At 46.6% G+C, this 53,707-nt stretch overlaps 3 protein-coding genes and 1 long non-coding RNA gene across 7 annotated transcripts; 1 reads left to right on the plus strand and 3 right to left on the minus strand.

The window, feature by feature from the left end:
- Positions 1 to 1,963: 1,963 nt before the first annotated feature.
- ENO1 (enolase 1) lies at positions 1,964 to 16,370 on the minus strand. Its single transcript, XM_061347887.1, has 12 exons — positions 16,244 to 16,370; positions 12,064 to 12,157; positions 10,668 to 10,763; positions 8,048 to 8,106; positions 7,101 to 7,170; positions 6,786 to 6,919; positions 6,409 to 6,631; positions 4,661 to 4,858; positions 4,224 to 4,425; positions 3,744 to 3,852; positions 2,953 to 3,011; positions 1,964 to 2,436 (listed from the first exon to the last, which is right to left on the minus strand). The coding sequence occupies exons 2-12, from the start codon at positions 12,146 to 12,148 to the stop codon at positions 2,367 to 2,369; spliced, it is 1,305 nt and encodes a 434-aa protein (XP_061203871.1). The 5' UTR covers positions 12,149 to 12,157; positions 16,244 to 16,370; the 3' UTR covers positions 1,964 to 2,366.
- A 4,110-nt stretch (positions 16,371 to 20,480) lies between these two features.
- On the plus strand, positions 20,481 to 39,103 carry CA6 (carbonic anhydrase 6). 2 transcript variants are annotated; one of them, XM_061347921.1, is made up of 10 exons: positions 20,481 to 20,616; positions 28,448 to 28,543; positions 30,668 to 30,850; positions 34,098 to 34,246; positions 34,655 to 34,750; positions 35,271 to 35,337; positions 35,900 to 36,057; positions 37,215 to 37,338; positions 37,811 to 37,909; positions 38,402 to 39,103. In XM_061347921.1, exons 2-10 carry the CDS (start codon positions 28,465 to 28,467, stop codon positions 39,013 to 39,015), a joined length of 1,569 nt encoding a protein of 522 aa, XP_061203905.1. In that variant the 5' UTR covers positions 20,481 to 20,616; positions 28,448 to 28,464; the 3' UTR covers positions 39,016 to 39,103. The 2 variants fall into 2 exon arrangements, with proteins under 2 accessions (XP_061203905.1, XP_061203904.1); XM_061347920.1 differs by lacking the exon at positions 20,481 to 20,616 and adding an exon at positions 27,236 to 27,366.
- On the minus strand, positions 24,267 to 37,416 carry LOC133209338 (uncharacterized). 3 transcript variants are annotated; one of them, XR_009724658.1, is made up of 3 exons: positions 32,785 to 34,636; positions 31,738 to 32,441; positions 24,267 to 24,300 (listed from the first exon to the last, which is right to left on the minus strand). It is a non-coding gene; the product is annotated as an uncharacterized LOC133209338 (long non-coding RNA). The 3 variants fall into 3 exon arrangements; XR_009724657.1 differs by lacking the exon at positions 24,267 to 24,300 and adding an exon at positions 36,519 to 37,416 and having other exon boundaries at positions 31,852 to 32,441; positions 32,785 to 33,742; XR_009724656.1 differs by lacking the exon at positions 24,267 to 24,300 and having other exon boundaries at positions 31,852 to 32,441; positions 32,785 to 34,637.
- Positions 39,104 to 41,359: 2,256 nt separating the features above from the next.
- LOC133209335 (solute carrier family 2, facilitated glucose transporter member 5-like) lies at positions 41,360 to 50,959 on the minus strand. The gene is made up of 12 exons (XM_061347922.1): positions 50,599 to 50,959; positions 48,999 to 49,097; positions 48,415 to 48,575; positions 47,792 to 47,916; positions 45,356 to 45,508; positions 45,146 to 45,271; positions 44,703 to 44,890; positions 44,276 to 44,386; positions 43,887 to 43,988; positions 43,431 to 43,506; positions 42,320 to 42,447; positions 41,360 to 41,672 (listed from the first exon to the last, which is right to left on the minus strand). The coding sequence occupies exons 1-12, from the start codon at positions 50,650 to 50,652 to the stop codon at positions 41,439 to 41,441; spliced, it is 1,557 nt and encodes a 518-aa protein (XP_061203906.1). The 5' UTR covers positions 50,653 to 50,959; the 3' UTR covers positions 41,360 to 41,438.
- Positions 50,960 to 53,707: the final 2,748 nt, after the last annotated feature.

Raw genomic sequence — 53,707 nt, forward strand, 5'->3', positions numbered from 1 at the left:
GCTCCATCTGCTGAGTGGGACACGCTACAGCCAGGGTCTGATCCCTGTGCTCCCACTGGGTCAGTCCCTGCTCATTTTGATGCTGCAAAACAGACCTGGATCCAAACACCCACAGCTGCTGTGACTGGAGGGCAGTGCTCTTCCTACCTTCAGTGTGAGCAGGTCAATAGGACTGCAGGCCATGCTACCTCAAGCGACAAGCCACAGCTTTTTGCTAGGGGCTACTTGCATCAGGAAACAGGGCAGCCCAGGGTCTCAGTGATAGTCACAACTCCTTCTCTCCCCTGTTGTTTAGCATTCTCAGTGCTGCAGCTTCTCCAGTGAGGTACTTTGAAACACAGATTACAGATGAGTCTTTCTAGTCAGAGAATATTGATCCATATGCACTATAGAAGCCAGGTTTTCCCCATCAGCAGTCCTCTGTACTAAATAAACCCTTTCACGGCTATTACTTATACTAGTACAAGGCAGTGCTAACATCCCCCAGCAGCTCACAAGCCTCTTCACTCCTCACAGAGCAGTCTCACAGCCTTGTCTTTCAATGGCACAGCACTGTTACACCAGTTGGTTGTAACACACCATCCTCAGCCCTTGGCATTTTACAGCTCTGTACTTCCTAACAGCAGCTTTATGAAATCAAATCTATGGGGGTTTTATTCCCAACCTCGAACTGAAGATATTCGTCAAGATCCAGGTTTTGAGGTAAATGATAACACACACGGTGCAGCATCAGCAGCTTTAAACGTGCTGTTTCCATCTTGGTGATTTAAACCCGTGAGACACAAAACCGACTTCCAGCGCCACGCTGCAGCACACACAAGGCCCACAGCGAGGCACTGTGGTGCTCCCCACGGATCAGTCATTTCCAGACGCAGGTAATCCCTTTTCCTGGAATTCAGACTGTTAGAACAGTTAGTGAAGCGGATCAGAAAATCATCTTTTCCTTGCCAATGTGCCCTTATGAAGCACACACCCACAGACCAAACCCGATAAACAACAAGAACAGGCTTAAACAACCCCTCCCTCAGGGATGCAATGATTGGCTTTTTCCTGCTTGGTAAGGGACCAACACTACAACTCCGCTCCAGCAGCAACTACACAGAGCAACAGAGCCACAACAGTGCCAGCATCACCAACCAATCGTACCAAGCCTCAGGAGAAGGAATTCTTGCTCATCTCAAAGAGCAAACATGTGCTTTGCCATCTCTGTCACCACTGTCCTGCCCCTGCCTAGCACAGCTCCAACTGAGCAACACAAAGGGTTTGGGAAACACAAGTATTTGCTCCCAAGCCTTGTGGTGATGGCCATCTGCTCTCACGCAGCTGGGAACCCCCTCAAGTCTTTTCTTCCCCCATGTGAAATATGGTACCTACATACTAAATGGGTAGAAATTAAAGAGCAGCCATCAGATCGACTTCCAATTACACCTCCTATTAGAGTGCAGTAAAAAGGATGAGGGTTCAGGAGCAGCACTGTGCCCACAGCCTGGTGAGCTGCATCTTCTCACAGCAGATCAAGATGGGAGGTTGCAGACCCACTTTCCCCACAGCTAACATAGTGCCAACCTCTTGCTAAAAGCCAGGGCCATCACTGTGACAAGACTGACAAGCATGTATCTGCAGCAGGCCATGATAAAGGTTAATCACAATGCTTGTTGTCAGGGTACCCCATATCTTTGATAAATGAAGGCAGACCATTGAGCTTTCTCCCTTCCCCTGCAGGATCACAACTGAACTCTGAATAGAAACCTATTCTTAGCCTCCCTTCCTACCCCTGAGGGTCCCCTCCTGAGAGCAGGGACATAGATTCAGCTAATTCCCTATTTGTCACAAAGCAACTCAAGTCCACCCCACAGGCACAGAATTCCTGTTCCCTGCAGAGCAGGCTTCAGACCAGGATGCCACCACACAGAGACAGGTACCCCTGCACCTCAGCCTCCTCCAAAGTCACTCAAAGCCACACTTTGTTGGGTTGTTTGATGCTTTTATTTATCACATGTAAAAACACTACTGTTTGTGTTTGCAGGTACCTCTTGCTGCACTGCAAGTCACACAGCTCCAAACACTGAAGATCAGACAGGCAGAGAAAGGAATTGACGTGTTCATGCCCAGTCACAGGGTCATGATCCCAGTGGGTATTTGATACACAGAACCCCCAGGGACTGTTCTACAAAAGCAGTAGAGCCTTACAAGTAACAGATCAGGGTTGGTGGAAACACTAGGTGAAGGAAATGTCTATGGGGTAAGAGGACCTGCAAACTGGTCTTTTTCCTTCCAGCTGCCCTTATCTTTCTCTAGCACAGGTAATTGTGATCTAAGTACATAACTAGTGCTCTAAACCAGAACGGGGGTCCACTGATCCACACTTAGTTGACACGAGGGTTCCTGAAGTTCCTTCCAGCAAAGCGGGCCTTGCTGCCAAGCTCCTCTTCAATTCTGATGGAAAGGGAAGAGAGTGCTGGGTGTTAGCAGACAGTGCAGAACTCCCCCATTAGCACAGCTGCTGGCCTTACACCGTATCACCTGGACTACCTAAACACAGCAGATATTCCCAGAGCCACAGGCCAGCTCCCACTAAGGCACTTCAGTTACACAAACATTTAATTGCACTGCTCAGGATCTCCCAGCTTACATAGCTTCACCCAAACATTTTACATGCTCACTCAAGGGATCCTCATCATGCAGAAAGGACATCTACCTATTATCACAGGATGCTTTGTATCATGTTCTCTGTAGCATGTCTGTTATGGACATTACCCACCCAACATAATATAGCCTCAGTTCTGCAAGCACAGCACCTGCCACAAAAAAGCACCTCCACCAGCTTATGTCCTTAAGCTGCAGAGTGCTTCTCCAAGATGCAGATGACTAAGCTGTGCCCTGAATGCATTAGTGGAACATGAACTTTGTCAGGCTTCACCCCCTACCCTTTCCCCCCTCCCCAAATCTCACCTCAGCAGCTGGTTGTACTTGGCTAGACGCTCAGATCGGCAAGGGGCACCAGTTTTGATCTGAAAGGGAAATCAGGAAGTTAGAATAAGGCCACAATTACTGTTTAAAGAGCATAACCATAGGCTTTATTTCAAGCATCAAGCTTTAAGTATCTGTATACTCAAACAGGATAGGGCTTGGGAGCAATAAAGATTGTTCATTTGCTAACAGCTTGTTTCAGGAAATCCCAGTACATCCACTGGAGTTGACCAAGATTTTTCAGATGGGTGGCTAAAGGTGAGTTTACACAAGATAACATGTTCCCTCGTCACACTCCCACCAGACAAAAAATCAACTTCATGGATACAGGAACAGCAAATCTACAACACAAGCAAGCAGAGACCTCAAACAGCCTGCAGTACTGGGGGAGAAAAGCAGGCCAGGGCTATAAGTCTACAGAATACACAGACTTCAGGAGTTGCTTTGTATTCTCAGTTTACTGGAACAGACTCAGTGCCCTGTTCCATTTGCAGCAGGCAAGCCATCATGAAGGCATTCTGCTTTTCTTGCTTTACTAAACCATCCCCAGTTCTCTCCATGTTAGCAGAGCATTAGCATAAGGTTCTTTGCTTTCTAGAACACATCCACTTTTTAATCTTAAATTTTGCCTGTCTTTGATTTCTCCCCACTTCCACTTTCAGCTTTGAATGGAAGCATACTCTGAGAGCATGGCTCCATCACCATATTATCTTATCAAGCATCATATTATCTTACCAAGCGGAAAGGCAAAATACACAGGTACAGATACCAACCTGACCAGTGCAGAGCCCAACTACCAGGTCAGCAATGAAGGTATCTTCTGTTTCTCCAGAACGGTGACTCACCATCACACCCCAGCCATTGGTCTGGGCAAGCTTACAGCTAGAAGAGATAAGACACAAAGCCTCATACCATGCCTGTTTGCTTGCAGCCTTTGTGGTAGCTGCACTCCCTGCCTGGCCATGATAGAACTGCCCTTTGGTACATGTCAGGGTTAGGATCATGCGAGAACACAGTGACAAAGGCCTGCTTTTACACAGGCTTAGACCCAGTAAAGTTTTTTATGTGCCTATATGAGTTCAGCACTGTGAAGGTACAAGTTTACTTGCCAGTATCTTCTAATGCTTAATAACTGTTCTGCCTTTATGGATGCCCACTCAGCACATTTCTAGCCCACTAGATCTGGTCTGTATGTTCATCTCAGTCAATCAGACAGCCCCCCTCCCTGGCATGGCAAAGATGGGTGAACTTACGCTTGCAGCGACTCTGTCACGGAGCCGATCTGGTTGACCTTAAGGAGGAGGCAGTTGCAGGCTTTCTCATCCACAGCCTTGGCAATACGCTTTGGATTGGTCACGGTCAGATCATCACCAACCACCTGGATGCCAACACTGCCAGTGAATTTCTTCCAGGCTCCCCAGTCATCCTGGTCAAACGGGTCTTCAATGGACACCACTGTAAAGAGATACAAGGAGCTTTAAGACAATACTCCCCTGAAAGGTTTTGTTTGAAAGCAGTGCTTCCAGAGTGCTGCAGCCAAGTACTACCTTCCTCAGCGATTAGTCCTCAGACCCCTAAAACATTCTGCTCTTGATCCCTCTTACAAAAGAGGCTGCATCCTAACTTTTACCTTCAGCAATCAATCCCTATTTGCCACTACTTCCACACTTCTTATTGACAAACAACTTACCAGGGTAGTTCTTGACAAAGCCCTTGTACAGGTCAGCCAGCTGGTCGGGAGAAATGTATCTGCTGGGGTCATCAGGGGATTTGAAGTCCAGGTCATACTTTCCATCGCGGTAGAACTCTGAAGCAGCCACGTCCATGCCAATGACAACCTTATCAGTGTAGCCAGCCTTACCAATAGCAGTCTTCAGCAACTCCAGAGCTGAAACACAACAAGAAGTTTGAGCTCCCCCCCAAGCATCTTGCCTCAAAAGCTACTCATTGATCAGAAACGTACTTCCACTTGGCAAAGAACAGCCATTACCCCTACAGAAAGCCCAAAGGCCACACAGAAAAAGCTCTTAAAAACCCTCCCACTTCTGAACTGACTGGAACAAGATATTACTTTAATACTCTTTTTAACTTCTAATACCCTTGAGAGACCATTACAGGATTCAGAATATCTTCAGGCAGGACTACATTTCAGCCCAGAAAGCTTAATACTAGATGATACTACGTGCTCCAAGCTTTGTGCACATGGGTAGTAAGCAGTGATTGCACTTTATTACCTTTTAGCTCCAGATTGGGTGTGGACCATGAAAGTGGTAAGCATTCAAGCCTTGTCTAACACCAGAATACATAGCCTGCCTCCACACAGGGCACCCTCTCTTTGTCTCTACATGTGATTCACTTGCACAACTATATGTACAAGAGGATCTCTGGACACAACCCACTATGCTACCCTGTTTGGCAGAGTCCAATCAAGGAAACTCAGCCTGGTCACAACAAGTAAGACTCTCCCAATCACCCCTGACTCTTAAGCCAAGCAGCTGGATCAGGATCAGACAGGCTATTTACAATAGAAAGCTCAGATCAAGTGTGCTTGATTTTCCTGTGTTGCGGGGTGTGTTTTTAACAAGATGTTAATGTACAAACTGCAAAAGCAGCTGCTGTCAGCAGCACAATTTCTTTGGAGTGTAATGGCCATTTCAAGGTCATCTTCATTGATGTCTGCCAGGGTACAGACCTAGCAAGAGCTGCATGTGACTGGGATTCAGAAATGCCCTGATTTTTGGTGCTGGCTCACTATCTGCCATGTTAGAAAAGGCAATGCAGCTCAGAAGCTACATTCAACAATAATACAACTAGCAGCTTTAAAGTAACAAGAGAGTTCTAGTATTCTACTGGCTTATTAGCAGCTCCATTTCTCCAGGAGAGGCAGAAAATCAGCTCTTCTAGTACAGTTTTTTGCAGGAACAGGTTATCTCCCTTTCCACAAGGGAAACTGCCTCGCTCCTCTCCTGGGTTTCTGAACAAAACTGTTTGGCTGTGGAAGCAGCAAAGGCCTCTGCTTCCCAGGCAAGTCTTCATACACTCCCACGTGTTACCAGGCACAGTTCAAACTGTTCTCCTCCTTTGTTAGGAGGAAAAAACTCCACTAAACATAAACCCTGCCTCCTGAGAAGTCTGCAATGCATCAGATACTCCCATACCACTTTTCAACTGGAAAGAGGCAAGATTCCCTTAAGCTGCTATAGGAATGAAACAGTAATAAGACATTCAAGTCAAAGTGATCCCATCAAGCTGCATTAACGGAAGTCCAAGGGAATAGCTTTGTGGTACCACACTGGATCACACCAGTGCAAAACAAAACCAGTTAACAGCAGTAACTCCTACAACCTACTGACCCTGCTCTCCATTTATAGTGGGTAGGTAGGGTCCTCATTCTCTGGCTATCAGTTACACCTCCTCCCACACTTAGCTCATTCTTACCTTCTTTGTTTTCCAGGATGTTGGGGGCAAAACCACCCTCATCACCCACGTTGGTTGCATCCTTGCCATACTTCTCCTTGATTACGTTCTTCAGGTTGTGATAGACCTCTGCACCAATGCGCATTGCCTCCTTGAAAGTGTCAGCACCCACAGGGAGGATCATGAACTCCTGCATAGCCAGCTTGTTACCAGCATGGGAGCCACCATTGATCACATTGAAAGCCTTGGAGTAACCAAAAAGAAAAGGCAAGTTAGAATGGTTCAGGGTAAACTGGTAGCAGCATTTAAGACACTTCATTCTCTAGAGAACCTGATCCAAGACACCACACAGCACCTGCTCAGATCAAGCCTCTAGGGAGCCCTAGCAAGAGACTTACAGGAACTGGAAGAATGACTTCTGCATTTCCAGCCAGGTCAGCAATGTGACGATACAAGGGGACACCCTTCTCAGCAGCACCAGCTTTGCATACAGCCAGAGATACACCCAAGATGGCATTGGCACCAAATTTGGCTGAAACAGGAAGAAATAGTTTACAAAAACATTGTCCTCATAAAGAGACTCAGAAACACCAGCACCATGGTCCTGGTTATGCAAGTGCACAGCATATGCCGTATCAATTGTTTCTGACAAGCCAGAAATCTATATAGCATCTTATTTTTTCACACCTCACTGCAGCACAAAGCCCACTTACATTTGTTCTCTGATCCATCCATTTCCAGCATCAGTTTGTCAATCTTTTCTTGCTCCACAACATTGACATTCTGCAGAGAAAAGCAAACAAAGCACTGCTTGACAGCAAACATAGCTTCACAAACTCTCACATACCCACTGCTTTTTTATTTCTCTGGCAGGCACCAGAATTTGCTTAAGGGCAACTAGCAACAGCTGAAAAGACTGATTTTCATCATTAAACAGCAGCATCTTCTGGTCACTTCCAGCAGACTAAGGCTGACACATGAGAAGCTTGTTTTGTTCTTCACATTCAGAGCTATAAGGCTATCATGTCCCTTTGACTTCCTGACATTTACATTGCTATCTGCCTGGCACAGGGTAGGAGAAAGCTCCAGTTTATGCCTCCTGCCCCTTTCATGCAAGCTCAGAGATGATCTGCTTGCTCAAAACATACATCCATTTGTAGCTTACTACTTAATGGTTGGAGTTGTCACTAAGAACATACAATCACTTCATGCCTTACCACTTAGTTTTGCACTCCCTTTTCTAGTTAGGGCTCAGTGCCCATGAAGTGCACAGAAATGTCACTCAAGCAGGCTTTACTAAGATCCCCTCAAATTCCCTTCCACGTTAGCCAGCTTGGATAAAACTCAGTCCCTCCCCATCATTCAGCCACCCTTTTAAGCATAAAATACCTTAACTGCACACCAGTAAAGTTCACAGATGCTCAAGTATTTCTGCACACTACAACACTAGGCTGCTAGAGTCTGTTCTCATTGTTAGATATGCAGTCATCAAGTAAAGCAACTGCTGCCAAAAGGTCACTTTGTTCACATGCACCCTAATACACAGCTAACACCGTCCCTAAGCAAGACAGCTCCTGCAACTGTCTCAAGAGACAACCCATCAGTTAGGACACGCTGGACTGGCATTAGCAGATGTTAGCAGACAACACATTGCTCCTACCTTGCTAACCAGTGCAGGTGCAATTGTTTTATTGACGTGCTCAACAGCTTTTGAGACACCTGTAAGGAACAAGCAAATTGGGACACTGGTCAACCACACTGGTTATATGTAGGCATTAGTAAGGGATCTCAGTTACAAAAAACATCAAGGATATCATCTCATGCTCTTCAAACCCCAATCCAACCTCAGCTTACAGCCAAATGTGAACACTTCCAGAGGTCATCTTGATTGAATCAGAAGTTGCATGAAGTAAGCATCACCTAGGAATGCCTGCTGCAAAGTTAGTTTGCAAGACCATGCCCTGGAAAAATTCATCCAAGTGACAAGGTTGCACTGAGAGCACATCCATTACCTGTGTACATAATGCTGTCCCCAGGAACTCGTTAACATATTTAACAGCTCTGGATACACCTGACAGAAGCGAAATGGACAAAGACAATCAAGGAAGAGATGAAGACCCACAGCCAAGAACAAAGGCAGTCATGGAAGAAAGAAAAGGACACAAATAGGTAACAGACCTTTAAGTCACCATGTGTCTGATATTGAACAGCAGACTAGAAACAAGAAGAATTGAAGGGTAGAGGAAACTGCATCAGTCAGCAAGGCTGTATTTGGTGTTTCCATCCTATTGCGGACTCAAACCTCAAGTGGCTAAATGACAGCATTTGAAAAGGTTTTAGGACAGGCTGCTCCTACCCATGCATGGAATGGATGAGTAAGGGGAAAGAAAAAGTTTTTCCTCATTACTTAAGCATGCAGCAGCTCAGGCATTTCACTATCTGCTATTCTGTAACACTGCTAAAGCATCAGTTTAGCACATTTTACACTTGATACCATGCTGAAGGACACTGTTACTGTACCTGTATGGAGGCATAAAAATCATGTGCCCTAGCTTCAGGCTGAGAATAAAGCATGAACACAGCACCATCCTTTTAATCATGTGGACCTACCATTGTGCAAACCAGCAGTTCCAGCATGAACTTGCTTCTTCTCCATAAGCAGAGGCCATCATTAGCCAGCTACCAATATCAGCCTAAGGAGTACTAGCACCCCTGGACACTGAAGACCCCTCAAGACCTCAGCTTCAGAACCTGTGAATGCTCATTAAGTGCACCCTGAACCACATTAACTGCCTTTTAAGTGGTCTAAGGCTGGAGATTTCTGTTACAAAAGCCCTACCAGCTATCTGCAACTCATCTCATTTGGTGATTTTCTTTTTTTGTAACTCATGTTATTCCCCAGCTGACAAAAGCTCCCAGCTGTGATAGCCTGCTGTGGAAGCTCAGGCTGCTGTCTAGTTAAGTGCCATCAAGAACTGTCTGTAGGATCAGATTTAACAGGTCTAAGTGCTCACACATGTAACACACTGAGGTAAGTACGCATTTACTCTTCTCAAAGAAAAGTGCCTGAGGTAAACAGCATAAGCTCTTCGGCTCTTTGGGGTATTCAGTCATCTAGAAGTTTATTCTGTGTTTAAGTAATAACAACTCTGAATCTTCTCAGACAATGCTCTCCAAGTTCAATTCAGTAGTTACTTACTCTAACCAGCCTTCCAAAATGGGCACAAAACATTGCAGCTTCCTTTCACCTGACTGGCAACAAAGTTTGAAGACAACTGAATCTCTTGCCCAGCTAAGAGTTAACCTATATACTTAGAAGGTAACACCAATGCTTTTACAGCAGCAAGCTAAAAAGGAGTCCTGACTGTCTAAGCTCTCAGAATAATCATAAGAATTACTATTAGGATGTTTATTAGGTAATGCCATCTTTTATGTAGGTATTCTTTTTTCCCATACTTGCTCCCAAGCCAGTCAGGTGACTGCTGTGCTTAGTTTCCTTTCATGACATACAGTAAGCCCATAGACAACTAAAATGATATGCCACTAACACAAACTTAAGTATCCTGGCTACCTGTAATAACAGATAACAAGATAAGGTGGGTTTAGCTATTGTGCAATCTAAAACAATAGTATCTTCCATGATGATCAGTGTAAAGCTGCACATTATCTGTGGTCAGAAGTTGGCATAAGCCTCAGGTTCAAGATTTAACCTGCTTCTAAGGAGTCTGTGGTGCCAGAACAGACACATTTAAGAGTTCTTCAAAAATTTGGTCTGTGAAGAATTCTTGTGACTAGCTGCAGCATCACCAAGCCTTCTGGAGCAGTTCGTTCAGATGCTCTTACAACACACTGCTAACACACTCTATACTCGTGACATGCACCAACAGGCAGGGCAACAGAAGTGGCATAACAAAGTCCATTTGGGCATACCATAACAGACACTATCACCCAGCTGGCATGCCTGAACTCCATGTACCCACCTGCGGAAGTACATTTATCTCCATCATTATGCATGCTGGAAGCAGTCACTCTCTACATAGTACCTTGGGAAACCCAGCAGCCTGTACTTTACCTAGGCCCCAGCCACACAGCCTACATGTGGTAGGCACTGCTAGCATCTTACTGTTAATCTCCATAGCTTTTGCTTAATTGCCATGCCTTGTACAGAACATGGACAGCAGTGAGGGAGCCTGTGTGACCACTGCTCCAATCTGGCATAAACATATGCAGTAACACAGCCATTGTAACAGGCCAAGCTGGGTACCAAAATTCAGGTTTACCTTTCCCCAGGTAGCGTGTCTTGTCATTGTCACGAAGCTCCAGAGCTTCATAGATTCCAGTTGAGGCACCACTGGGGACAGCAGCTCTGAACATACCTGTTTGCAATAGGGGAAAGAACTGTCTTAGCTTGTTCAAACCCACAAAATATTTTCCACCCTAACACCATCCCAACCTACCACACTGCCACCGCTGGAGATGGGGGAGGTCATCTCTGCTCACTTAACATCCATCCCAAGAACTCTGTGGTTCTTTATAGCACCACCAATTCAACGGTGTCTCCCTCACTGATCAACAGCAAGTTGACTCATTCTCCACTGTGCATTTCAAGTGTGCAAGTTCGGAAAGTCACCTATTTCCCTTCCAAAAACATGGTTTTATTACTGAATCCTCCTTTGAGCTCAGTCTGGCAGGCAAGCTCTTGAATTCTTCTAAGATGTGGCATAAAAGGGACAATTATGAGGCCTACATTGTTAATATGACCTCTGAGCTCTTCCAACAACAGTACAGCCACCCAGCCAAGGATGCTGAACTTTGAGCAAATCAGTCCACTGGAGTCTGTTCTGCCTGTGGTTCAAGATGCCAGCTTCAGCCTCTAGTCTCTCCCTTATCCCACTACAGCAAAGAGCTTAGTAGGGTCAATCTCATTAAATGACTGCATTAATCTTTTGAGGCAGAAAGATCAGCTATTTAGTTTGTGTATTACAGCTATTGTGTTTGCTCATTCCACCAAACCACACTGGTATGTGTTTGCACAATGCCTTTGTCAGATCCTATCGGATGTGGGATGCACAACTAGCAAACCAAGGGAAAGTCCTGCAATAATTAAAAATATAAGATGTTAGATGTGAAAACCCAATTAGACAAGATGTTTAGTCATGCCTGAGCAGTCACACAGAGAAGAAACTATTACACAAGATTCAGTTCTGCAGCAGAAGAGTGTTCCAGTACACAGTGGTCCAGTGACTGCTAGACAAATCAAGAATTAAATTTCAAGTGCAGTCAGAGTTTAGGGAGCATTGACAACTAAGACCAGGCCATTAGCAGCTGCTTACAGACACAAAGGCCTTTTAATTCCAAGTTTACAAGTGCTATCCCAGTTTTTGCTCAGGACAAGGGGAGAAAGGCACTTTTGGATTAACACTTGCACTGTAAGAAGTGGCACAGTAAGAAACACTTGGTTGTCCAGGCCATATCTGGAGCTCAGCAAACTCATGCCAGTAGAGCAAGGTACAGGTTTTTCCTGCAAGTTCCATTGCAAGCTCAGCAACAAGTTATACGTATGGAAGAAAAAGCAAGCACAATTCCACTGTTTTAACAGGACAGCTTGTAATGATTTTAACTGCCTCTTCAGTTCTGCCAGATAAACAGAAGAAACAAACATCTGCAATGACTCACCTTTCTTGGTAAAGAGGTCTACCTCAACAGTGGGATTCCCACGGGAGTCAAAGATTTCACGGGCATGGATCTTGAGAATGGACATCTTTAACACCTGAAAAGAAGAGTTCAGCATTAATCACTAATAGTTTGGGGGGGAAGGAACCTTCAAAGACCATCTAGTTCAACCACCCTGCCACAGAGGGGGTTGAACATCTTTCACTTGATCAACATGTTCAAAGTATCATCCAACCTGACAACACTTCCAGTGATGGGGTATTCACCACTTCTCTGGGCAAACCTCTTCCAGTGTCTCACCACCCTCATCGTAAAAGAAATTTCTTCCTTATAGCCAAACTAAATCCAAATACCTTCAACCCAAGGTCTGGACAACTATTCCAGTTCCTGGGAGGACTGTCTGGATGGAGACATCATCACAGGTAAGCTGTATGGCTTCTGTTTGGGTTTCAGCCACAGCCTTAGAGTTGCAGTGGATAGACACCTTGTTCTTTCAGCAGGCAGCTATCTCTATGTAGTTCTTAAAAAGAACCCACTAAATGGTAATTCTTTTGAAAGATGTTATCTTCAAATTCCCTGCAGACCTCAAGCTTCTGGGGAGGCTGACACGGCCATCAGCTGAGCTGGGGCAACAGGCTGCAGCCTAAGCAGAGCAGGCAGCAGCCAAATCACCAGCACACCCTTCCCACCAGAACTGCCATGGAACCTGCTGATGCTGCTCCCAACAGACTCCACTCCCTGCTCACACACCCTGGCTGCTGGTGCTCCTGGGAGGCTGGTTCTGTGTGGCCCCTAGCAGCTTGAACCAGCCACATGTACAGCCAGTACCACCCAACTCTCCCTCACAAGACCTGCTGCCTGGTCGCTCTCCCATACAGCCAAAGGGTGCCAGCAACACAGAACCCCCACGCACCCACCCAAAACAGACTTCAAGCCTTGCACTGTCCTCAGCATGTAGCAATGGCTGCTGTTAGCATCAGCTTAACATCATTTATACCCTGTATTAACACCTGCAGTCATGAGACCAGTTCAAAAATGTCACTTTACACTACTTTAACTGTAGTTGAATACTACTTAGCAAGAGTTGAGTCATTTGTTGAGAAGACAGAAATTTTAACCTAGGTGGGAAGAAGAGTCTAAAACCAGAAGCCTTGTTTCAAGAGATACCTAAAGGAACATCACCTTACCATGTAAGAGCAGCCAAGCAATTCCAATACAGGAAATCTCTGCTATCAGATATAATTCTTTCTGATAAAAGGCTAAAGTGCAACAGTGCTTAGTATTCACAGCAGCTGTTCAGAGCCAAATGTAACCTATCCCAAAATAGAAACAGCCAGCCAGGGCTCTAATTAAGAACTTGCATTAATAGTTATACCTTATCTGGGGTATTTACAGGAATAGTTCTTCCTCTGTGGCCATTTTTCTTCCTTTTAATACTTTTTCAACCCCTTCTCATATATCTATACACTTTTCCTTAAAGAAAAAAAGGCAGTAAGGAATCCTTATGTAAGCTCAGCTACATTTTAAAAACCAAGTCATACACATGCCTGCAAGCCACCAACTGGCACCAAACCCAGCTCATCTGCAGAGAAGAAAGCTCAGACTCAGAAGCAGAACTATCTGGAAGCTGGCTCTTTGGCAAGCCACTGTGGGTGGTAACCCTGTTTACAGAAATGGTCATGAATCTCTCTGCAGTTAGAGCTAAGTTAGAAAAACTGGACCTTGGAAACAGTGCTGCTTGTACTGAGTGTGTACGTGCAGGGGTTACCTTCATACACTTATCCTTCCTCCACTAAAAAACCCACGCCACATGTTAAAAACATGGGTCACCATTTGGTTTGTCACCATGGCTTTAAAGTGCCCTTTCCAATTGTCCTGCCTCTAAGCAGCATGTTGTATAAGACACGTTTTGAGAGACTCGCTGCCTGCTCCACAGCAAAGCCCACACACTGACAGACGATATGACTAATGTAAGTAAGCAGCAACACCACTCAGTTCAAGCTTGCCTTCGTGCTGCCACTATGAAACTTGAATCAGTAAATATCAAGCTAGAAATAAATCCCTGCAACTCTCCAGTTATCAGTCCTGTCCACACTAACGCTTATCTCTCTGCACATGCACTGAGCAGTGGCTAATAGGAAGAATCCCCATTTATCTGAAAAGGGGTTTTGGAGCTGACTAGGCTGGCACCGGCTATGCCTTACTTTCATTTTCAAAACCACGGCTTTGCAACAAAACGTTAGGTGTCTGATTCTTTCAACAGCCAGCCAGCTCACAGTAAGTAACTCAAGAACTGTCTGTTGACCTTCACAAAGGTGCCACTTCAGGAATACACCCTGTAAGAGCTTCCACTGGTAATGTCTGCCAGGTCCGACATTACTCAAGCACCCTTGACAAGTGACCTCTCCAGCAGTCCCTCCCTTTTCCTTAGGAGGAGGCATTTCACAGCACTGCAGTGTTTCAGAAATTCTTCACACCTTTTTTTTTCCTCTTCCTTTGGCTCATCTTCCCAACCCCCTCACATGTTCAAGAAACAGCTTTCCCCCGAACTATTCCTGGGTAAAAATCTGACGCTGTTTAGCTCATCAGAAGCCGAGTGTTACATATTCTGCCTCAATTCAGTCAAATCTAGAAAGGGTTAGCACAGGTCTAGCTGTGGAAATGCTAACAAAATGCAAGAAAGCTCATCAGTAGCACTCCAGACCCTTGTACCAAGTGATGGAGTTAGCCAAACATGCAAATACCAGAGTGATATTTAATGTACACACTGCCTTAAACCTTGTTTTGCACTGTAATCTGCTGGCAAGGTCAGTGTCTCCCTTCATAGAGGAACCACACACACACACTAGCTTTCCTGGCCTCCACAGGAGCACACACTGAAGGCCCAGCTACAGACCACTGTCCTTCTGAGTACAAGCCTCACTATTAAGTCCAAACATTGGCAAAGGGGTTGGAATAGATGATTCTCCAGAGGTCCCTTCCAACCCTAATGATTCTGTGATAAAACCACTTACTCTGTGTATCTGAACTTGTGTTCTCTACAGGGAATACAGTATTCTAACAAAAATGCAGACTACTCCAACTTGGACAATTATGGACCAACCAGGCCACCATCCAACCCTACTCCTTTTCATTCCACATGGTATTAATTCACCTCCATGATCTGCAACACGATGCAGTGTATTTTAAGTAATGCCTGGCAGGGAGTAAGGCACAGACACGTTGAACTACTTCGTTATTTAAGAAGATGGAGGCCTGAACCTGCACTGCCTCAATCTGTGGGTTTGGATGACAAACTTCACTACTTCCTGGCAGACTGAAAAAGTCACAGCCCTGCCCTGTGACTCAGCAGGCATTTAACGGACCCAGAGAGAAACCCAAGAACCTCTCCGGTAGCTGCGCACGAGGCAAATCAGTGAAGAGGTTTTTTCCACACCGCAATATCCAGAGATGCACACTAAGTGGCCATGTGCTACTTCTCTACAAGTGCTGCCCTGAGATAACCAGCACTTAATCAGTGCCATTGGGAGGCCTAAGACACACAGATTTCATAGAATGCTTTGGGCTGGAAAGGACCTTTCAAATATCATCCAGTTCCAGCCACATGGGCAGGGACACTTTTCCACTAGACCAGGTGGCTTCAAACCCCATCCAACCTGCTTTGAACATTTCCAGGGATAGAGAATCCATCTGAGTGCTGACATCAAACGTTAAAATATTTGAGATGTGAAGCTGAAGGACATCCACTGCAACTAAAGAGGGGAAAGTCCAAATCACGACACACAATCCAAAAGCAACTGTTAATGATTAAGAGATAAGAGTTAAACACTGCTTTTGAGAAGCTCTGACCCACCATATACCCGAGAAGGTTTTAACCCCTCTGCCCACGCTGACAGGGCTTAGGCCGGGGTAGGCCTCCCCCACGCGATGCGGCTGCAGTGCGGTGTTGCTGGAAGTACACGCAGTTGCTCGAGCTCCCTCACAGCCCGCCTAGGCCCGGCCGGGTTCACAGGCAAAGCCCGCGCGGCCTCATCTCAATGCGGCGGCAGCGGCTCCGGAGCCCGACGAGGGGAAACCGCGGTCGCTCAGGACCCCTCATCCCGCGGTTAACTGCGGAGGGACTGGGCCGCTGAGGCCCGCACAGCCACGAGGCGCAAGGCCCTGCCCCGGCCCACACACTCACCTTCGGCCCAGCAGCCCCACCACAGCAGCACCGACCTCTCTGCGGCTCACCTCACACTAGGACCGAGCGGCTGCGCGGACGCCAGGCTATACCCACCCCGCACACATCTCCCGCCCCCCCTCCAGCCCTCCATTGGTCGGCTCAGCCCCTCGCCGCAATTCCATTGGCCAGCGCGGCCTTTCTGCGCTCTTCTATTGGCTACCTCCTCCTCGCGCCAGAGGCGGGCTCGGGTGCGTGCGCTACGTGCCGCGGCGACCCGCTCGGTTCCGCCGTTCGCCTCGTGGAAAATCCCAATACGGAGGGGGCGGGGCCATCCCTCCCCCTCCCCCCTCCTACGGCGCAAGCGCGCTGCGCTGGAGATGGCGGACGCCCCTGGGGGGCTTCGGCCTCGTCTATTGCAGGGCCGTGAACCGGCGACAAACCCGGTCACCGGCGGCATCCACAGGGTGCTGGATGCTGCCTGCACGTACAGTGAGCCGTGTCCTCTGTGAGGGGGGACACTGGGGTCATTGAATGGGTGAACACCCCCCCCACATACAGTTGTGAGGGGAGGGGGGACTGTAACGTGTTTACTGTCGTTAAACTGGAAGCTGTGTTGCTGGAATCCCAGGTGCAGCCAGGCTTCCGTGTGAGGTGAGTGTAGGAACAGTGGCCAAAAAGAGCAAGAAGGGGGCATGCTGACAAGAGGAAGGGTTATTACTACTAGAAAAGGGTAATTTATAACACAATAAAGGTTTCCTCTGATTTTTAAGTGAATAACTGTTAACTGTGGCTGCCCCATCCCTGGCAGTGTTCAAGGCTAGGTTGGACACAGGGCAAGCTGCTCTAGTGGAAGGTGTCCCTGCCTGTGCCAGGAGCTGGATGAGCTTTAAGGTCGCTTCAACCCAATTCTGTGAGCTTCCTGGTGCAGAGCAGGAGCACTCATCCAACAGTTCTGACACCTCAAACACCAGTGTGCCAACAGAAACCAAGACTATTATACAAGTGTTTTGCCCAAATCTGCGCAAGCGTGCCCCAAGACGTGCTCAAAGACCATGTTGTGACCAAAAACCAATGGAGCAGAACAGAGTTCAACACCAGGCCACAGAATGAAAACCCTTGCCAGAATGGAGTGACTCATGCCCCAGTGTTGAAAAAACCCATCAGACTATTCATTGATAATTAGTCTGCTGCATAATGGTGAAGTATGAACCATGCACCAGTGAATGAACTGGGTGCAGTGGGCAAAGCCTTCATCCCTGGAAAGTAATACTCAACTCTATGGACCCAGCGGTAACCACGTGTGATGGTGTTTAATAAGAACATGAGTGGTTTCCTGCTGTGGCGATGCAGAGGGATCCTCTTACTGCTTATTTATCCGATTGCCCACAGTAGCTGCCCCCTGCACCACCTCCCATAAGCATGATTTCTTGCAGGACTTCTTAACCAAGGGATGGTCAGACATTGCATTGTGGAAGGGAGGCTGCAATGAGAGGAATCCCATTGACAGGTCCCAAGATTTGAACAAGGCCATAGGCTGACTTGGGACAGGCATGGTCTTGTTCCTTCTCACCTTCCCATGTCCTCAGCCTTCGCTCTTGGATGGGACTGCTGCTGTTGAAGGCAGAGCACCATTCCCAGCAGTGAGATTGTGAGCAAGAATGAAAACCATCGGTGTTATCAGCACTGTTCCCAGACTAAAGTCGAAAACACAGCACTGCAGAAGCTACTAAGGAGAAAAATGCCTACTACTGCTGAATCCAGGGCAGAAGCCATGACCAGGGACCAGTGCTTTGCCTTGCTGGGACACTGCAGCACCCAGATCCATGCATGTCCCCCCATTCCCCTGGCTTTGCTTCCTTCCATTCACTGACACTGATGGGGGCCTGGCTCTGTAGTATTTAAAGTACATAACATCAAACCAATGGAATTCCCCAGGAGTTGGGATCTAGGGGCTCCAGGGGTCTGGCAGGGCCCCCTTTTCCACTGCACTGTGCAAAACCATGTTGTTGCTTGCAAAGTCAGTAATTGTGCTTGCTCACGAACGGCCTCACCCTTCCAACCTATGACTGATTGTTTCTTCTGGGCACATTTTTCTTCCCTTCCTGAGAACATCCCCCCAGGGCAAGCTTTAAGCCTTAATAAAAAGCAAAGGAAATCAGTTGAAGCGATTCCTTCCCTTAAGCATGCCATGCGGACACAACACCCCACCAGCCCCCCTGCACTGCTCCTAGCAAGGAGACACCATGTGAAACCCAAGCTGCTTTGTGACAGTGAGGTATGGCCCACATGCCTATGGTGTTTTTTGGTGCTCTTTCTGCCTTGCTGAATGTGCAGATTCATGTGAGCTGCAGGGCCATGAATCAGGTTGAAATGCTGCTGGGCTGCACACAGCTGAGAGAAAAAATACTGGTCACAAAAAGCCCTTGTAATTAAACTGTCACCATATAGGTAGATAGCTCCTTGCAGTGCCAACCTCCCCAAAACTGCATGTTATACCCTCTATAGCTGTGTCTTTGGCAATAGTTCTGACTTATCCTGGAGCAAAATGAGTGAGAAGGGAGCATTCCCTACCAAAACGTGCTCCTGAGCAATCAGATGGTAGAAATCATACAACTGGATTTTTATGCTGGACAGCTGCTGGATTAGAGATGCTCCACTGTTTTTGCCTTCATAAAACTGCTATGCATGAAAAAATCACATAGAGGTGTCGAGTCTTATAAATAGCTAGAGAAGGTGCAGCACAAGAAAGTCTAGAGCTGAGGGAAATTCAACATTGTAGTAGTTGAGCAAGAGGCTGATGGTGAAGTATGGTAGGGTGCTCTTTGGGAATAGAAGACGTTCTGAAAGGTCAAAACTTGCTGGCAGGCAGAAGTGGAGTGTAAAGCAAACCCTCTGGCCTGGGCAGCTGAGCACTGGGCTTCTTGCAGCTCTGTGTTTCTGTTCAACCAAACCAAAGCTGTGGGAAAGGACTGGCTGTAGAAGAGCAGCCTAAGCTCTTCCCTTGCTGAGGCTCATCTTTCCTTGTGACCACACGTATCTGCTGCTGGAGTGTGAGCAAAAAGCTGTGTGCTGAGAACCTGCATCCCCCCCCCTCCAACTGCATGGTCCCATTCCTGGCAGGCAGGACTCACGTGGGGTTCTGGCCACAGATGGTGTGCCAAGAGCTGTGTCCGCTCCACTGAGTCCTGTGTCTGCAAGAGAAGGCACAGCTGAAGACACTGGCACTACAGTAGCTAGAGGCAGCATTGATCAGGCATCCATGAGCAGAAGCCTGGCACTGTTCAGGTGTTGGCATAGTATTTCCTGGATCAGCAGATTTAAAACTGCGCTGTAAAATACATGTTAATGTGGAATGAAAATGCCACTGCTCAGTCATGTATCCTGCCTGGGTTTTCTTTTTCTTCAGAATTGAGCATCCCTAAGGCTATGAGATAGGGAGCCAGCACGAGTTTCAGTGGGAATTCAGGCTTGCCACCAGCTAATCAAGTGCTCAGTGCACTCTCTTAAAGTATTTCTTTCATGGTTTGGGAGGGGGGATGTATGCCTAATGGGATGGACACTGGGAACAGAGAGTTTAAGGAAACATAAAGCCACTGTAACTAGTAATCCAGTTTGACAGCCCACACAAGTACACTAACACGTTGGTATAACATGCTGATGGAGCAGATGGAGAAGAAACACAGCTCAGGCTTACAGGCATTGACAACCCAGCAAGGGAAAACAACTCTCATGATCCACATCCCCCTGCATTGCAAGGCCTAGTCATTCCTTGTGCTTTACAGACCCTAGGAAAACTCTAAGTGTAATATAGGTAAGGTTTTTAATTGCTTGCAACATGCTCATGAGCACAGAAGCTGATGAGGTGGGCCTTTTCCTTCCCTGTTTAAAGTGGTTGGGTAGGAGAGTTCGGAGCTTTGCAGAGTGTGAAATCACTGATTCAAATGCCTGAGGATGCCAAGGCAGGGAGCAGAACTACCACAGATCAGGACTTGTTTGCTGGTGCATTAGTATGCTGAAGAACCATTATGCAGTGTAGGGTGCATTGCAGGGTGTGAGCCTTCTTAGCAGCTTGAAAACACTTCCTGAATAGTCAGGGACTTCTTTCCCCCCCCAGTGCCTCCCAAAACACCTGAGGAACGTGTCTGGGTCTCTGCTGTATGCACCACCCTCATCTCCTCTATCCCACAGCTCTGCAAGTGCCAACCTGTTCATGTTTCGATAAGTGTCTTTTTGCAAAGCAGTCCTGCATCAGAGTGAGGCTTCCTGACTGTGCCACTGCACTCGAGGTGAGATCTCCGGAGGAAAGCAGGAGTCACAGCTCTATGGCTCAGGTTTCTTCCCTTCATTCACTCTGCAGATCCTGGTATTTTTAAGGAGCATTCATTGGAAAGGTAATGGCAGAGCCTGACTAATGCTGTTTCTGGTATCTATTAAAATTATTGAATGACTGTTTGAGATGTTACCTTCCACGCAGTCAAAACCTCCTCTGACTTTACAACCTTCTCTCTTGCTTCTCATCCCCCTGTTCTGTCATGCTTTTGTCTTACAGCTTAACTCTGCTATTAAACAGCACAGGGTTTAGGCACATGAGTAATTAAATGACTTGAGAAGATAGACCTGATGTCTTAATGCTTATAACTTCCATCACTTCTCTTAATTCTCCTGTCTTCTCCCAGGATTTCAGAGATGGACTGGTTAGCATCCTGAAAATGAATTAAAAGCCACCAGTTCCTGCATTTAATAGCCAGTCTGAAAGTAACTTCAGCACAGTGACTGGGGTAAGGGAAGAACCTAGACTGAATTAGATCTGTTCAGGTCCTCAAATAGAAACATCAGTTACAGCACAAAACTTAAATGAAGAGTTGTCAGTGAGTACCTGCTGCTGGAGTGACCAACCCTGCATGGCTGCAGGGACCCCATCTTGATACCTCAGTCTGATTTCTGACTTTCTCCAACTCCAGCTGGCTTCAGTTGAGTTGGGATTTGAATTTTCTATGGAAAATACTGCCCTCAGTTTCCAAGCCAGCAGGGACAGGGCAGGGAGCTTACAGACCTTGGCCAGAGGATTTGATGTCTGAGTTTCTATGAAATGGGTTCTCAGGGTTTATTCAGTCCTAAAGGGGGATTTAGTGGATGCTGAAGATGCAAGTGACATTAAACTAACTGGCCATTTTTGACAGTGATACTATGGACACAGGTTTGTGTGCAGCGATGGATATATTGCATGGGTTAATCAGTCTATATGAGTATACAATAGCTGTACTAGACAGCTATGTACTAAGCAGCGTACTTTGACTTTATTTAAGATAGAACAACTATGGCAACAACAAAAGATACAGATAAGATGGCTGGGATAGGGAAAATATACTACTTTGTAACCTCTGTAAATGCTAACCTACTTATGAAACTACTACATGCATTTCTAGGTGATGGTGAAGGGTATTTGGAAGTGAACCAATGCACAAATCAGGGTGCTAGTACCATGGAGTACATTTCCCAGCAGCTAATGATCTGTTATGGTGATTTGAGGTGAGACCAAAAGCTTTTAAACCAGCTGGATAGTAATTATTGGGACTGTGCATCCAAAGGCCATAGCTGCTCATTCAAACCATGATGAAACCATTAAGTAATTCCCTTTATAGAAGCCAGTGGGCAATCTCACATTGCCTCTTACAGGGGGTTTGAGACTCCTTGCTGAGCAGGTCTTTCCCTCTCACTTTGGAATACATTCTGCAAAAAAGGGGAAAGCAAGCTAGGAATCGATTAGCCATTATGGAATTATATTTGATATTTAGGGTTTTTTAGAGTGGAAACCTGGAAAAAAAACCCCAAACCCAGTATGAATAAACCAGTAACAACTCATTTGTTTTCTTAATGAGTGTGTAGCGCTTAATGTAAAGCACAAGACTTATCAAGCAGGATTCTCTTGCTACAGAACAGGTACAGCACAGACAGTAGGATTTAAATTCCCTTTATGTTGTCTTCCTGCCTTAAAACATTGACCTCTTTTCTCATGGGAATCGCTTTGAGCTCCTATCATCTTCCCTCTCCTTGCACAGGCAGAGAGTGGTGATAAGCAAGAGGAGGGACTGTGGGAGCTTCTGCTCATGCTGAATGTCCTTGCATGGACACTGCCTGCAGCAAAAATCCATCTGAGCAAGCAACCACTGAGGCACAGATAACTTGGGGAAAGCAGGGACTGACTTCTTGAGCTCTAAAACTGAATACATCTGTTCATAGTTTGGATCTCTGAGTCATGCAAGTCTGCTTTTATAATCAAAAGGAAACAGGGATAATAGAAACAGTCATGCCTGGATTGACCTCAAAGATATCCATATAAAACACAGCATCTGTATTAAGGGTGTTTCTCTGCACGGGCTAGAAAAGAACCTTAAGGTAGCAAACTCATACTTAAGACACATAACTTTTACTTGTCTTCCTGGACCTTGCAGTCCATGGGATATGGAGTAATTGCACCATTAAAACTCACCGAAAGCTAACACTCATAGGCTGTGAGCAGCTCAGCAAACCCACTCAGCTCACATACCTCAACACCACATACCTCAAACACAAAGGGTTAAGGAAAGTCTGGAATGCCTAAGTCTAAAAGCAACCATTAAACCTCTGTTAGAAGTCTTTATATCCACTAATCCCCCCCATTAACACAGGCCTGTGAAAACCCATCTCTTGGTCCATTACTTTTTTTCTTTCTTTGTGGAATAGATGTTTTTAGCATCGAACTGGGATGCTCTGCTGCATGGGCAAGATCCAGCTCCTCTTTTCCCCTGATTTGTTTCCTTATTTTCTGTATCTTCCGATTTACCTGTCACAACAGGAATCCCAGTTAACACTGGGATATTATTACAGTCACATTTCTTTCATTCCACCACTGTATTTCTTAATCCAGATCTGTGTTTGCACTCCTTTCCTCCCCTTCTACATCTATCAGAAAAGTCCTCCGATGTCTCCAGAAAATCACTGCAGAAGCCTTTTCCTTTGAGCAGGACCCTGACAAATCACCTCTTGAAAACAGCCCTGGTCCTGCCATGTCCTCTGATACAGCTTTGCTCAGTCCATTAGCATTAACTCTTGCTCCAGGGAAAACAAGCACAACCCTTTCCTCAGGTATGGCATCTTCATCAGATGCTGAATGAATTGCACCTTTCTTATCCCTTGTCTCCCAGCAGCTGCTCCCTACAGTGGTGGTTATGGTCTTGCATTCTGGCCCTAGGGCAGGTTCTTTGCCTGCCTAAAGAGCTGCCTGCCGTGCTTGGGAAATGGTAACCCCCTTATCACATGTACTTTTAGGGTCACTACATTCATCTGCCCCACTGAGCTACGTAGGGGTTAATGAAATACTGCTTATACAACTCTTTGAAGATGGAAAGTGCAATGAAAGGGCTCTGTTATTGTTACCATGTATGAAGAGTTCTCTACCAGACTCAAATGTATTGTGTTTGGCCACTGGATGTCACAGCTGCTCAACACACAATGCAGCTGAAATAAGAAGGGAAAAGTGCTCACCCAGCAATGGGCAACAGCCACATTTCCAGAAGCCTTATTTTTTCTGTGAGGAGTGTTTGTTTGTTGAGGGGCTTAGGGATTTCTCCTGTGTTTAGGCACTGCTAATATTGAGTGTCAGAGAGACTGAGCAGCAACTGTGCTTCTTCTACATGTTATCGCACTAGGAGATCAGGATCAAAAATGAGTGTTTTTATGGAAGGATGTGCAGATATGTATACAACACTACTAACACGGTGTCTGAGAAGGTGGACAAGTATTTGCACAGGTTGTCAAGCTGTCTTGTCACTGCATTGTTCCTTTTTCCCACCACCATCTGTTCCACAGCACAGAGCCTTGGTATGATGGAAAAACTTCTCCCAGGCCAGTTCTCAGCAGCACTCAGGCCATGTTCTTGTGTACCTAACACTAAATACAAGGGGAATATGGACCCTTCCTAATTCTTCCTTCACATTTTGGGTTTATTTTCCTAAGTAGACATCCAGAACATAAGTCACTTCAAATAAGTCACATAAGTGACGTAAGTCACTTTCAGCAAAGTCTGTAGAGCAGACCTATAAAGATATTACAAGAACCGTAATTACATTTCCTGGAAATGAAAATGGAAGAGGGATTATTTGACCATGTTCTCTTCTTTTTATAGCATCACATTGTCCTTTTTGCCACCTTGGGGAAATGGTGAGTGAAAGGCTGCTCCTGGTGCAGTGAGGCGATAACCACCCCAGAAGTGATGTGAGCATTAAAGAGGGAAAAGTGCTTTAAGATGATCCAATAGCTATACCTATGACTAAGAGTAATTGGCTGAAACTGAGCAAAAAAACATGTAAGGTGACAATGAACTGCAGGTAGCTAATGCTGAGATCTGTTAGAGCGTGAAATGGAATTTCCAAAGGGAACCTCTCTGCTTTAAAATAGACAAATCCTGCTTTTAGAACACTGGTGTAAACCTCCAGTGTCTATCCCTGACTCCCTCAAAGCCCATTTCTATCACAAAGCTTCAGTAGAATCAACAAATGTGTTTGAATTTATGGTGGGAGAGGGTAAATTTAGCCAAGCACATCCAAATACTACAGAAGAGGAAGGAGGCCTAAAGGGATTGTGTGAACTGGAGAAATGAATTCTAGTGCTTTGACTTAGAATCATAGAATAGAATCACAGAATAGTTCGGGTCGGAAAGGACCTAAAGATCATCCAGTTCCAACCCCCCTGCCATGGGCAGGGACACCTCGCTCTAAACCATATCACCCAACCTGGCCTTGAACACTGCCAGGGATGGAGCATTCACAACCTCCCTGGGCAACCCATTCCAGTGCCTCACCACCCTCACAGGAAAGAATTTCCTCCTTATATCCAATCGTTTAGAATCGTTCCCCTGTTTAAGTTTTAACCCATTACCCCATGTCCTATAACTACATCACTACTTTCACTTCTGTGCTCTCTGTATGTAGCTGGAAGCCAGGGGGCAAAAATGAGGTTTGGGGGGGGAATAAAGCATAGACAAAATTCAAAGAAGCAAGGGCCAGTTCTAAACAGGAGATGTAAAAACATTACAGGAATTGTTGAATAAAAGGATTTCATGTTTCAATCTGCACAGCTATTGCCAGCATTACTCATGGGTTTGGGGCTAGCAGCACTAGCTGCTTTTTGTTGTTATAAAACTTGTGTAGGCTCATTCCTCCAGCCTGAGCTCCGTTTGAAGAGGTTTTGGACTCACTTATGAAAACCTAGATAGCCTGATTGAAGGCAATCTTTCCATCTTACATCCAACAGCCTGCTCCTGGTCAAATGTTTGTTGGCTTGGGAGTGATGCAGCTATTGCTGCAACCCCTGATGAAATTCCTGCTGATTCAGAGGGAAAGGAGTTAACCCGTTCAAATTCTGGGTCAAAGGAGCACTGAGGTATTGAGCCAGCTACTTCAGTGCGATGGTAAGGTTTTAATGTGGCTACCAATACTCAGAATGGGTCTGAAAGTCAGACTTGAGCTGAGGTTTAGGCCAGTGAGGACAGAGGGAAGAGCCTGGGAGAAGCAGGGTTTAAAAGATGGCAAAAAGTCAGGGGAAACCGTAGAGATAAAAGTGAAGTGCATGGAAGGCAATGATGTGGGATAAAAGGCTTATTTCCTAATGCAGTCAAGGCGGGGTTGGGGAGGCTGACGTCTGTGTAACTGCATCTGTGTGAAAGCAGCCTGACTTTGTGAGGAAATCGTGCCAAGGATATGCACAGCTGAGATAACCTGACATGAGATCTTCTCACTAGCTAAAGGGTGCAGAGAGGAGTCCGGTTAGACCTACAGTCTTCTTCACCTGTAAAACACCAGTTTACTTCAAGCATGGTCCTGCTGTGATATCTGGAGTTCCTGGGCACTATATCCATACTTCTCTCTAGCAATTACATTGAGATAGCAAAAGAGGTGACTAACAAAGACAAGCATCAAGCCAGGTGTAATACCATAGACACTAAAAAAGCTATAGCTCCAAAACCAATAATGATAGATGTGTGCAATACTTCATACAGGAGAAGGTCTCCTCCCTTATTACTCAACTTGTAGTTAGAAGCTTAATATTCATTTAATGAGTTTAATTAAAATTATTCTGTCCTAACTCCAAAGCAAATTCATACTTAGTGCCCTTAGTAAATCCTGTCCCCAGACTGCTGTGCCTTCCAGAGTAACCACTAATCTGGAAGAAGCTAACTTGAGCTAACAGAGATGCTGGTTTTGGCTGTGCTGAGCACCCAGGGCTCCTGCTGATGGCAATTAAAATGTCACAATTCTAGCATGTTGCAAAAGCTCCATTAAGAATTAATTCACTGTCATCTCCAGTTCCCTGGCGCCACTACAGTCCCAAATGGGCTTCATTTCAAACCCTTTGTGCAGACTGGGCTGGCTGATCGATAAAGCACAGCTTGTCCCTAAGTGACATCCATTTAAACGCTCTTGGCACACACAGGCAGGAAGGGTGACAGGAGGGATGCTGTGATGCAAGAGTGACCTCCTCTTCTTGACTCTTGTTCACACCCTCCTGTGCTGCTGTGTGGAATCCTGGAGTATGAACAGCATAAACCCCCAAAACTTCTCCCTCAGCTAATTTCAAAGCCTGTTTACCCAACAGGATACACAAGGATTATGAAGAGCATCGCAGGGCATGTTTGATTAGTTTAGTCCTTACACAGTTCAGCGCAACTGTCAGGATAAATGACTTCTTTAGGGGAGAGAGGATAAAATTACACATTTGGTTAATCACCAATATTACAGCAGTAATAATTCCAAAGATTAAATATGCACAGCCCAAACCAGGAAAGCCTTTTAATGTTAACAATTCCCTTGCAAAGAGTCAGATTTTGAATAGAAAACCTGCTTCTGTTCTTCAGCACAGCCTAATCCTAGTAACCAGAGTTCCCATCTGAAACTCACCTGTAGCTCTCATTGTTCAGTTGCTGTTATTACATACCCTATTGCTGAAAACAATAACTGCAAATATCATTGCAAGTGGCAGGGAGACTGCAACCAGAAGTGCTGCGATTTCACTGATGTCAGCTTTCTTGCTAAGTGTTTCGTATTGCTGCCCGTCACCCACAGCCAACAACAAAGTTGTACTGCGTGTACTCTTCTCAACACCAGGTGAAAATTCCATTTCTGGGGAGATTTCTGCTCCACTTTTGTTCTTAAAGTGGGTTTATGGGTTGGGAAGCACTGCTGGCCAGAAAGGGCTGCTGCTCAGTGGGTGTCATTCTTAGAGGGAGGAGAAGGCTATTCAAAGGGAATGACATTTGCCTAGTAACAGGATACAAAAGGCAGGCAGAAGACCCATGGCCTGTTCCCTGATCTGCTGAATTACTCTTTCACTGGATCTTGGGCAATTATTTGCTCAGGACACATTTTTAGGGAAATGGAGTGCCTGAGGATGTGCAGAGCAGCTCCTGAAGCCCAGAAGAACATTTGGACGTCTGATGCCTCTTAGTTCTTATTTGATCTCCTGTATGGTTTTAAAAAGCCATCAGGGTTTCAGTATCTTGTGTCATGCCTGTGTCTTCCAGCAGCCTAAATGCTTTTTCACAACTCTGAATTTTCCAAAGGTTGCAGATCTCTCCCATTCAAAACTAGATTTTCAGTGACTAGAGATGGTGTTGAAAGCAAAATGCTTTAAAACACTAAGCTGTGAGAGCATTTGTAAACCTGGCCTCAGAAGTGTAATTTCAAAGGAGCTGTGTGCCTACAATTTTGACTTCTGGTAAGAGTGTGAAAACCAGTCCCTTAAATGTCTTCTGCCTTGGCTCCTTCCTTTGTGTGACAAGGAAACAGTTTGCCATCTCAAGACAGTGTTTGGAGCTCTGTATTAGGCATCTTTGCTTACAAAGCACTGTTTTGCAGATACTTGCAATGAAGCATTTCAACCTGCTCATCAGGAATGAATGGACAGGAAATGTGGGCAGGAGTGTGCACAGACAGCACTGAGACCACCAGCTTTGGCTGTTGAGGGGGAACTTGTTCCATTTGCACAGACAGTGGTTCAAAGGGTTGATAAAGTGCCCTCAGTATTTAAAGCTGTCTAAATAAAATCTCTCTGGGGCATCGTTTGCTAGTACTGTTTTGAATGGGTAGAAGGGCAAGATGGGTGCTGGAAGGGCCAGACCTGGAGTAAACTGGTATCTGTGCTTCCTGAGGATTTGTAAAGAACTCACTCTCCCCTTGGTTCTTACAGCAGATACAGTGAGAGAGATGTGGATCACAGCTGCCTTGTTCTACCTGCTCCTGGTGCATCCAAGCTGCTCTCACCTAGTGCACTGGACATACAAAGGTAACGCAAAATGAGGCTGGTTTGGGATCTCTACTGCTTAAGACACTCCCATGCTTTTTGTGCTGCAGAAGCAACACTCAGCTTGACTCTTTCCATTAGTGAAAGATCTTCACACAGCACCTAATTTAATGCACTTTATTGATGCCTGTGCGTCTTGAAAGTGATTCTCTTCAATGTTACCCCTTTTTACTCCTTTGTGTGGCTAGGACACATTGTCAGAGTTGGCAGATCAAGGAGGTTCAAACAATAAGGGAAACCTTCACATGTGCTTAAGTAAAAGCTGCCCTTTGGATGATCCTGGAAGGAAAAGCTTTAAAATACTGCATACTTATTGTTTCATTGTCATATCCCATGCGGTGCAGATCACTAAGAAGTGCTTATTTATGTATTTATATTCTTTATGAAATTTTATCTGATTTTCTTCCATTTCAGGAGGTTGTTTGCAGAGCTCACTGAAGTAAATGATAGTCCTTTTATGATCTGCAGTGGGCTGGGAATCGAGATAAAGCAAAGGATATTGTTGGATAAACGAGATAGTGCGATTAGGACACTAAGCTGTTTGCAGAAGTTCTCTCTGGGTTTTCTTTAGGCTGGGCTCTCTGCATGTCCTAACTCCCCCATATTTAATCAATGCCAGGAAACAAGCACCTGCAAACTGACATTGCTTCAATGAAATAAAAAGGATTAACAAATAGCAACCACTCCTCAGGTGTGGCTGTCATTGTAACTGAAAATTAGGAAGGTGAGCAAGTGGCTTTGAATTATTTCCCTTTTCACAGCAATCACCTTGCCTTCCAACCCATCTATGCAGGTTTTGAAGTCTGAGTTCCACAATCACATGAGGATTATTCCTCAGCTGTAGCTCTGTTTGTCTCAGACAGACGTGACTCTGACATTAATCAATATATCTCAGTTCTGGGCTGAAGAAGAAAAGGTTTCCTTTCTGGTTGTCGGTTACAGCCATGACAGAGATGGCATCAATATTTCTACTTAAAGTCCTAAATATAGCACTATGGAAAGGGCAAATAGCCTTGAAGGGTTCAAGCATTTGCTCAGTTTCAACAGCACCCAGTCCTCTGCAGGAAAGATTCACATTAGGGCTAAAAGGCTTAGAACCATCAGAAAAAGGATAGCATCCAGCATGCCAGGTCTCCTACACATTTACTTCCTCTATAAGGTGATCAGAGGAGGTTTTTAACATTAAATACTTGCAGAGATGATGAGCATGTGCAGGTGAAGCTGTGGCCTTTAATTCTTAGTCCCATGTCAAAGGTCTGTGTCTGAGCTAGTGACACTGAGCAGCAAAAGGAGTTGGTATTAACACTTGGCATGACCTTTAGGGGCTATTAGGCCTCGGGGCTGAAGTGGCACCAAGAGCTCAGAGTAATAAACTGTATCTTGACATTGGGACACCCAGCTCATATTCCACACCAGGATCTGCCTATCCTGGTGTGGAATGTACTAGATTCACTATCTAAGTGAATCACTTATTATTTGTTGTGTGTGCAAAGGGGGCCCCAGGAAGAGGTACAGCTCTGCGCTCAGGAGAGGGGTGGTTTTGTTAATGAAAACTCTCCCAAGATATCAAAGCCACCCCAGACCACTCCTATCCCTGAAAGCATACAAAAGATTAAATGTATTTAAACCTGGAATGGTTTGAACTCTGCTTTTATATTCTTCTGTTATTAGCAATCTTGAGTTAAAAATAGCAAATTTGCTGTTGGTTCCTAACCCTAAGGAGAGACTTTCCACCTATAGCCCTGGTCCTATTCACTCTCACATTCGTTAAGAACCTGATTTCACATCTTTGACAGTTGAGACCCATTTAAATCCCCATTTCTGTAGAAATACTGCTTCTCTTTTGGTGGAGGTTCAGTCCCCAGTGATCAGCAAGCTATTACTGCAATGCAGGCTTCTTATTTTGCACCACAGCTGTCCTGCAGACAGAATAATGTATATTTTCACTCTAGGGAAGGCACAGCAACCTTTTATTGCTGCAGCTCCTGGTGTTATAATAATTAGATTGACATACCCTGCTGGCAAATGAGGGGAGTCTTCTGACTCCTGAGCTAACAACAGTTCTCACCATGCCCTAATAACCTGGTTTGCTTCTCCTCCACACAGAAGGAGAGCTGGATGAAGAGCACTGGGGAAAGCACTTTGCAGACTGTGCTGGCAAGCGCCAATCTCCAGTTGACATCCAGAGGAAAAAAGTGAGGTACAACCCCCAGTTGCTGCAGCTGGAGCTGAGTGGCTACGATGGGCCTTTGCAGGGGGATTTCACCATGACCAACAATGGTCACTCTGGTAAGACCAGGGGGATTCTTCTCATTACCTGCCTAAAAACCAGGAGCTGGCCAAAAGCTCATTGCTGGCAAAGGAAGAGCCTGAAACAGAAATCAGGGCACAGAGCGCAAGGAGTTTAGTTGGTCCTGCAGCAGCTTGAGCTGTCAGTCACCCTTCTGTCTGAAAGAGAAGCAAAGCACCAAAGAAGCAAGTATTGCCTGACCCCATCAGTCCCATTTTGCCCCCTGAGCAAAACGGGGCTAACGCTTTGTACATGCATGGACCACTGCACACGCAGCATGCAGGGGCATCCCATGCACTGTTTCCACGACAGTGGGTGATGCTGGCAGCCAGCAGCGCAGGGAACAGGTCACCAGCAGCCAAGCAAAGGCCTTAGATGTCTTTAATGGTAGGTCTGAAAACTCACCCCTTTTATCCAAACCTCTTTGCTAGCATCCTGATGAGTTCAGGTTTGCATCATACTGGTTTGAGTCCTGCAGTGCCTCTGATGGGAGAAAGCACATACCTTCCTGCTGGGACAGCTAATGGAAGAGATGCCTGAACGTGACAGCTTTCAACTTTGAAGCTATAAAGTAGGCTGAGGTGTATCCTCTGGAGGTTTCACCTGGAAGTTCTAACACACACAGAATATGGGAAGAGCTCCCGTGTGTTCACCTGAGCACTTTACCCTAACTAGAACACAGTTACAAACCTTTTCTGGCCAGCCAGTGTCACTAGGGTGAAATGGGGTAGAAGGAGCCAGCTTTGCCATAGCAATAGGCAGTATTTTCTTCCCTAGCTCAGATATCCTGGGAGGATGTCAGGCTTGTTAAAGTGCAGGAACAGATTATTCATTTTAGCTGATTGAAATGCTATTCACACACAATGCCCTTTTTCTTTGAACTCACCTTACTTTGCTTTTCATCTCACTTCATTCTGCTCCTGTAGTTCTGCTGTTTTCCCCAATCACACAGGAAAGCACTCCAGAAACATGTGTATAAACCAGAGAAATAAAAAGCCAGTTATGTTCCTGCAAGATAATTTCTCTGTTAGACATCAAAAATGGATAAAAGGCAGATAGAGCATTATAGATTGACCCTTTCATTCCGTATAGTACAAGACTGCAGGACTACAGCAGTGAGTGGTATTTGGGGCATACCGACTCCTCTCTGCATTTAGAAAATGCATCTTTTGCAATAATAAGAAATGATAGGAATGGAGAACCATAGTTCAGTAGCAGGTTTGTGTCTGAGGTTTGGTTAGATGCAGGTCACACAAAGTACAACACTCCCTTCTAGTCAGAGGATTGGTATTTCAGTTATCGGGAAGAAAAGCTGAAGCACAGCATGGGTTAAAAGCCTTGCCTTTGGCCACAGAGCCTTGGGGCAAGGTTTATAAATTAAGAGGTCCTGGATTCCCCTGCTGCAGTCTGTAATTCATTGCCTAAATAATTCATCAGCTGGTACTGTTGGGATAATGCTTTTGGACTACAGATGAGCAACGAGAGAATTTTCTAATAGCTGCAGTGGGGAGGGAATGAGTGTTTCTGGGAAGGTGTTTGGAACACAAAGCTGGTGCTCCTTAATCCTTCAGGCCAGTCCTTTCTTCCTCTCTCTAACAGAGACAGAGAGAAACATGGTGTGAGGGCAGGGAGATGAAGTGTAATGCCTTCAGAGAAAGACCGTGGTGATTGTTTCTTAAAACCATAACTTCTGTTTGTTGCCCTCACAAGCTTAACATTCAGTTAAAGCTCTCATGTCAGCATTGCTACCCTGACTGCCTACAAATGAATTCCTGCAGGTGTAGCTTTCAGACGTGATTGAGCATGTGTATTTTCCTATCCTTTTGTTAACATCAAAACAATGGTTTTCCCATGCAGGGCATTTTAGTAAAGCACAAAGGCAAATGATTGTCCTTATTCACAGCTCCTGTGAAGTCAGGCAGGGTTTTCTTACTGGCATCAGCGGGATGGGACATGGTAGCAGTATCTCTCAGAGAAAATATTCCACTGGGCCACAGCAGAAAGCATTCAGCAGAACGGAAAGAATAGGAGATGGGTTTGTCAGCAAGATTCTCCTTACAAGCTCTGAGAAGCTGAAGATCAACTGTTTCACCTAAGAAACCAGCTTCACTTTCTCTCTAGCTGTACAATTACCAGGCTGAACCCCACCTGAGAACGCCTAGATGAGTGGGCTGTTACCTGCCTTCATGCTGTCAGCAAATATTTGCTTTAGATATCTTACAGAGGACTTGAGCTTGTCATAAACTCAGAGCACAATTCCCTGGCTGTGTTTTGTAGAAAGCAGAAACCATAGTGAGGTACTTGAGGCAAATAAGCCTATCTCTGGAAGGCAGTCAGCAGGGATCTTGTGTGAAAAGGTAGATTTCCCCCTCATACACTCGAGGCTCTTCAGGATATTACAAGGAAAGATGTTTTCATCTTGTCTGCCTGGAAACAGTTTACAAGCAAAAGAAGCTTCTCACTAACAGAATCTGTGACTAATGAATCATATAATGTGCCACATTTTGCAAGGGTAGTTGCTATTTTTTGTGACATGCTGTGGGCTTTTATTAGGATGAGGCAATTCCCATTTTCCCTCCTAGGTTTGGCATATTTATTAACATAATATATGATTTGTAGCAGTATATTAGCAGGAAGACAAATGGTTCATAGTCTCTTTGTGAATGCTCCTTGGCAAGGAGAAGCAAAGAGATTCGTCTCTACAAATCCTTCAAGCATGAACACAGCCTTTTCAAACTTAGAGGGCTCTGGCCCAGTATTCCTGTTCCTAGAAGATGCAGATTCTAGGACACTGGAAATGGTGATGACAGGTTAGAGGAGGCCACTCACTTTGTTGATTTCCATTCCCCTTTTCTTCCTTGGAAAGAAAGCAGTTAAATCTGTGCAGAACCCTGCAAGATGTGATGTACTGTGGGAGAGATGAGCATTAAAGCACTTTTAGTGCCTAATTAAAAACCCAGAGCTGCTTAGATAGGAAAGATTGCAGATGATGCAGAGGGTTGTGCCCAGTCATTTTTGTGCCTGGTTTAGTCTTTGTGGTGCACAAGCCTGAGGTCAGGAAAGATTTTATGCACACTTAGCTTTATGCTTCAGTGGTTTTCCTTGTATACTGGAGTTAGTTCCCTGAACGTGCCTATTCCTGCTTATTTCAGGAGTTACTGGCAGAAAGCACTGGGCACTGTAAGCACAACTACAAGAATGGGCATGGCTGCACCAACTGCTGTCTCCAATCCTGTTTATTTTCAGTTCAGATTGATTTGCCACCCACCATGCACATCTCCAGAGGGCTCCCTGGCCTCTACACAGCTGTACAGATGCATCTGCACTGGGGTGGCCTGGACCTGGAGACCAGCGGCTCTGAACACACCATAGATGGGATGAGATACTTTGCAGAGGTACATGTGAATGGAGTGAGCTGGAGGGAGGGTGCATTGCAGGTCTGCCAGTTGGGAAACTGGAAGCTGCAGCCCACAAAGCCTGCACAAGCAATGCAGAGGCAAGCGGGAGAAATAGGGCTCCCACCAGTGCAGGTGTTGGTGCAGTGCAACAGCTCAGCCTGATGGTGCTGCTATAAAAGACTAAAAAACCCATAGCACTAATATCCTTCAAGTCTGGAGTTGTTCCTCCACATTTCATCACAAACCTATTAAAAAAACCCCTATAGAAAGGTCTGCTTGGCTGTGCTGTAAGGCACAAGCAGCAGGAATTGGGATTGTGACTCCCCCTTCAGTCTGCACTAGGTCCTCTGAAGCACAGAGGAAGCCATTTATCACTTCTTGCTGACCCTGTCTCTCTTCTGACAGCTGCACATTGTCCATTACAACTCAGCTGACTACTCGAGCTTTGAAGAAGCCAAAGACAAACCAAATGGACTGGCTGTGCTTGCCTTCCTGTACGCGGTAAGGTTTGATGCCCAGGCTGCTGAGCAAGGCCAGTCTGACCACTGTTCATACTGTAATCACAGCCCAGATACAAACAGCCTGTAGTAGGTATGCATGTCTATCCCAAGAGATGATACCTGCCACCAGCTTGAGTAAGCTGTGCTTGTGCTTTAGGAGGACTGTTCTTCCCTTATGCCACAATACTAGCCAATACAACTTAGGAGCCCTAGATAAATTTGTCCCATAAGAAGTACACATGGAATATCAGGGGTGACAGCAGGGTTTTCCCTGCTGCACTTCAAGGCCTTGCTCTGATTTGCAAATGGGAGCACTTCATTTTGTTTAGAAGGGGTGAAAAGGGATCCTTACAGTTCACCATTCTGAAATCTACATGTACATACCTCGTATCATACCAAGATATCTGAGATAGTGTCTGTTCTCTTTGTCTTCCAATTCCTCAATTAGTCCCCCAAACTGATTAATAGTGTGCAAGCACAGGCAGGTCACTAACCTGTTCAAGTTGCTATGCTGTGTTTAGGATGGACACTTCGAGAATACCTACTACAGTGAATTCATTTCCAAACTGGCAAAAATCAGGTTTGCAGGTAAGACCTGGGAATGCTTTTCTCCATCCTTGATATTCTCAAAGCCTGTACATATGTACTGGCTCTGGGAAAATTTTACTGCTGCTTTGCTTTCCGTTACATAGCCAAGCACAACTTCACACTGTCCCTGCCCATGCAGCTCAAACATCAGCCCACACAGCAGGGTGGTGTGGAAGATGCTTAAGGCAGCAATAAACATCCTCCTGGTAGGTCTACGCATCACACTGCAGCACCATCAAATAACAACTTCCTATGATCCTTCAATCCATAAGCCCAGATAGCAGATGCTCTGCTGCTCTAATACACGCCGTTTTCTGCTAGGACTAACAGCTACTGGCAGAGCACTGAGGTGCAGCTCCCCACCACATCCAGGACCCCACGCAGTTCTGAACAACAAATAGGTCTATTGAAAGGACAGTTTATTTCCCTCCTTCATCCACTTCTGCCAGCAGTCTAATATACTCTGGGCAGAGTGATTTGCCAGCCCCAGCCCTAACGCTGCTTTCACCTTTCTCTTTGCTCCCCATTAGTTGTTAATATTCCCTCTCTGTTTCCTTTTGAGGTCAATCGACAAAGCTCCTTTCTCTGGATGTCCAGGCCATGCTGCCAGAAAACCTCTCACACTTCTACAGGTACCAGGGCTCACTGACAACCCCACCTTGCTCTGAGAGTGTGATCTGGACCATCTTTCATTCTCCAATTCTCCTGTCACACACACAGGTAAGTGACAGCTTCACCAGACAGAGCAGCTTCTCTTTCCTCCACACTTCACCTTTTTGTACAAGCTTGCTTGTCTGTTCTCCAGTGATCTGGGGAACAGCCTGGCAGAGAGGCTAATGGGGCACTTCTACAGGGCTTTTGAGGATAGACTCCTAACTGGAATTGCAGGTGGCTGGAATGACACTGTGGTGCGACTTCAGAGCAAGAGCCAGTTTCTGTATAGCAGCAGTTTACCTGAGGTCTGGTGGGCAATAACAAAGCTCTCTGCTCAGTTAAGCTCAACCATACTGAAACACTACCTAAAGGAAAAAATAAGTCAGGATCAACAAGGCAAAAACTATTGCAAGAAAGTCCAGCCCTCCCCCAAAAACCATAAAAGAGCCATTCATAAATTAAAATAATTACTGAATAATTGGCACATTTTTAAAGAGCATTTCAGGTTTTTTCTTGTCTATACTTACATTGTGCAGCTAGATTGGGTCGTATCAGGAGCAGCCTGTTGTGAGTTTTGGCTCTGTGATAGGAGAGGGTTCATCCAGGCTCCAGTGCAGGCATTACAGAGGAACTTGAGTGCACAGGAGCACTGGGCAGTAACCCCACTTCTCCCAGCAGTTGAATACCATCACATGGCAGGATCCCCTTCTCTCTGTCTGCCTTGTCAGGACAAAGGCTTTACCAGGGAAAAAGTAACACAAGTCAAATTATCTTACCTGTGAGTTGCACAGTGGTTCATCCTCCTTAATGAAACAGAAGCATTAGAAACATTTTCTTCTAGGAGAAGAACAAGATAAAATGGAGATTACAGTAGTGGAGGATCACAGTGTGTTCTCACTTGAAAAAGAAACATTCTTTTTGGCAGGAGAAAGGGTAATAGGCACTTGTGAGAACACAGTATGCTGTGGAATAGCAGCAAAATCTCCATCCATGCATAGCATCAGGTGTTAAAAACTTCCTTCAGGCAAATACCTTTATCATGAATTAACTGATAAGAGCCCTCATGTTCTGTTCCTTTCCCTTGCTAATACACAGCAAGAGACCCTGTGGGTTCCTCTGTAACTATTCGCCAGGTTGACTCCTGAGCTGCAGGATCTGCACTGCCCTTCTTGGTAAAACCATTGTCCCCATTGCCCTCCATAATAAGCCTGTGTTGCTCACAGATCAGCCTCCTGGAGAACACCTTGCTGGACTGGCAGAATAGAACACTGCGCAATGACTACCGGCACGCACAGCCCCTCCATGGGCGCGTGGTGGAGGCCTCCTTCAGATCCAAACCCACCCAAGGTAAAGGGAGTCAAGGGGCAGGACTCAGGCATTACCCAGGGAGAAGCAAGAAGCCAGCGTGGAGGGAGTTAAGTTGCAAATCACCCAAGCTAAGCATGCTGGAGCTCACCTTTCCTGGGAGTTGCAGCATCCCTGCACAGAAGGCGGAGATGGTCCAGTGCCTCTTTGCCCCCTGCTAACACACCTTGTTTCTAATGCTGCAGTGGTGGCTGCAGGTTGTGTGCCAGCCCTTTGTTTTGACCACAGAGGTGTCACACATCTCCCAAGCGGTGCTAAATGGCATACTAGGTTCAGGTGTGTCTGCACTCAGGTGGGTCCAGAAACACCCCTGGCATGGCTGGTTAACCAGGCACCACATAGAGGTGGGACATTGCCTTTTAAAACAAAGGGACCTCCTGCGAACTAGAAAGCAGGAAAGCCTACTATGTGCAGGTACTGGCCTCCTGTAAATTCAGCTGTCTGATTGCTCTAGAACAATGCCATCCAGAAGAATTCAACCTCAGGCTGGAACAAATCCAGATGCAGCTCCAAGACATGAAGAGAGAGTTGCTGAATGGAGGGAGCCACATAGGTAAGAAACACACATGTGTTCTTGAGCCCAGCTTACCTTGCAAGAATGAAGAATCCACACTCTCCTGTCCCTCATGGCCTAAATCATTAACAGGTTTGATTCTGGTATGTGCAGGTAGGATTTTGTCCCATTTCTAGGCCCTAATCTAGCTACTGTCACAGTAACTGCAGCTTTCTCCTGCAACATGTAAGCACATTTTTACAAACACTAAGGATTTTAAGCTGACAGTTCCCCTGGGGTAAATAATCATTAGCTCTCTTTTACACACAGATGAGAAGAAAGGAAGAAGGGGAAAAGAAGGAAGTTATTTTCTCAAATAGTAGTTAAGCTTATCACCATTTCAAGCCCATTCCATGTTGGTACAACACACACACCAGTAACTGTGGCTCAAGACAGCTAAGAGTGCTAGTTCCTATGGGTGTATTCTTCAGGATCCAGGCTTATTTAAAGGCACAGCTGGAGATGTAACAGCTGGCTTTTTGGTTGTTTCAGGTATTAAATCCAGCACTTTTCCATCTTTCTACTTCCCTGCGGAAAACATTGAGAGTTTTGTCAACATTCATCCCCTCCATGATATGTCTCTCCAAGCCTTCACCTTATGCTTCTGGATCAAAGCCCAGCATGCTGGCAGCCAGACTGTTCTTTCCTACTCCACACAAGAGAAGGATAATGAGCTAGTGCTGACCGTGGGCACAGATGTGGGACTGTGGATAGGAGGGCATTTCATCAGCTTCCCCCTGTACCACAAGGCACAAGATTGGCTGCACTACTGCATGACATGGGCTTCCTGGTCTGGAACAGCAAATTTATGGCTCAATGGAGCAGCTGGTAAAGCAAAGAGTATCCAGAAGGGGTACGTGAGCCAGGCTGGAGGGACCCTTGTCCTTGGGAAAGACAGAGACACTCTTCTTGGGACGTTCTCCAATGGCTTTGCAGGGTGGATGACTCACGTGAACCTGTGGAGCCAAGTTCTCAGTCCTGCAGATATTCGGGCACTTGCACTGTGCAAATCGGGGCACCTGAAGGGAGACATCATAGCATGGGGAGAAACCCCCATGGCCCTCTTGGGGGGGGTGGTTCTGGAGCCTGACACCAGCTGTCAGTGACCCCAAATTTGGGGTTTGTTCCTTTTTTATTAAGGCAGCAGAAAAATCCAAACTTCTGGCTGAGGAAACGTTAAACCCTGGATGATTTGCTTGTTTCTCCTTCTGCTTTGCATAGGCTCACTATGCCCCTGCTGGTGTTCCAGGTTGGTTTTCCAAGAGAGCAACGCCTCCAGCAGTGGGATAGAGGCAAAGAACAGACAGAACATGGCACAGTCCAACACCTTGCATTGTCACATCCCTCCCAGGAGTTTGATTTAGGCTTCCCATACACAGATCTTCCTACCTGCCAAAGAGCTGCTCTCTTGGGTCAAAGGAGCCACTTATCAAATAAAGTTTCTCTCATCCTTCACCCAGTCTCAGTTTCTCACCATCTTCCCAACATGGACCCTTCCTTCCCATTTCTCACCATCAAATCAGCAACCTTCCCCTGCAGACATCCCACAGGAAAGAGCAAGTAAAGCCCTTACAGGACAGAATGTGGCTCCTGCGGTCACTGAGCTTTGGTCAGTGGCATGCCTCTTTTCTGTAAATGGATGTAGAGACAGAGCATGGAAACAGCCACTTCGACATGAATACATCACAAGCTGGAGGGTAGGCATAAAACTCATCTTCTAAGTCAATCATGTGAAGGACTCTCCATCAACACCACAAAAGCCATGCCAGGCTGTTCAACAATTCTGCTTTTTTACAAAACAGAGGGCAGCCATCCCACATAACAATTCATTTCCCATGGTAAATTATGCCCCAGTTAACCCCAAACCCCCTTACACTGAAACACTTCAAGAAGCAGGCAGTTTTTATCAGTGTGCACTTTACTTTCTTCTCAGTCAGCACTAGTCCTTAGACTCAAAGCTTTACCAAGTGGAATGGTGCCTTAGGGAACAGAACCAGAAACCAGGAGAAGGACCAAGCTCTAAACCACCTAAAGACTTTTTCAAGTGGTTTCAAGTACCTGAGTTATTTCAAAAACTAGATTTAAGGAACTCAATGTGGGAAGCTAAAGACAAGCTTGGCCTTGTTTACAAACACAGGCTGCAACCTGTAGGCCACTGCACAGGAATCAACCTGAATCTGACTCCTGCAGCAAGGAAGTTCAATGTCATCTATTTGTGGGGCTGACTGAGCTTCAGCTGACTCATACATACAGAGTAGTGATATGGGGGTTATTAAAGGATCACTCTTTGGCAACTGAAGTGTAAACACTAGGGAGTACAATGAGCTAAACAGCCCAAAGACTTGAGTGCCACTGGAACAAACGGGTATAAACTGGCACCAGCCAGGTGGGTGGCTCCTAACCTCAAGAATAAGGCTTTGGAAGGACTCCTCAGCAATAGCTGAGGACTAGGTTTGATTTGAAGGAGGGAGTTGGGTGAGCAGGGTGAGTGTGAGGCTATAGTGGTATGCATTTCCCATGTAGTGGTCCTTTGAAGCACACAAAGGACAAGCGTTGACAGGGTAAATGCCATTAGCAGCCCACCTAACAAAGTACCTGAGAACAACTGACACTTTCTCTACCCCAGAGCAAAGGCCTGGCAATTCCTCAGAGGAATACAGCACAATCCTTGCATACAAATGACCAAAACCCACGAGTTGGCCCAAGAGCTGGCTTGCGCCACTTGAGATGTATCGGAACATCAGGAACATATATCACCATATGGCACAGGTTATTTGATCACAGAAACAGAGCTGGCTGAGGATACTGCCCTTTCCATGTTACAAGTATTCTCAATGGGTAATTTGCTTTGGCAGTGGCTGTAACGAAGTAGGATGGTCTTGTTAATAGACCTGCTGAAGTGAGTCCAGGGGAGACCACAAAGATGCTCTGAGGGTTGGAGCAGCTCTGCTCTGGAGCCAAGCTGAGAGAGCTGGGCTGATTCAGCCTGGAGAAGAGAAGGCTCCTGAAAGGGAGACCTTAGAGCAGCTCCAGTGCCTAAAGGGGCTGCAGGAAACCTGGAGAGGGGCTTGGGACAAGGGCCTGTAGGGACAGGCCAAGGGGAATGGCTTGAACCTGCCCGAGGGGAGACTGAGCTGGGCTCTTAGGCAGAAGCTCTTCCCTGTGAGGGTGCTGAGGCGCTGGCACAGGGTGTCCAGAGAAGCTGTGGCTGCCCCATCCCTGGCAGTGCTCAAGGCCAGGTTGGACACAGGGGCTTGGAGCAAGCTGCTCCAGTGGAAGGGGTCCGTGCCCGTGGCAGGGCTTGGAGCTGGATGAGCTTTAAGGTCCCTTCCAACCCAAACCATTCCATGGTTTGGGCTGGATTACTCATAATGAGAACATTCTCAAGACTCAATGGCTTATGTGGAAACTCCTGCTGTGGAAAGCTTGCAGAAGGTCTGAACGAAGATCAGTATCAAAAAAATAATCCATGTATTTGTTCTCCCACTGAATGGATCTTGGAAAATGTCTGGGCCAACACTGGGCTGGGTCAGAACTTATGGCTGAAGATTTCCTTCTTCTCTGCCTGCCCACCTGGGACAGCCTGGAAATCCTTAAGCTCTTCTTTGTCTTCCTGAATCTCCACCTTGTTCCTCTTGGCCATGATCCTGTTGATTTCCATGAAGGTTTTGTTCTTAGTCTCAGGAACAATGAAGAAGATGTAAACTATAGTGGCGAGGCAGATGCCACAGAAGATGAGGAAGCTGTAGGGCCCCAGTCCGGCCTAGGGCAAGGAAAGAAGAGAGCATGGATGAGGACAACATTCCAGTTGTGTACTTCACATGATTTAGATGTGCTGAGCTCTGCAATAGCTAGAAAGAAAGGAGCCACAGTGATGTGCACGTATTTTATGTTGAATGACTTAAATAATTGCATTAGCTTGAAGTTAGGAGTGGTTCTAGATTATCTTCTCATATCGCCACCATGGATTCATTGGAAACCAATATTGGTTTACTGGAAAAAGCAGGTCTGTTACAGAAGTCAAGCTAAACTCACCCTTTGCACAAGCTAAAATCACCAACTACAGCAGTGTATGGGACATACTGCTGGGGCTCAGATTGAACTGGTGACCTTGAGAGCAAAAGCAGTATTTGGGTATTTGCAGTCTTGTGCATGCTTCTGAATTCTGGATCAGACATTCACATGGGAAAGTAACTGCTTTCTTTAAAACCATGTGCAACTGACAGATGTGATAAGAAAATGCTGACTAACATCACTTTCTTGTCCTTAATATATAATCCTGCATGCAGGTACTGGGAACCAACTAGGGCATTTATGGCTCTCGGGATTAAAGGGCTCTCTGTAAGAACACAGGGGTGAAGATACGGATTTTAAGCTGTAGTCTTGCCCTGTTGTGTGGTTGCATCTTACCTCCATGTAGAGGAACACAAGCCCCACAGTGAAGTTGGACAGCCAGTGCACAGAGCCACCCACCATGAACGCTGCAGGCCGGGATGACTGCAGGAACATCTCGGTGATCATCACAAAGGGAATTGGACCTGGAAGGGAGTTGCACACTTGGAAATCCCAAAGGGAACTCCCCTGCTTTGAATTCCCAGATGACACTGTTCATTTCAGTGGCAGGCAATAACTGTTAAAGTACTAGTGTTTAGAAACACCCAATACATCAAATAAAGGATGAGATTAAGAAAATACAGGGCATTTAAATGAGCTCACACACAGCAACCAACCTCTTCTCTCCCATGGCTGCACCTCAGCCAGGAGCCCATCTCCAGCATAAGTTGTAAAATAAGGCTGATGAACACAAACTGTCTCTCCAGAGAGCACCCCATGAACAGCAACTAAGCAAGACCTGCTCGTTGAGCAAGAAACAGTGTGTTCTCATTAACAGGTCCAGATGACCTGCTGCTCTCCCTCCAGCAACATCCCTGCCCTCCATGCTTCAATCTGCCTGGTGGCATAAACGGAGAAGGAAAGGTTGTGTGCAACTCCATCTGCTATAAAACCTCTACAGGAGTTTGGATGCTGCACTGCTGCAGCTAAGCAGACAAATACACCATGCTGAGGAGCTGAGTCAGCACAAAGCCTTCCCAATATCCACATCTATCTGCACATCTTTCTGCAAAGCCATCTGCGGGGCCATGGGTATAATTCGCATTGCTTCTAATTCCATGTGTTGCCCACAGATGCAAGCATGCCACATCCCTGCCCAGCTGTGGGGCTCACTAGCTCGGCATAGTTTTGCTCCAGGTTTTACTTGGGGAATATCAGACACAAGCACTGTTGTGCTTTTGCTCTTCCTCTTGAGAGCCAGATGCTCCCCTGCCTCACAGACACAAGCAGCTCCTCACTGGAACATAAATAAACCTAGCTGACAATCCACACACTGAATGGCCACACAGAAGAAATTCTATCTCCACCTCCTTGGATTAGCTCCATAGAGCTTTTGGTTTGAAACTGAATGTAACACTTGGCTTTCCCCAGCTTGTGGAGGAGACAGGACCAGACTGTGCATACTTACTGGCTCCAATAGCATGTCCAATGATGTAAACGATGACACACACTATGCTGAGGTAAGACATCCATGAGACAGTGGCCTGTGAAGAAATTAATCACAGATTACATGTCATCCTTATCTGAGCATCACCAACACATTCAAGGCACTATTCATATTAAGATCTGAAGGCATTCTAAAGCCAGTATCACCCTCCATTGCCAGATATATACACTGTTAACCACAAAAACCATAGCCTGGGTATGATCCTTGCTTCCAATAAATCAGTGCAACAGGTATTATGAACATGATGTGCTGGAAACAGTGCTCAGACAAGGAGGTTCACAACTTTTCCTGGCTTTAATTTAGTTCCTATCATTCCCTCTTTCCCAGGGTTCAGAAACAACTTCAACACATACCAATGGTTCCTTGAACAGTCCAGAAATGCATGGGCAACATCACCTGAGCCATCCAACTACACACCTGGAGATTGAGAGCCATAGTTAACACTGCACAGGAGACACAGCAAAATCCAAAGCCAGCAAGGAGGAGGATTCTCCTTCCCAGGGATTCCACAATGAAGACCTGAAAGGGATAGAAGAGGGTGAGAGACCAGGCATGGGGCACAGCACTTACTGCAGCAGAACTTACAGAGATAGTCTTTGTCTCTTAAGAAATTCAGTGCCATTGCCACCATCTGCTGATGGTCAATCACTTTGGGTAACATAGCTGCCTTCAACCAAGGGCCACTCCAGGGTGTCTGTGGTGCCAAGCAGCTCACAGTATGTGTAAATAACATAACCCAACTTAACCCGTGACAAGTAGGGGAGAGTGGGAAAGCCAGAACTTGAAAAGCCCTAATAGAAACTTACAGCAAGCAAGGTCATGACGACGTTGATGGCACCTATGGACACGGTGACATACTGAACACTGTTGTCATCCACTCCTGCCGACAGGAAGATTCTGTCTGCATAGTAGAAGACCTGCAGCAAAACCACAGCTGTGTTTACATGGGACCAAAGGCAGAACATAGGAATCCCAGTCTGGCTGCTTTTACATCCTGGAACTGGTGCACAGGAGCCTGAGAACTGATTCTTTCATTTCTGGACACTGCTGTTTGGATCCAGCCACAAGCACCTTACACTAAAATGTCCAAACTATCCTTAACAGGACAGCTGGACTGTATCTAGTACATGTGTGTACTGGGTTTGGGTCAGCACTGCCCCACATCACCCACTGTAAAGCCCCATTCTTCTACTACTCATCCCACTGGCTTTTCCCATGTGCCTTCCCACTCACCGCATTGACCCCCGAGAGCTGTTGGCCCATCATCATGACAATGATGGAGATAAGCTGCCACCTCAAGCCTCTGAAGGTGCACAGGCTGAACACAGTGAACTGTCCTTCTTCCTTTTCTGACCGGTCTTCTTGGTGCATCTCTTGGATCTCATCATCCACATCATCCCGGCCTCTCAGCTTCTGAAGAGCTGGTTGGGAAAGGAAAGTGAGTTATGGGCCCCAGAGAGCAGGTCTACAGTGAACTCTCCTGCTTCAAATTGGTAGAACACTGTTCCCACCATGGGCAGCAGGTCAGGGATTCACATATGCAGAGAAAGGAGCAGTGTTGCAGGAATTCCATTCACCAACAGCATCAATGGAGTTTTTCACACTCGCTTCACTGCTGGTTGCTGTCAGTCATGGCCCACAGATCTTCCCCCTTCCATTAAAGGATGATACTGTACCTCGTCGTGCTTGCTCTTCGTTGCCCTTTTGTATCAGCAAATATCTGGGACTCTCAGGGAAAAAGGGCAATATAAGGAGCTGAATTAGTGATGGGATCCCAGTGAGCGCCAGCAGCACGGGCCAGCCTGCAACAGTGAGACAGGGTGACAGCTATGAGACATCTTCCCCCTGTGGGGGCCACAAGAACAAGTCCCAAGCCAGGAATTTACCTTTGGCATTCCCAAGGATGATGTTGAGACCAAGGATCTGAGCTATAAGGATCCCAGTGGTGATGAAGAGCTGGGGTACGATCCCAATTGCACCTCTCAGATTTCTGGGGGACAATTCTCCAAGGAACATGGGAACCACGTTGGAAGCCAGACCTAATAGAGAACAACGTTAGACATGCAGTGCCTGGCACCAGCACACGCACTGTCTTTACTAAGATACCTTTTTCCTACATGAGACCAAAGCAATCCCTGCTGGACCAGAGCAGGAAACCTCACACTCAAGCCCTTCTGCTCCAGCTGACTTCAGGGTCATCTTCTGGCCAGTGCATAAGCTGTGTGTGTTCTCCTCACTCTTCAGTGGAAGATGGGACAAAACACACACAGCATTGGTTCACTCAGTACATGGAGAGGTACCAAACCCATCACTGAATCTGGTACCCTCAGAAGCTCTGGCTTTGGGAGTACAACCTGCCCACCTTCAAAGCAAAGCAGTACTTGGTGCTGTGAGGCTCTAGCTTCAATGCTCAGCAGCAAAGCATTTGAGGAGCCTGAGAAGGCAGCAGTAGGCTGTGATCTGGGCTGTCTCAGTGCTCATAAAAATAGCTCCCAGCAGGGTCTGCCAAGCCCTTCAACACGATACGTGGAAAGAATCCTGTGTGCTGCTTCAGAGGTGCTCGCGCCCCCAGAGTGCATGGGAGGGATTTATACTCCCTCTGAACCAAGCAGAGAAATCAATATCCAAAGTGATGTAAGGGTGGAAGGATGCAACCTCTTGCTGGCCTTTATCAATTCAGTACTCCTTCAATTGCTTGGTAACGTTTCCCAGAGAGCTATGTTGGTCTGAGATCTCTTACCAGCACCATGCTGGAAGAGGTATTGAAACCCGAATAGCACATGGGTTATTTTGAGGAACACTGAGTTGTAACCCACTGTAACCCCAGCAAGCTGCCAGCTCCATGGTTACGCTGTTAATCCTGGCATGTAAACCCCAAAGTTCTGGAGTCAAATGACCACATGAGACTCTCAGCTTTCATTTCTCAGCTTCCTAGCTTTCAGGAACACGGAGTTAGAAAGCCGTCATCTGGAAGCAACAGGCTGGGGAACAAGTATTTAAGGAACTAGAAAACACTATAAAAGTAAACTCATGAGATGCAGTGGTTTACATTTGTATTATAAGCAGCCTTTCAGTTGCCCAGATTAAAACATGCTAGCAGCGTGGACTACTGCAGTCAAGCAACAGCAGCTTTCTTACTGCTCAGACCAACGCTGATCAAGCCCTGCCAAGAGAGGCCCTGCATACAGCAGTGCTGCCAACCACCCTTTACCAGGCAGGGCTGCACTTAGATCCTACCAGAGCTCCAAGCCCCTGTGTCCAACCTGGCCTTGAGCACTGCCAGGGATGGGGCAGCCACAGCTTCTCTGGGCACCCTGTGCCAGCGCCTCAGCACCCTCACAGGGAAGAGCTTCTACCTAAGAGCTCAGCTCAGTCTCCCCTCGGGCAGGTTAAAGTCAGTTATAAATGACTGGGAAGAGGGGTCACACTTGACAGGTCCTTTAGTATTTATGCAGCGATCCCATGCTAAGAGCAGCTGCCAGGCTTAGGAGAGTCAAAAGCCAAACCAAAACCACTGGAGGAGATGAATTTCCTGCCGTAGCTCACCAATTTCAACTGCTGTGTGTTACAGGTCAAGTTGTTTTCTTATCCCAGTTTCTTTTCTTCTTTTATCTTTACAGGATATCCCAACTCAGTTTCAAACGATGGGGAACGTCAGTCTAACCAGCCCAAAGCCAATGAATTGAGCCTAAATGCTGTTACAGGCCCCTTATCACCCTGGTTTTGCTCTGCTTGGTACAGTGCTGCCCACCCCTTCTGGTTTTATTCGTTCCCTATTACTGTTGCTGTAATACAGCCACTTACACCAGTAACACACACCCCCCCCCTTTAATGCTTCTTTCCTCTTGCAGGAAGAACAGTGTGTCCCAGCACTGGATCACTGGGGCTGGCATCATCTCCAGTGACTCTGACTTGGAAAGATTATTCTGTTTCTAATTATGTTAAAGAGAAAAAAAGACAAGGGGGGGGGGTGTGCACAGAAAAGGCAAGCAAGGCCTTAAAATGGCTTGTAAGATTATCATCATCAGCAGCAGGTTTCCTGGCTGTTGGAGCTCCAGTGCCTAGCAGATGCTCAGTGCAGAGGATAGCTGCATCTCAGACACGTATCTCCTCTGTACATCTCACATTCCAGTCTCTGCTCTTGTCTGCTATAGATCTTTACTACTCCTGCAACACGCAGGTGACAACTGTGATTCAAGAGCAGCACTGATATACAGATATATGGCTAAAACGTGCTACCTGTGAAACCACCCTTTGTGACAGTAAAAGACCTTTACATAGCCAAGAATGTATTTATTGCTCTCCCATCCCCATCCACTTACCAGCAAATATTCCCATGATAACACGTGAAAAGATGATCACTTCATAGGTTTTTGCTAGCTCTGAGGTTCCCATTAGGATTGCAGCAGAAATAGATAAGAGGTTACTTATCAGCAAAGTGCCCTTTCTGCGAAGTAATAGAAAAGGAGACAGATTCAGTTGATTTTCTGTCTAAGGCCTCAGTAGCAGAGACATCCCCTCTGTGCCACAGTGTCCAAAACTCAAATGAATCACCATCCCAAGGACTACTCACAGGGAAAACGGCTGTTGTCCCATTTTCCCTGCAGGGAATGGAGGCTTCGAGGTACCTTAAAGGTCTTTCCCACCCCAGCTGATTCTGTGATTCTCAGGAAACCCAAGCAGCAGAGGCTGGGCCTGATCTCAGACTTTTCTCTTTGCTCTGTATGTGGCTCAGTGCCCAACATATGGCCTTAACCACATCGAAACCATGTAAGATCTTGTACACATGGGAGACAACACGTGCTGCTGAGCCCAGCGGCTGATCACCAGCCTATCTGCCTTACAACCAACGTGTGGGACACTGTCATGCTCCTGATGGGCTTGGCAAACCTTATCTGAGCCCAGAAACTGCTGCTCAAGGACCTTAAACACCACGGTCACGTACCGGCCGCAGTTGTTGACCAGAGGCCACACCATGAGGGACCCAAAAAAGCCACCCAGGGGGTACATGGACACAGTAAGAGACCAGAGCAGCGTCTGGAAGCTATGCTCCATAGGCACTCCAGTCCTGTTGTAGTAGGTTTGGTTGTAGAAGTCTTGCATGTACTGGAATGAAAGACGCACATTTAGCACAGTGAGTAAAGCTTCCATGCTCCAAAAGCTAGTCATGTCATAAAGCTTTAAACAAACAGCTTGAGAATGGTTTCAATGGGAAATGAATGCAAGAGGGGGATGGAGAAGCCTGGACGAAGTAACTGCTATTACAAATTATCCTGCCTTATGGGATCTGCCTTCTATGCCAAAGGGAAGGTATTTCTCACGCCCAGTCTCTCCTAGGCACAAAGTCCAGACTGCAGCATCATACACCTTTACACCCCCTTCCTTTCCAGGGCAACCAGTTCCCAGCTCCAAAGCATGGAGAAGTCCAAGCACCTGCCCACAAACACCCATAACACACTGGTACCCTCCTGCCTTGTTTTGCTCGTAAACCTCCTCCCAGGTCATCGTCCACACCACAGTCCAACCTACCGGGGCTGGAGAATTGATCACAGACACGTTGTACCCGTACTGGAAAGAAGATCCAAATGCAGATATCAGCGTTACCGCTGCAAGCACAAGTGTCATTTTCTGCAGGGGGGAGAGAAAACACAAACCCCACCTCAGCAGCAGGTTTGGATTGGGGCATAAATGGCAGTCAGTAAAAACAAATACCCTAAGACTTGCTTTTCACTTCATCTTATTCTACAGACAAAGCCCAGTGGGTTGTTCTCATTAAAACTCGTTCTGTTCTGCTTGATTTGCACATAGTCATTACAGTAATTGATTCTGCTCTTTCCTGGTATTGATGGAACACTTGGATGATGAATAATTGTCAAGTTACCGTGCTTAGAATACCCTCCCTGCAGGGAAAAAGGTTGTGTGCAATTATCCTTTCCCCAACGTGCAATTGGATAGTGAAATAACACAGGAGATTGGTACAGGGAAGCTTTAAGAAGAAGAGGTTTTGGATGAAGTGACAAAATCCCTTTCCTGCTCATTTGTTCTGCCTCCCACATTTCAGGATCAAGCTCTTTACGGCTCTAATCCGATTGCCACTGAAGCCAATTAGAACTTATCCAAGTAGCTCAGCCAGGGCTTGGCTGTGGGGTATAAGAGCAGCTCTGCAGCGAAGCAGAAGGGTGAAATTGCCACCTGGAGTAGGAGCAAGCACTGGCCATGTCTGTGGGTGCAGACCTCAGGGTTACGAGCAACTCGCTTTTCGCAATGCTTCGGTTGCTATTTAGTCCTCAGGCCACCCACCCTGTGTTGGCTGAGCTGGGCTGGGGTTTTTAGTAGCTCGCTAATAGCTCCCATTGCTGCTACATCAATAAAGTCATTTTTCATTCAGATGCATTGGTTTCTGTCACCACCATTAGCCTTAACGTCTGCAAAGCTTTATTTATGTCGCAACACCCAAGTCAGGTCCCACACGCAGGAGCTGTCATTTCCCTAATGGAATGTATTGTCCAAAGAGCTGCTGGTAGCCCTTCTATTCCCTGTATTCCTCAGCAGCTCACCTCCAGAGACCTGCAGAGTTTAAGGCATTACAGAAGATCAATCCCAGTTGATCTCAGGGTAAGGATCAGGAGGAAGCTGAGGCTTCCAGCTTCTTTTTCTCGTACTGCTGCCACTGTAGCCCTGGTGATGAAAAGCAGGCTGCCTTGCCCTCGTTCAGCCAACCCCAGGAGCTCCAAAGAGCCGCTGCTATTAACAGCTCACATTCAGCACCCTTAGGAAATCCTCTGGCACACACGAACATTGCATTGAGCAAGAGTCCGCGACAACACTGCTGCGAAAGGCAGCCCCCATCCGGAAGCATCCGCAGCCTAAAACTGATGGGGAAGGAGGACAGAACCCGTCCACACGGAGGGGGAAAGACACACAGAAGGCACATGGCAAGGCAGGGGCAGGCGGAAAACCTCGAGGCTCAGCGCAGATAAACTGGGCTCAAGAGCAAACACCCCGTGCCCTCCTGTGAGCTCCACGCACACGTGGCGGCCTCGCAGCTCTTGGTCATCTCCTACCTGCAGAGCTCGCCCAGCGCCGCTGTGGGAGGCTCAGGTCGAGGACCAGAGCCCTGCACACTTACCCCCTGTGAGCCTTCATTGCTGGCGGAGCTCTGCTTCTCCCTTTTCAACTTCATTTTGGTGTCTGAGCCACGGCCACCGAGCCCCGGCTTATATAGCCCAAACGGAGCAGGGAGAGGAGAGGAACGCCCTGCGCGGACAATCCCCCTCTGGCCTCGCAGATAACACCCAATCAAAGGCAGGCTCTAGCAGCTGAACCGAGCTGTTGCTCTTTTCTGACCATTCCCTTCCCCTGCGTGACTCCCTCGTGGCTTCTCTTTCTTTCTCCTCGGTCGAGTCCGTCGCTGTCGGGTCGGATGCTCCACTGCCACAGCCGGGCTCCAAACAGATGTCCTGTCTGGCTGCAGCGGAACAGGCTCCTCTGCCTCACAGGAGCAGCAGACCTATTGCAACAGCGGCTGGACGAGCTGTTTCCTGCAGCTATATATACACAGACAAGTCCAGAGCAACAGAGCTGCTGCAGCAATCCTTGTGACATGGAAAATGGGGCGTTCTACGGGGCCCCTGGCACTAGAGAGATTGTTTGCCATGGGCCACAGCATCAGCCTGTGTTAACCCTTCTGCAGCCTTCAACTGCACATCTGCCCTTGGGCCAGAATACTCCTTATTGCCCTGCCTTGCACAGACCAGCTTGCTCAGGGCACTTTTGCAAGGCACAGAGAACAGGTTCTTCCCCCCAGGTTTGTTTTTGACAGCGCACAGAACACAGCTTTCCCACCAAAGCACATTAGCTCCTTTCCCTCTAATGCCAGCTACGCCATGTGTTGCTGGCTTAGTATTAACCCCCTGCACTGTGAGAGTACTTTGAACAGCACAGGACCTGGTTAATGATCCACCAAAGTTTCCAGAGTGTGTCAGAGAAATGCAAAGTTCACAGATACCTCCAGCAGCTGGAGAGACTGGAGCCAAACCTCGCTATTGTTGGCCCATCTCTCTTGAGCAGCCAGCTGTTCATGTGCCTTGCATGCATTCTTTGACTGGCTGCAGCCTCCCTTCCTCCAGGTGAAAGCATCCTGTGCTAAAAATAGGAAGGGGAACAGAGCCCTGGTGCTTTCAGGGCAGTGGAACTGAGCCCTGAGGTTTGTTGTCATCTGGGTTTTATTGTATTTGACTTCTGTTGCACTTTGTTATCCCCAAGGACAGCATTTGCTGGGATATCTTGACAGCGGATCACACCTCAAGAACACTCCCAAGTCTTTCAGGAATTACTCCTGCTCCTCCGTTCCCAGTACCGCACGGTGCCTTAGCTAAACAGAACTGAACACGCATTTCCCCCATAGCTCATCTTCCTCCGCATTCCCACTGGGAGGATGGAGCTAGCTGGCACTAACCAAGATGCTCCAAGCTCAGCTTTTCCCATGCTGCCTTCAAACAGTGCTCAAAGCACCCCAAACCACATGGGACAGGCCATAGCTCACTCAGTAGCAGGCTTAGCTCTCACTTTCACATCTCTTTAGCCAGAAAAGGGAAAATGGAAAGCAAAGGGTGGGGACACTGGGAGCAGGACAAATTCCTTACATGGAATTCCAGTACTTTAAAGACAGCATCATTCCTATGGGAGTTCTTGGCAGAACGACCACAGTAATTACTGAGTATCAGCCACTGTAATACTCTGTAATAACAAGGAAGGAGAACTCTCTATCATGTCTTTAAACCCTTTCCTTGGCCTTGAAGGGATAATCTTGACACATGGAGAAATGGAACAGGACATGGGTGTTTGCCATCAGAAATCCTTCACTGAGTAAATATTTGCTTATGGCAGTGGAATGGCTTAAATGCATATCACAGGAAGAACCTGGCAACACCACCCATAAGGTAGCAATGGGCACTGGATGATCTTGGAAGAGATGGATGAAGGGAGGCAGGATGGTGAATGAACTGCTCCTTACACTGTCAGAGCAATTGCAGGAATAGACATCCTTCAAGAGCTGAGATCCTGCTGGACCTGGGCAAAGAACAGAGCCAGTAACAGAAGAGCCAATGCTACAGGTATTATCCAAGCACATTTTCAGCTCCAGCTCCAGCACATATTAAGCTCCTCACATCTGCTCTTCACCTCAGAGCGCATTTACCTTAAGACTCTAACCCCAGTCTGTATCTTCTCTGCTTTGCGCTTATTCACCACATGGTAAGGTAAGGGCTCTCATGCATGTATGCAAGGAACTGTTTAGACTCAGGCTCAAGGCTGGATCCTATGAAACCCTGACTCTTTGGCAAGAACAGTTAAGAGGGGATTCCTGGTTTCCAGGACACTGAATCTGCTGGAGAACATCAGCAGTGAGCTATAGAAAAGTGATGGTTAGAGGGGAGCTGGACACACTGCAGCGTGCTGATTACAATCCTTCTGCTAAGGAGACTTATTAGGACACATGCCACAGTACATGGTCAAGAGGGTGCCATTAGCAGCCCTTTCACCTGCATTTTGGGAAGGAACTGCATGTTCAGTCAAGGCTAATTCAAAACCCACATGCAGGGCTGAGCTACAACTGGGGCCTCAAGGTGAAACGAGAGTTTAAGTTACACGTTATTTGCCTACAAATAAGGCAGATACAGATACTGCTTTATCAGCTGCATAAAAGGTTTCCAAGCTAAACAAGCAAGAGATGGATAAGGCAGCCTGTTCCCCCAGCAATAGGAAAGGGGATTGCTGGATAAATAAGCACACGCTGCATGTAAACAGTAGCAGACATGAGGCTCTGGGACCAAGTAGTAAATGAGACCCTATTTTCACTGCACAAGGACAGCGCTAGGTAGTGTCCTGCCAACCTCCTTCCTTCTCCATTGCTGCCCTCTTTGACCCCCTCAGCCACATCCCCAGAATAAACCCCAAAGGATCAGACATCTGTACACTTACCCTGCCACAAGCTCACCAGTTGGTTTGGGAACTGTGGGCCTTTCTCTTTAGGCAGCGTTGTGTGACCCACAAGACGTTGGGATGCTTGGATATTAGATCTCCATGTGCACCTTCTTCAACAGGAGCACCTGACTGTCAAAACACCCGCCCTGCTCTCTCAGACCTTGCTGGCTTCATTTTCCTATGCAGGACAGGAATACTGGCTGTGCCACTCTGCACTGATTTCTGTGGTTCCCTACGGGCTTATGCATACAGGA

The sequence above is a fragment of the Neopsephotus bourkii genome, unplaced genomic scaffold (assembly GCF_033783945.1).
Source record: "Neopsephotus bourkii isolate Nb327-2 ecotype Australia unplaced genomic scaffold, CSIRO-AGI_Nbou_v1 NB_333, whole genome shotgun sequence".
Classification (NCBI taxonomy): Eukaryota; Metazoa; Chordata; class Aves; order Psittaciformes; family Psittacidae; genus Neopsephotus; species Neopsephotus bourkii.

Coding starts and splice junctions, on each gene's coding strand:
- ENO1 (XM_061347887.1), bottom strand. CDS start 12,148: ATGTCCATTCTCAAGATCCATGCCCGTGAAATCTTTGACTCCCGTGGG. Junction 8,107..10,667: donor GACACGCTACCTGGGGAAAG/GTAAACCTGAAT, acceptor TGTTCCTTACAG/GTGTCTCAAAAGCTGTTGAG. Junction 2,437..2,952: donor AAGTACAACCAGCTGCTGAG/GTGAGATTTGGG, acceptor CCTTTCCATCAG/AATTGAAGAGGAGCTTGGCA.
- CA6 (XM_061347920.1), top strand. CDS start 27,276: ATGTCAGCTTTCTTGCTAAGTGTTTCGTATTGCTGCCCGTCACCCACA. Junction 34,751..35,270: donor TGCTTGCCTTCCTGTACGCG/GTAAGGTTTGAT, acceptor TGCTGTGTTTAG/GATGGACACTTCGAGAATAC. Junction 36,058..37,214: donor TTCTCCTGTCACACACACAG/GTAAGTGACAGC, acceptor TGTTGCTCACAG/ATCAGCCTCCTGGAGAACAC.
- LOC133209335 (XM_061347922.1), bottom strand. CDS start 50,652: ATGAAGTTGAAAAGGGAGAAGCAGAGCTCCGCCAGCAATGAAGGCTCA. Junction 45,509..47,791: donor TATCATGGGAATATTTGCTG/GTAAGTGGATGG, acceptor GTTCTCTATTAG/GTCTGGCTTCCAACGTGGTT. Junction 45,272..45,355: donor CATCCTTGGGAATGCCAAAG/GTAAATTCCTGG, acceptor TCACTGTTGCAG/GCTGGCCCGTGCTGCTGGCG.